Genomic DNA, 72,089 nt, shown 5'->3' with positions numbered 1-72,089 from the left:
AACTAGGCCAAAGGTAACAGGGTACGACTGGGTTTCAGATAAGTTAGGCCTAAAAATGGGTGAAAAGGCAGCAACTATATTACATACATTATGACAATATATCTTTTTGATATATTACTGGATGAATTGTTGGATTTGAATTGCAAAAATTTTGTATAGAATTTTTGCATCTATGTTTCTGAGGGAGATTTGTCTATAGTTTTCTAGTATTATTGGTCTTAGTTTGCTAGGCTGCCATAACAAAGTACCACAAACTAGGTGGCTTAAAGAACATAAATTATTTCACAGTTCTGGAGTTTAGAAATCTGAAATCAAGGTGTTGGCAGTCTTGGTTCCTCCTGAGGACTGTGAGGGAAAGATCTGTTCCAGTTCTCTTTTCTTGGCCATCTTTTTTCTGTGAATTTACATTGTCTTTTCTCTGTATGAGTCTGTGTGCAAATTTCCCCTTTTTATAAGGACACCAGTCATATTGGATTAGGGTCCACTCTTATGACCTCAGTTTAATGTTATTACCTCGGTAAAGACCCTGTCTCCAAATAAGGTCACATTCTAAGGTGCTAGGAGTTGGAACTTCAATATATGAATTTGGGGAGGGGGTGCACAATTCAACCCAAAATAATATCTTTGTCCAGTTTGTTGTCACAGTAATTTCAGCCTCATAGAATGAGTCAGAGAGTATTCCCTCCTCTTCAAGTTTTTGCGAGAGATTGTGTAGGATTGGTATTATTTTTTCCTTATTTTGGCAGAATTCAAGAGTGAAATCTTTGAGTCTGCAGTTTTCTTTGTGGAAAGATTTTAACAACAAATTCAATTAAAAAATAGACAGGGTTGCTCGGATTATCTATTTCTTCTTAGGTGAACTTTAAATTTTGTGTCTTTCAAGTAATTTGTCCATTTCATCTAAGATGTTGAATTTATTATTTATAATATTCTCTTATTATACTTTTAAATTGAAAAGATCTGTAGTAATGTCCACTTTCTTATTTGCGATATTGGTCATTTATCTTTTTTCTTGATCACTTTGGCTAGAGGTTTATGAATTTTATGGATCTTCTCAGATAAGTAGCTTTTGTTTTTATTGGTTTATTTCCTTTCTTATACTTTAGGTTTAATTTCCTGTTGGCTTTTAGTTTCTTTGGGTAGAAGCTGAGGTCATTGATTTGAGACTATTCTTTTTCAAATATAGGATTCAATGCTGTAGAATTTCCTTAAAGTATTGCTTAAGCAGTATCCCACAATTTTGATATGCTGTCTCTTTATTTTAATTTAGTTCAAAATATTTTCTAGGCTGGGCACAGTGGCTGACGCCTGAAATCCCAGCACTTTGGGATGCTGAGGTGGGTGGATCACCTGAGGTCAGGAGTTTAAGACCAGCCTGGCCAACATGACGAAACCTCGTCTCTACTAAAAATATGAAAATTAGCTGGGTGTGGTGGCGGGCGCCTATAATCCCAGCTACTCAGGAGGCTGAGGCAGGAGAATTGCTTGAACCCAGGAGGCAGAGGTTGCAGTGAGCTGAAATCATGCCACTGTACTGCAGCCTGGGTGACAGAATGAGACTCTGTCTCAGAAAAAAAAAAAAAAAAAAAAAAAAAAAAATATATATATATATATAAAATATATATGTATTTCTAATTTCACTTTAGATTTAATCTTTGACTCACAGATTATTTAGAAGTCCATTATTTGGATCCCAAATATTTGGGGATTTTCCAGATATTATTCTGTTATTGATTTCTAATGTAATTTCGTTGTGGTCAGAGAACATATGTTGTATGACTTGAATTCTAAGTTTATTATGACCTGTGTCTCCAAATACAGCTTATTTTGGCAAATATTTCATGTATATTTGAAAAGAATGTGATTTTGCTATTATTGGATGGGGTGTTCTATAAATGTTAATTTTGTCAAGTTTCTTGATATTATTGATTAAGTATACTATATCCTTGCTAATTTTCTGTCTACTACCTCTATCAGTTATTGAGAGGGGTTTTGAAATATCAGACTTGTTGACTTGGCTATTTCTCTTTGCGGTGCTGTCAGTTTTTTCTTTTAACTTTTATTTTAGGTTTGGGGGTACATGTGAAGATTTGTTACATAGGTAAACACGTGTCATGAGGTTTTGTTGTACATATTATTTCATCCCCCAGGTATTAAGCCCAGTACCCAATAGTTATCTTCTCTGCTCCTCTCCCTCCTCCCACCCTACCCCATCAAGTAGACCCCAGTGTATGCTGTTTCCCTCTTTGTGTTCCTAAGTTCTTATCACTTAGCTCCCACTTATAAGTGAGAACATTCGGTATTTGGTTTTCTGTTCTTGTGTTAGTTTGCTAAGAATAATAGCTTCCAGCTCCATCCATGTTCCTACAAAAGACATGATCTCATTCTTTTTTCATGGCTGCATAGTACTCCATGGTGTATATGTACCACATTGTCTTTATTCAATTTGTCATTGATGAGCATTTATTCCATGTCTTTGTTATTGTGAATAATGCTGCAATGAGCATTTGTGTGCATATGTCTTTATGGTGTAATGATTTACTGGGTATATACCCAAAGGAATATAAGTCATTCTGCCATAAAGTTTTTTCTTTATGTGTTTTGATACTTTATTAATAGATGCATATTTAGCATTTTATCATTATGGAATGATCTTTTTTATCCCTGGTAATATTCTTTGCTCTGAAATCTACTTTGATATTAATATAGCCACTCCAACTTTCTCTTGATTAGTATTAGGATAGTATATATTTTTGGTTCTTTTATTATTTGTGTCTTCATATTTAAAGTTCATTTCTTATAGGCAGCATATAGTTGAGTCTTCTTTTTTTTTTTTTGGAGACAGAGTCACACAGGCTGGAGTGTGGTGACACAATCTTGGCTCACTGCAACCTCCACTTCCTGGGTTTAAGCAATTTTCATTTCTCAGCTTTCCAAGTAGCTGGGATTACAGGTGTGCACCAACACACCTGGCTAATTTTTGTATTTTTAGTAGAGACAGGGTTTCACCATGTTGGCCAGGCTGGTCTCGAACTCCTGGCCTCAAGTGATCTGGCCACCTTGGCCTCCCAAAGTGTTGGGATTACAGGCAGGAGCCACCACGTCTGGCCTTCTTTTTAAAGTTAATCTGACATCTCTATTTTTAAATTAAGATGTTTCACACTTTTAACATTTAGTGTGATTAATATTGTTGGTTTAAAGTTTACCAACCTGCCTTCTCCCCTCGTATGTTTCATCTCCCCCAGTTCCCTTTTTTAAAATTTTATGCCTTCTTTTGAATGACTTAAGCATTTTTATTACTCTATTTTCTCTGATAACTTAATAGACATAACATTTTTGTTATTTCAGTGGTTGCTTTGGAGTAATAGTATGCATCTTTAACTTATCACACTCTACCTTTTAGTGATATTGTACCACTTGTAGAATATAAGAACTTTACAACGTTATGTTTCTGTTTCTCCCCTCCCAACTTCTGTGCAATTGTCATAGCTTTATTTCATATATGTTGCAAATCCCACCAACATTATTATTTAAATTATATTATTTAATGATATTTCAAAGAGATTTAAATAATAAGAAAAAACTTACATATTTACCCATGTATTTGCCTTTTGGGGGGTATAGACTTATATTTCCATCTGGTACCAGTAACCTTCTGTCTGAAGGATATCATTTAATATTTCTTGTAGTGTGTTTGCTGGTGATGAATTATTTTGTCTTTTGTATGTCTGAAAGAGTCTTTAGCTTTCCTCTGTTTTTGAAAGACATTTTCACTGGGTATAGATTTCTAAGTTCACAGTTTTTTTTAGTAGTTTAAAAATATTGCTTCACTGTTTTCTGACTTGCATTGTTTCTGTGGAGAAATTTGCTATCATTCTTATTGTTCCTCTGTATACATGTTGTCTTTTTTCTCTTGCTGCTTTTGTGATTGTATCTTTATCACTGTTTTACATCACTTTGTTTATGATGTGCCTTGGTGTAGCTTTGTTTGTTTTGAGTTTTGTTTTCTGAGACAGAATCTCACTCTGTCGCCCAGGCTGGAGTGCAGTGGCATGATCTCAGCTCACTGCAACCTCCGCCTCCGGGGTTCAAGTGATTCTCATGCCTCAGCCTCCTGAGTAGCAGGGATTAAAGGCGTTTGCCAGCATGCTCGGCTAATTTTTGTATTTTTAGTAGAGATGGGGTTTCACCACGTTGGCCAGGCTGGTCTCGAACTCCTGACCTCAAGTGATCTGCCTGCCTCAGCCTCCCAAAGTACTGGAATTACAGGTGTGAGCCACCATGCTCCGCCAGGTGTAGTTTTATTCATATGCCTTGTGATTGGGTTTATTAAGTTTCTTAGATCTTGAAATTTGGAAAAATTTTGGCCATCATTTCTTCAGATGTGTTTCTCTGCCTCCCCACTCTCCCTATTCCCATTTCAGAAACTCTAATTGCACATACATTAGGTTGCTTGTAGTCAGAGCTAAATGATGCTCTGTTTTTTTTTTTTCCTTTAGTTCTTTTTTTATTTTCAGTTTTTCTTTCTGTATTGCAGTTTGGATAATTTTTATTGCTATGTTTTCAAGTTTGCTAATTTTTTTCTTCTGCAATGCCTAATCTGGCATTAATCCTATCGGTGTATTTTTTTTTATCTCATTCATTTCAATTTGTATCTCTAAAAATTTTATTTGGGCCCCTGTAAATATCTTTTATGTATCTACTTTTCTTTTTTAATATGTGGAATACAGTTTTAAAACTTTTCTAATATTTTTTACTATTACTATTCTAAACACTGTATCTGTTCTGTGTCAGTTTTGATAGAGCAATTTTTCCGCTCATTTCGGGTCATATTTTCCTCATTATTCCTGGAAATTTTATATTTGATCTGTACCTCTTTGAGTGCCAGATACTTCTGTAGCCTAAAATTATTCTGGACTTTTTTTTCACATTTACAGTTAAGTTACTTAGAAACTGCGTGATATTTCGAGTCTTGCTATTAAGATTTGATAGTTGGATCCAAAGAAGTGTTTATTCTAGGGCTAATCATTCACCACTACTGATGCAAGACCCTTCTGAGTACTTAAGCCAATGTCCTGTGAATTTTGAGGCTTTTCATTCTGGATGGTGGGATCAGGCACTGTTTAGTACCCTATGTGAAGGGCTGGCACTATCGTCTATAATCCTTTTGGGTGGCTCTTCCTCTGGACTCAGGTAGTTTCCTCACACAGAGGCACTGATCATTACTCATTTGAATATGCAGGAGGACCCTCTGCAGATCCCTGAAATTCTCTTCATATGCAGCTCTCTCCTCTCTGGTACTCTTTTATGAGAACTCTTGCTGCCTTGGTCTTCCCGAACTCTCAGATTTGTCTCTTTGATTCAGAAAATCACTGGGGTCTGTCTGCATTTACCCTTCCTGAAGCGTGGCCTGGAAAACCTCTCAAGGCTGTAAGATGGAGAAATTATAGAGCTCATCTCCTTTGTTTTCTTTCTCTAATGGATCACTGTCCTTCATTTTCTGATGTACAGTGTCTTGCAAACTGCTATTTCGTGTAACTTGTCTGTGTTTTAGTTGTTTCAGCATGCAGGTTAAATCCACGCTGCATTACTCCATGTTGGCCAGAAATGGAATCTTCACAGGATTACTTTCATGACCTATAAAGAAAAATTTTGTTATTCCTCCTTTTGGTTTTCTTTAGTGACTACACATTTCTATTCCTTTACTGAGGTTCTAGAAGCTCTGGCAATGTCTATTATTAGCCTTGAAATTTACCCACCACTTTGGCCAGTGTTCTCTTGCTATTAAATCCAGAACTAAATTGACAGATGGAATATAAAGCTGCAAAGTTTATTTGACAAAAGAAAAATGCAAAAGAATGAGCTCCCCATTTGTATTAATTATCTGTTGCTGCATTACAATTTCCGCAAACTTATCAGCTTAAAAGAATGCACATTTATTTCCTTTTAGTTTCTGTGTGTCAGGAATCTGAGCATGACTTAGTTGGGTTGTCCACTTCATTCTCTCATGCGGCTGCTATCATGGTGTCAGCCAGGGTTGGGGCCTCATCTGGAGGCTTGAATGGAGAAGGACCTACTTCTAAGCCCATGTGGTTGTTGGCAGGATTCATTTCCTCAAGGGCTGATGGACAAAATTTCTCAGTTTTTTTGCTGGCTGTTTGTAGAAGGCCATCTTTAGTTCTTTGCCACCTGGTCCTCTTCATTGGGAATATTATAGCATGGCAGTTGTTTTATCAAAGCAAGCAAGGCAGAGAGCCAGTTAGCAATACAGAAGTTACAATCTTCTGCAATGTAACCACAGAAGTGATATCCTATTACCTTTACTATATTCTATTTGTTAGGAGTAGGTTCCACCTATACTCAAGGGCAGAGGATTTTGCAAGGGCATAAATACCAGGAGGTATTGGGATCATTGAGAGCCATCTTAGAGTCTGTCCACTATTCTTTCCTTTCCTAGAGGGGAAAAAAGTGTAGGCTTCTTTTAAATATATATAATATATATATGTGTGTGTGTGTATAATATATAAAAATATATATGTGTGTATATATAATATACATATATGTATAATATATATGTATGTATCTATATAAAATATATAAAAAATATATGTATATATACATATATGTGTAATATATGTGTATATATAATGTATATATATTTGTTTCTTTTTTCTTAAGCCTAGTAAGTCCTATCAGCAGAAAACAGCTGATTGAATAGAAAACTAACATGTTAGAGACACAGCATTAAGATATGTTTTGGGGAAGGAAGCCTTAAGGTCTAATTGCCCTAATTCCCCTACCTTAGAGGGAGACAGTTCTGCTTTAACCCCCACCTCCTATCACACACCCTTTTCTACAGAGTGGTGGTTCTTTATCCTTAGAAAATAATCTTGCCCTCAGAAACTATTTAAACTTATTTAAGTTGCTTTAATTATTATTTTATTCAACAAGCATTTATTAGGTATCTACTCTGCAACAGGCCTCATACTAGATGTCAGGAATAAAGTAGTGAATAAGAGAGTCTGGTCTCCTAGTGTAATAAAAAATTTCATAACAGACAAATGTTGATTTCCCTGGGGTCAATACTGCATTGACTGCCTAAGACCATGCCTGGCGCATAGTAGCCCCTCAATAAATGTTGAATTGAATTGTAGGAATCAGAAGTTTGGGGGTTCAATATGATATTTTCAGCAATGCCCATAAGACTGTTGAGTAAACTGAGGCCCAGAAGGTGTGCTGGCTGCTCCTGACAGCTTTCCATGGACAGAAAGATTTGAGACCTTGGAATACATGGAACTCATATGCCTGCGTTTGACTTTCTCCAAGTATTTGCCTGTAGAAGCTCTTTATGAGTCAATGTAAATCAGTAGTTTCCATGGAAGCAAAATGAACTTGTAGAGCTATGGAAAATACTAAGGTGTTCTAGCACTGCTGAGGGTGTGTTGTTTTTAGCTGTGGAGGCCTACTTATCATTTGGCAATCCGCAAGTGTGTTATTTTTTCACTCTTCATTAACCAGTTTCTTCAGAAAGGTACTGGAAGACTGAAGTTCTGCCTGGCTCAGGACTTGGTAAAATATTTAGTTTTGAAATCCCCAAATTCCACATTGTGAACTTCCCACACTCGATCAAAGGAACTGACATAAGGGATTTAACCCTTACTCAAGAGAAGTTTTAGCCCTTAATATTACCTTTCTCAGGTCATTTGCATTTTTAGTCATAGCTTACTTTGAAATTAAATGTTTTAGCAATCACTTATTCATGAATCAAACATAGTTGGACACCTATTGTGTACCAGGTATTGTGCTGCGACCTAGGGACACAAAACGAAGGAAGCATAACATCTTCATTAGCAAGTTCACCATCTTTGTCAGGGCCACCATGTACAGCTGTGCAGGTTCTTTACTGAACAAGGGTATTTGACTGAGTTAGCTACCTTCTTCTAATTTTGACAAAGGTGTTTTATGAACAAGCAGTTGTTCTAGGCTTCATCTCCATTATTAAATCAGGAGTTCCCAATCTGGGGGTAATAACTTTTGGAGCCCATGAACTCCTAAAAATGTTATCCAAAATTGTGTGCATATGTTTTTCATTTTTCTGGGAGAGAATTTATCTGATCTTCAAATATGTATGAACTCCCAAATATTTAAAATCACTGGATTTAATGACTTTTCTAAGTCACTTCAAGTCTTCTGAATTAGGCAGGACATAAATCATTCATAAACAAACTGACAAATAAATAGAAGAAATTCCAGGCACTAGAAATTAAGTTATTTTAGGTTACATGGCATTTTTTTCATCCTCTAATGTCACACCAAGTAGATAACTGCCAATCCTATTAGTGATCTAAAGCTGTTTCTTGTCCAAGGTTTATCTAGAAACCTGCAGCAATGTCTTGGGAAGAAACATGTCTGGTAATGCTCAGTTCTGTCCTACAGTGTATGGAAAGGAAAGGCTTTGGAGTCTGATATTTCTGGGTTCAAATCCCACTTCCAGGGTTATTAATCGTGAGCTCTTAGGCAAAGTCTCGGTTTCTTCATCTACAAAATGAAAATAATAATACATTACAGAAAGGTTTTTACTATTGAATGGGATAAGGTATGCTACGTGCCTGGCACATAGTAAACCTTTATTATGTGGCAGTAACAGTTATTATTATTACTTAAATGAATTCTAAAAAGAATTCTACAGCCAATTTACCCAGCCTTAAAAAGAAGTCCTAAAGAATTTAGTAATATTTAAATATCAACTGCACCAAAACAACAAAATGTCCCAAAACTCTATGGCTTTTAGACTATCTTATTGATTTAAAAAGCGGAAATTTGGCAGGGCTTCTAGGAGGTCTGAGGAAGGGGCTCAGAAAATCCTTTCTCTAAATGGCAATGATAAAACCAGACAAAGTTATCAAAAACAACCACTTAATGGCCGGGCACGGTGGCTCATGCCTGTAATCCCAGCACTTTGGGAGGCTGAGGTGGGCGGATCACGAGGTCAGGAGTTCAAGACCAGCCTGGCCAAGGGTGAAACCCGCCTGCATGGTGGCACACGCCTGTATTCCCAGCTACTCGGGAGGCTGAGGCAGAGAATTGCTTGAACCCGGGAGGCGGAGGTTGCAGTGAGCCGAGATCGTGCCACTGCATTCCAGCCTGGACGGTAGAGCGAGACTGTCTCACAAAAACAAAAACAAAAACAAAACAACTGCGTAAAGACTGAAAATTGACTAAAGGCATACAACAAGTTGAAGAGTGTTTATTCATGAAATTTTAACGAATATCTATAAAAACAGTCTCTGGGACTTCTCTAATTCCTTTACCTTAGCTTCACAATTCTACCCAGGTGGGGCAGACTGTGAGAAATGGCAGCTCCGCAGCCCTGCAAGAAAGTGGTGGCTTTATTTGGAGCAGAACTTGGAAAATTCCATGCCTGGATAACTGTCAAAAACAATACCAAGCTCAGTGGCAAATAATCAGGAAAGAACAACATCACAGTTAGCCTGAGGTCACAGTACTAGTTGGGAAAAGCAACAGAATGACATGCAGTCAGAAATTTATGTAGAACTACAACCAAAATGAGGTCAAATTATAAATTAATGACAAAGGGAAATTTGGGAAATCCACAAATATTTGGAAATTAAACAACACACATCCATATAGTGCATAGGTCCAAGAGGAAATCATATGGGGAATTTGAAAATATTCTTAGCAGAATGAAAAAAAAATTACACTATATCAAAATTTAGAGGATCCAGCCAAAGCAGTGCTTAGACAGAAATTTCTAGCTGTAAACACCTATGTTAGAACAGAAGAAAGATTTCAAATAAATAATTTCACCTTCTACTTCAAGAAACTAGAAAAATAAATGCAAGCGAAACCAAAAGCCGGCAAAGGGAAGGAAATAATAAAGACTAGAACAAGAACGAAACAGAAAACAAAAAAAAAAAAAGAAGAAAATCAATGGAATCAAAAGTTGATTCCTTGAAAAGATTAACAAAATTGGCAAAATTTAGCTAGACTGACCAATAAAAAAAGAAGACACATACTGCCAAACTTGAGAATGAAAGAAGAGACACCACCACCAAATTACAGAATTTAAAAGGATTATGTGGCAATATTATGAGCCACCTTATGCTAAGAAATAAGGCAGTTTAGACGAAATAAACCACATTCTTAGAAAGATATAAATTATCAAAAATGACTGAAGAAGAAATAGAAAATATATGTAAATACAGAACTAGTAAATAAATTGAATTGCTAAATAAAAATCTTCCCACAAAGTAAAGCCCAAGCACAGATGACTTCACCAGTAAATTCTGCCAGACATTTAAAAGATAAATAATAGAAATCCTTCACAACTTTCCCCATAAAACATGGGAAGAGGAAACACTTGCCAATTCATTCAATAGAGCCAGTATTACTCTAAGAGCAAAATCAGACAACACATCACAAGAAAAAACTATACGAATATCCCTCATGGAATTAAACACAAATATCTTGGACAAAATATTACCAAATCACATGCAGCAACATATAAAAAGCATTATACAGTGTGGCAACTGTGATTTATCCCAGGAATGCAAGGTTGATTTAATAGCCAAAAATTAAGTAATGTAATGTGCCATGTTAATAGGATAAAGGACAAAAACCTCACGATCATCTTGATAAACACAGAAAAGCACTTGTCAACATCCAACACCCATTCCCGATAAAAACCCTCAACAAACTAAGAATAGAAGGTCTAAAGATATATAATAAAACCAAAGTGTTTTTCCTATTCTCACACACCACTCAATGTCACACCTCTGACATAAGATGTGTGGCGATTTATCCCCACACACTACCAAGCCATTCTGTAGCAGACACCAGCTAGGTGTCCTCTAATTCAATTCAATGCTGACATCATCTACCTGGAGATAGTGTCAGATTCCACAAGCTAAAAGCTCAGTGCCATATGACTTTCCCCCACTTCAGATGTCAATTGCAAGCATCAGGTTTTGACCTGTACTTTCGACTGACCAGTTATAAATCAGGGTTCCCACGACCCCCTCCTTGGGTTCAATTAATTTGCTAGAGCAAATCACAGAAGTCAGAGAAACACGGCCGGGAGTGGTGGCTCACGCCTGTAATCCCAGCACTTTGGGAGGCCGAGGTGGGTGGATCACCTGAGGTCAGGAGTTCTAGACCAGACTGGCCAACATGGTGAAACCCCGTCTCTACTGAAAATACAAAAATTAGCTGGGGGTGGTGGCAGGCGCCTGTAATCCCAGCTACTCGGGGTGAGGGGCGGGGAGCCGAGGCAGGAGAATTGCTTGAACCTGGGAGGCGGAGGTTGCAGTGAGCCAAGATCGCACCACTGCACTCCAGCCTGGGGGACAAGAGCGAGACTTAGTCTCAAAAAAAAAAAAAAAAAAAAAGAAGTCAGAGAAACACTTATGTTTAACCATTTATTATGAAGGATATGACAAAGGATACAGATGAACAGCCAGATGGATGAGATGCATAGGGTGAGGTATGTAGGAAGGGGTGTGGAGCGTCCATGTCTTCTTTGCATGCACCATCCTCCAGGAACACCCATGTGTTCAGCTATCCAGAAGCTTCCCAAACCCAGTCCTTTGGGCTTTTATGGAGGCTTCATTATGTGGCATGATTGATTATATAACTGGCCGTTGGTGATCAACTCAACCTTCAGTCCCTCTTCCCTCCCCAGAGATTAGGGGTGGAACTGAAAGTTTCAACCCTCTAATCACATGGTTGGTTCCTCTTGTAACCAGCCCCCATCCTGAGGCTATCCAGGAGCCCACCAAAACTAGCTTCATTAGAACAAAAGATGTTCTTATCACTCAGGAAATTTCAAGGGACTTAGGAGCTCTGTGTCAGATATTCCTATCACTCAGGATATTATAAAGATTTTAGGAGTAGCATGTCAGCAACTGGGGGCAAAGACCAATGTGTGTGTGTGTGTGTGTGTGTGTGTGTGTGTGTGTATTTCTTATTATGTCACAATCTCACAGAAGGGAGATTCTTCAAGTAAAGGGCATCTGTGAAAAAACTTGAACGGATATGGTTTGGATCTGTGTCCCCAACAAATCTCGTGTTGAATTGTGACCCCCCAGTGTTGGAGGTGGCGGCTGGTGGGAGGTGATTGGATCGTGGGGGTGGATTTCTCATGAATGGTTTAGCACCACCCCTGCTTGGTACTGTCCTTTTGATGGTGAGTGAGTTCTCGTGAGATCTGGTTGTTTAAAAGTGTGTAGCACCGCCCTCCTTGCTCTGTCTTCCTCCTGCTCTGACCATGTGATATGTCTGCTCCCCATTTGCCTTCTACCATAATTGTAAATTTTCTGAGGCTTCTTCAGTAGCCAAGCAGATTCCAGCATCACGCTTCCCTTACAGTCTGCAGAACTGTGAGTCAATTAAATCTCTTTTCTTTTCTTTCCTTTTTTTTTTGGAGACGGAGTCTCGCTCTGTCACCAGGCTGGAGTGCAGTGGCTTGGTCCCAACTCACTGCAACTTCCACCTCCTGGGTTCAAGTGATTCTCTTGCCTCAGCCTCCCAAGTAACTGGCATTACAGGCATGCGCCACCATGCCCGGCTAATTTTTGTGTTTTTAGTGGAGATGGGGTTTCACCATGTTGGCCAGGCTGGTCTTGAACTCCTGACCTCGTGATCTGCCCGCCTCAGCCTCCCAAAGTGCTGGGATTACAGGCATGAGCCACCGCACCCGACCACTCTTTTCTTTATAAATTACCAAGTCTAAGGTATTTCTTTATAGCAAGGCAAGAACAGCCTAATACAAGAACTAACATTATACTTCATGATGAAATACTGAATGCTTTTCCCCAAAGTCAGAAACAGGACAAAGATGTCCAATCTTTCCACTTATATTCGGCATTGTACTGGAGGCTTTAGCTAGTGCAATCAGTCAAGAAAAGAAGGTAAAAGGCATTCAAGTGGAAAACAAAGAAGAAAACCTCTCTTTATTCACAGGAAGAAAACCTCTATTTACAGATGAAATGATCAAGTATATAGAAAACACTGGCCGGGCCCGGTGGCTGACGCCTGTAATCCCAGCACTTTGGGAGGCTGAGGCAGGCGGATCACAAGGTCAGGAGATCGAGACCATCCTGACTAACACAGTGAAACCCCGTCTCTGCTAAAAATACAAAAAATTAGCCAGGCATGGTGGCGGGTGCCTGTAGTCCCAGCTACTCGGGAGGCTGAGGCAAGACAATGGCGTGAACCCGAGAGGTGGAGCTTGCAGTGAGCAGAGATCGCGCCACTGCAATCCAGCTTGGGTGACAGAGCAAGACTCCATCTCAAAAAAAAAAAAAAAAGAATTTATTTATAGACTATATAGGCCAGGCGTGGTGGCTCATGCCTGTAATCTCAGCACTTTGGGAGGCTGAGGTGGGTGGATCACAAGGTCAGGAGATTGAGACCATCCTGGCTATCACAGTGAAACCTGTTTTTACTAAAAAAAAAATACAAAAAATTAGCCAGCCGTGGTGGTGAGTGCCTGTAATCCCAGCTACTCGGGAGGCTGAGGCAGGAGAATCTCTTGAACCCGGGAGGTGGAGGTTGCAGTGACCTGAGATTGTGCCACTGCACTCCAGCCTGGGCAACAGAGTGAGACTCTGTCTCAAAAAAAAAAAAAAAAATATATATATATATATATATATATACACACATATATAAATACTTTCAACTCAATAATAAGGCAAATGACGAGATTGTGCCATTGCACTCCAGCCTGGTGACAGAGCAAGACTCTGTCTCAAAAAAATAAAAAATAAAAAAAAATAGTAATAAGGCAAATGAACCAAATGAAAAATGGGTAAAAGGTTTGAACAGATATCTCGCCAAAAAGATATACTAATGTTCTGTAAGCACATGAAAAAGATGCTCAGGCTCATTTGTCATTAGGGAAATGGAACTGAAAATAACATTGAAATACCATTTTATACTCACTAGAATGGCTATAATAAAAAAGACAGACAATAAGTTTTGGCAAGGATGTGGAGAAACTGGAATCCTCATATATTTCTGATGGGAACATAAAATGGTACAGCCAGTTTGGAAAACAGTTCGGCAGGTTCTTAAAAAGTTAAACATAAATCTACCATATAATCCAGCAATTTCACCCCTAGATATCTATCTAAGAGAAATGAAAACGTGTCCACGGGGAGACTTGCACACAAATGTTCATAGCAGCATAATTCATAATAGCTAACCCAAATGTCCATCAACTTTCGAATGATTAAACAAAATGTGGTATATCCATATAATGGAATATTATTCAGCAATTAAAAGGAACAATGAACTGATGCATTCAACAACATGGATGCAACTCAAATACTATGCTAAGTGAAAGAAGCCTGTCACAAAAGTCCACATAATGTATGGTTCTATGTATATGAAATGTCCAGAAAAGACAAATTTATAGAGAGCAACAGTAGATTACTGGTTGCCTGGGCTGCGGTAGGAATGAGAAGTGACTGCCAAATGGTCATGAGGGATCTTTTTGGGGTGAAGGAAATATTCTAAAGTTGGTTTGTGATGATATTGGCACAACTCTATAAACATGAGAAATAGCCAGAAGCAGTGGCTCATGCCTGTAATCGTAACAGTTTGGGAGGCTGAGGCAGGGGATGACTTGAGCCCAGGAGTTTGAGATTGCAGTGAGCTATGATCATACCACTGCATTCCAGCCTGGATGACAGAGCAAGACTGTCTAAAATAAATAAATAAATAAATATTAATAATATATATATGTATATACACACATATATATAATATTATTAATGTGTATACTAAAAACTGGTGAATTTTATGGTATGTAAGTTATACTTCGACAAAAGATTTTCTTTAAAAAAATAGGACAAAAAGTGAATTCTTCCCCTCTCCACTTATAAGAGAATACTTTCTTGGGGAAAAGCATTATAGATCCTGTTCTAATACCAGCTCTTCCCCAGGATGAAATTGGAGAACAAGCTTCAAGAATACATGAGAAAGGGCCAGGCACAGTGGCTCACGCCTGTTAATTCCAGCATTTTGGGAGGCTGAGGCAGGCAGATCACCTGAGGTCAGGAGTTCGAGACCAGCCTGCCCAACATGGTGAAACCCCATCTCTCCAAAAGTACAAAAATTAGTTGGGTGTGGTGGCACATGCCTGTAATCCCAGCTACTTGGGAGGCTGAGGCAGGAGAATTGCTTGAACCAGGGAGGCAGATGTTGCAGTGAGCCGAGATTGTGCCACTGCACTCCAGCCTGGGCAACAGAGCGAGACTCCATCTCAAAAAAAAAAAAAAAAAAAAAAAAAAGAATACATGAGGGGAAATGTTTTCCAATAATGTAGACAGAAATTCACATGTTCAGTGATTTATTCATCATGTTAGCACAGAGTTCCCATACTATGGTTAATTTCATAAGTCTGTCAGAGATTTTTAAATAGTATACGCAGTTTTATATACAACATCAGGTGTAATAATAAACCTGGCTAAATTCTGTATTACAAGCATGCAAGCAGCCGTTACTGAAACATTTTTATTGCCAAAGGTACATATGGACCCATTTTTAGCTGTCCTTCTGGTGAGGTGAGCTCTCACAGGGCAATGATGTTGCTAAAGAGGCATATGCTTCTGACTTGCTGGGAATTAAAAAAGAGAAAATATATTTGAATAAAACTAAACTTTATGGTCTATTTATCTCCCACCAGTTTGTTAAAGAATACATCTTCTGGTTCATATTCACTTGTATTAGTATTTTCTCTAAGAGCGTATTTGTGAATTTTTCCTTAGAACACTCCATTTCATTCCCCTGTTCTCCAAACAGTATTCCTTCTCCCTCTCTCCCTGCTTGTTAAGTATGTGTTAACCTTTGACGCCCTCCCCTCCATAATGCCTCCAGTTGTATAGGTTTATTTTGGACACAAAATAAGTGTGACTACCTCCTGAATGAATGAAAGTGGGTGGTTTTATCACCTGGGTAAACCTTGCACATTCTGTGGTTATGTAAACGTGGATAACCTTTATGGTTTCCTTTAACATGTACATATTCTTTCTTTTTCTCCCCTCCCATTGCTCTGAGCACATCCTAAGGAATGGGGAAAATCAGGTTCTGAAAATTCTTTTTACCCGTTTTGTTATTGACATTTTACATGATTTCCTTCCACCCTCAGGTGTAGGAATGCGGGTAACTGACAGGCTGTTCTGCAAGAGTGTGGGCATAGGATAAACCTGGAACATTGCTGAATTAAGTTATTCTGGGAGTAACTGTAAACAATAGAACTTCTTAAATTATGGTTTACTAAATTTGAATCACTATCCATTCATTGGGAGATTATTTGGCTAATAATTGTTTTTAAAAGATCATAATTTTTAAACTTTCTCCAAAGTTCATTTTTGAAACAGACCTATACTGTTAGAAGGTAACTAAATATGGGAACCCTAAATAATAATGGCATCCATGAAAAACTGGAGTTGGTTATTGTCGATACATTCTTTGCATAACCTTATAACACTTAACCATAAATAATTTTACTAGAACCTGGACTCTTGGGAGTCATCTTATGAAGCAGTTCTGTGTGGTTAGTAAAAAACTGCCCACCTATTTGGTTTCTGCCTCATGCTTTATAATCATCTGATCAGTGCTGCATGCTGAGTTCTACCCTATCTATACACATGCCTAATGTTTCACATGATATGAAATGTGGCAAACATTCACAGTGGATTTTGTGAGACACATACTATAGGAAACTTTCTTACACCTGTAATCAGGCATAAGTACTAGGGGAAAAGTGAAAGCTTTCAAATAGTGCTGCCTCTAGTACTAATAACATTGTTGAGCATTCAGGATTAGTTTGTTCAGCCTAGTGTAATAATTAATGTGTTTAAGTATGGTGTAGTTGGGGGAGGTTTCTTCTCTAATCCATTGTTATTTGAAACCCTAGTCAGACATTTGAGAATTTGAAAGGACCCCTAAAGGCTTTTGTCTTAAATGTCTTTTCTCTTAAAAAAGAAAAAGAACAGATTTTAGTTTTAAACAAGAGAACACTGATCCATTTATGCCATTGTTTAAAATATTTTCTGTCATGTTAGTTGATGCCCTGAATCACTTTTAAAACTTCCCTTATTAAGTCATAGTTTATCCAGAAAATATATAGTAAATCCTGAAGTGTCTGAAGTTTCCTTGTATTTCCCAATGATGGATTTGAATAGGCTTTTAGCATGGTACAATTATTACTGGCTTCAGCGCAACTATATCACTAGGTAGCAAGTCTTGTGGCTGCAAGTGTCTTTGTTCTAAGGAATTGTACAATGAAAATATGATCTAATAAGGTAGTTATTCATTTACCACTTCCTGCTCATCAGCCCCAGCTTGGTGCTCAAGGCCCGCATGTTTCTAATTTCAATTTCAACTGCTGCAGAAGAGGCTTACTATAAAAAGAATTTAGAGTTAGCCAGGACTATTCTGGTGCCACAGACAAATTCTCACAATGCCACAAATAATGTAGCAATAAAGCAGGGACTATAATATGCTGCTATAGTTTAGTAGGTTGAATGGAGGTGAGGAAGTGGTGACAAGTGACTAAGGTGAGAGAAAGTTAAAGAGTGGTTGAGGTTGCAGAACTCTCCTTTAGTAGAAGACTGGCTTGATTTGATTCAATCTTCTGTTTCCCCCTTATGGACTTTCCTATTTGCCCCTCATTCCCTTGATCCTTCTTGTCCCTCCCATCTCCTTACCTTGAGTTGGTCATTTTCAGTTCTAGGGGCTCTCAAGCACTGCCATGGGGGACTGCATTGGTTGGTTCATCTTTCTACCCAGGCATACATTCATTCATTCACTAAACGCATACCAAGCGCCTCTTCTGTTTGTGGCTCTGTGCAAGGCACTAGGGATCCACCCTGAGTAGGACAGTTTCTGCCTTATGGAGAGACTAGAAGTAGGACCCCACAATTCGGATGAGGTAAATGGCTTCCAACCTTCAAAGAACTGCTTGCTGTAGTTTGGTTTGATGCATACTGGGTTTGGTTTGATTGCTAAAGGTGTGCAGATATATCTGTTATTCCTTCTTAAACTTATATCCTCAAAGGAGAGTGACAGCTTTCAGAGCAGAGACCTTTAGTGTCTCCATCTAGGACATTCATAAAAAGTAAGTCTGTGAGCCAAGAATAAATCTGAATTTTTTATTGAGGACTTCAGATCAGAACAGATCAAATGTTAGACTAACATCAGAACTAAAGATGACTGTCACAGTGTGAGGCCACCAGGGATGAGACTCTGAGATGGAGATCAGCATATAGGGTGTTTATTAGGAAGTGCTCTTGGAGCCAATACCTGTAGAAAGAAGGGGATGGAAACATGACTGGATAGAGGGAGAGGTTAAACTGCTGGTCCCAATGAAGGCCTTGGCTGATCTTCTGGGAAGCTCTGGTATTAGGATGGCTCTTTAGAGCTGTCCCAAATTGAGGCAAGGGAGCTAGGCCTTTATACCAGCTGCATTGTTTAGACATTGGATGTGTGTTGCCCCTGTTGGACCTTGGGTAAGGGTCCAACAGGGACCTTGGGTATTTTTTTAGCCAAGGCAAGCCCTGAAAGTGGCTGAGAGCAGAGAGTGATCAACGGGCAGTACTAGCAGCTGGGAGAATAAGTTCTTCATTTCTGAAGGAGGATCTGGGCAGCACATTACAGGGTTCATTCACCACAACCACACCCAATCAGTGCTAGAGGACACTATGACAATTTACCTAGATCCAACAAAGCCAAGGGGTTCAGGCTACCTAGGAAGGATGTATCATTCCCCACTAGCCATTTGGAATGGTACAGTTAAAATATCTAGTAAGTAAATTTCAGTCAATTGAGCAAATTTTTCTATACTTGTTTTTTTGTTCACTACACAGCTGATATAAAAGGAACGAAGTCCTTCCCCACTATCTAAATATGATACCACATTAGTAAGAGATTTCAATGTTTCTTCTTTTATAGGACTTCACAATGGAGATTCTTTGAGAAGAGATTTTTGATGGTATTTAAAAGGATGACTACAAGGAATGACAATGGTGTTTTTACACATATCTAGGGTGCCATATATTCTAGTTTGCCTGGGAAATACCTGATTTATGCCTTTGTTCCAGCATAATTATTATTAGCACACTTTTCACACTCAAAAGTACCCCTTTTGGGGGTGATAGATTATATGGTGACCTTACGAATCCCAGATAGAATTTCAATGTCCAAATGAGTGTTGTGTTTCAGAATAGTCACCTTGAAAGACCAAATAAACACCAATTCTGAAGATGCTTTCATTGACCCAAATATGTTTAAAACTATGCTGTTGGAAACGGTGGGGCTACTATATGAAATAGTCATAAGAGTCATCCACTTCCTTTCAGTCCCATCTCATTCTTCATTTTCCTCTCATCCTCTCACACCATTTTCTAAAAACCATTTTAAGAAGAAGCCATCCTGTTCCCCACACCAGAGTCATTCACCATGTCCATTGGACTTGGGTTTGATTAACTTTGTTTCCTAAATCAAAACTTTCCAAGGATGAGAATATGAGAATTTTCTACCACTGACTTTGCCTAAAATTGTGAACCACAGAAACATTCTCTCTCTCCCTCCTATATGTAATATCAAATAACATAACAACATAACATAATCAGAGCTGCTGGGATTGAAGGGGTTAATAAACAACACCCTTCTTACCCATGCCTAAGCTCTGTACCAATGAATATAGACAGAAGAGTAGGCTGAGGAAGATTCAAATGTTAGCTGTACTGACATTGGAACACATGGCATAAATGTGTAACAACAATGAATTTTCCAATAATGATAACTGTACCCACATTTTCTTCTTGTATGCCATTGGATGAACTGGCAAGCCCATGGTCAACCAGTAGTGTGGCCAGCTCTCTACTGGAAGAGGTCAGTTGTCCTACTCCTATTTTTGTCAAACCACCTCCATGGTACCAACTTCTGCTTTGGTGGAGATGTCCTTTGACCACTGATAGGCAGGACAGATTTTGCCAATAGAAGGTTCCAAAATGGTTGAGAATGATAAATCAATTAGATTTACTTTAAGGTTGTTTCATGGCTGAAAATCCACCTTCTGTTTTACTTCGTCTCGCAAATTAGGTCCAACCACATTGTCCTACTCAGCCTAGTAGAATGTCTTCAGTGAGGTTAAATGATATCATAAAAATATTCCACCGAAATATATAGGGACAGCCCATATTCAAATATACATTTCCTCCTACTATTAATTACCCAGGGAGAATTAATGTGTCCAACTTTTAAAGAATCCAAAAATTAAAACTTCACATTAAAATCCAGAGATTATGGGTTTCGGTCCATTTCTTATTCTGCTCATTGTCAGCTAGAAAGGTTCTCAGTGTCTGGGCAGAGTTATCAATACCTCCAGCAACATGGCCCAAAATGCCTTTTGTAAGAATAGGTGTCATCTTCTTGGGTCCTAGAAGTTATATTAGCCATTCTTCTGTCTCTCTTTTAAAGACTTCAGATTGTCAATAGGAGATACAAATTATCACAACACTGGCTAAAATTAATTACTTCCAGCAATTTATAGCACTAGAGCAGTTTTCTCAAACCAAATGAAATCTCAGAACCTATCTAATCCTGGGTTACTACTGCCAAAGACATAATGGAGACTCAGTGGTATCTGAAGGAAAAATGAGGCAAAAACATTCTTCTGGGTTTCAGCTTCTCCAAAACACTAGACTAACTATAGGAGTTGTCTAGTGCCTGTGACCTGTGAAACTAAACTCTGGGGAAATCCCCTACCAAGAGGTGAATGTTGACACTGGGTATTTGCCATAACTTTCTTGGGAAATTCCTTGGTCATACTCTGAAATTGTCATTCTGGACATTGATGCCTTCTTGCAAAGTCTAAGTGTTTGTAATGATGCCAGTCACAGACTCCAGATATTATTTGAATTGCTCTTTTCTCCCCTAAACAATATACTTGGAATCTCTTAATTTCTATTTCCGCATGGCCCTGTGTGTCTAGGACTCTGTGCTGTATGTAGATGGTATCTCTCTGCTGACAAGTCTCCTACTCTCTCTTATGAGAAGGCATTTTCAATTATGTGTCACACTGGCTGTGGTCATACGTCTTGCTGTGGAATTGCAGAGGCTTAAGAAGGCTACCTCTGAAGGAAGATGTCCCTTTCATTTTCATGTTTGTTGCAACTGGAGAGCTGCTCTCAACAGCTTATGAGCTGAATCTGTGGTTGCTACTTCTGGAACTTTTGCCCTTGTAGACCTCATGAAGATCAGGACCTTCTCAAGACCCAAGGCATGTGGATCTTGGAAATCTAGACCCATGGTCTGAACTTTGTGATGACGCGATTCAGAACCAAAAAGAGGCTACAGGGTTGGAATGACACCTGAGCCTGTGGCCTGTCCAGAGTTCCTCCTCACCCCTTGTTTGGAAACTCAAATTATTTTTTTCTATTTTCTTACTTAACACAACAATCGACACAGAAGATTTCTGTGACCAAATGTGGGGAGAAGGGGGTTCTCCTTACCACCAGTTAAGCAATCGATTCGGCAGTGCACACCAGCTGGATGTCCTCCAATTCAAATTCAACACTATCTACCTGGAGATAGTGTCAGATCCCACAGATTGAGGGGTCAGTCCCCAAAACTGCCCCTCCCTCCTTCAGACACCAGTACTAAGTCCAGGCCTCCAAAACTTGACAGACTGGCTTTAAGTTGGGGTTTCCACAACCCCCTCTTTGGGTTTGATTAATTTGCTAGAGTGGTTCACAAAACTCAGGGGAACACTTATGTTTACCAGTGTATTATAGAGGTTTTGCAAAGGATACAGATGAAGAGATGCATAGGGCTGGGTATGAGAGAAGCGTTGCAGAGCTCCCATGCCCTTCCTGGATGTCCCATCCTCTGGGAATCTCCATGTTTTCAGCTATCTGGAGGCTCTCTGGACCCTGTCCTCTAAGGTTTTTATGGAGGATTTACTACATAAGCATGATTGATGAAACAATTAGCTATTGGCGATCAACTTGACCTTCATCCTCCTCCCCGCTCCCCAGAGACCGGGGGCAGAGCTGAAAATCCCAACCCTCTAATCCTGCCTTGGTCTTTCCAGTGACCAGCCCCACCCTGAAGCTATCAGTCAACATTAGCATATAAAAGGACAGCACCTTGGAGATTCCAGGAAATGTGGGTGGGGGTGGGGACAAGGACCAAATATATATTTCACAATGTCACAGCCCTGAATCCCTAGAATGGATTTTGGGCAGCTTACCCAGCACCAGATCAGGTGAAGGACCATCCCATCTTCAGAACTTCCTGCGGGATTGGCTGAGGCTTCTGTTGGGAATGAATCACAGCTCCACTTTTCTCCTCCCAATTCTGCATCCTTTCTTTCTTTCCTCTCCTATAGGAGTTGATTCCAAGAGCACTCCCTCCCAAAAGTCCTGCATGCTGATCTTCATCTCAGAGCCTGCTTCCCAGGGAGCAAAGCTAGAGCAACCCTGTGAAGGCTCACATCGTTGTTCCCACTGCCCGAGAGCCCCCACGAACACCTTTGCCTCATCTCCCAATACTGCTGATTGTCTCAACTTCCCCTCAGGCCAAGGGCCAGGCTTTGGGCACAGCTTCAACCATGATGATCATGCCAGGGGCTACAGCTGCTCCAGTGCTCAGCTGTGACCTGGCTGGACAAACAGAGGCCCAGCTGCCCTGAGTGTGGGAGAAAATAAAGCTCTGTGGGGGAGGACTTTGATAAATGAGAGGATGTAGAAGGAGCTTCTCTGTGTGGCTTCTTTGAAAATTTCCTGCATAACTGAGAATCAGCTAGATGTTCTTGAGAGGCTGTGGCCAGTTCAGAAACACAGTTCAGGAACATGCCACCTGCACACCGTCTGTTACCTGCATGCGCCCTCCCACCTGTATGTGTTCTCTCCCATTCCCTGCCCCTCTTTTCTTTCTCTCTCATTCTTGGGATTATATCCTTTTGAATAATGTGTTGGAACAGAAGCTTTCCTCAGAATCTCGATAACCCAGGCTAAAACAGGATGTGACTTAGCAGATGTGCTATCAACGGACTTATTTTTTTAACTGACTTTTAGTAAAAGCACTTCATGATCATTCTACGTTAGAACTGCTCTGCCACAAAAGAAATCCTCTTTCTCCTCCCTACCTTCACAATAATATTCAGAGCCACTTCTTTTTTTTTTTTTTTTTTTAATCGGAGTTTTGCTCTTGTCGCCCAGGCTGAAGTGCAATGGCATGATCTCGGTTCACTACAACCTCTGCCTCCTGGGTTCAGGCGATCCTCCTACCTCAGCCTACCAAGTAGCTGGGATTGCAGGCACCCGCCACCACGCCCGGCTAATTTTTGTAGTTTTAGTAAAGATGGGGTTTCACCACGTTGGCCAGGCTGGTCTCGAACTCCTGACCTCAGGTGATCTGCCCACCTCAGCCTCCCAATGTGCTGGGATTACAGGCGTGAGCCACTGCGCCCGGCCCCCACTTCTTTTAATCCAGAAAACTGTACTTACTGTTCTATATCATTATTATTTTTTCCCTGTCCTACCTGAAATGAAAGTAATTATCATTTCTCTAATAGTCTGAAATGATTGCCTGTCTTGTCACTTTGCCTAATCTAAAGCTCTTAACATTCATTTATCTAGCATGGAGGCAATTTATCGGCAAAAGTGATGTTAACAAACTCCACTACTAAAGTGGTTGCTTGTGGTAAAAATGTTCAGAGGCTACATTTATTTGCCCAGTGTTGCATTGTATTTCCCCTCTGGAAGTAGCTGATGCAGCAATAAGATGATAAAAGGAAAATTGTGTAGAATGAAAAAATAAAAGGGAGAACAAAGATATTTGTGTTTTGTTTTTGTTTTTGTTTTTTTGAGACGGAATCTTGCTCTGTTGCCCAGGCTGGAGTGTAGTGGCACAGTCTCGGCTCACTGCAACCTCCGCCTCCTGGGTTCAAGTGATTCTCCTGCATCAGCCTCCCGAGTAGCAGGGATTACAGGCACGTGCCACCATGCCCGACTAATTTTTGTATTTTTAGTGGAGATGGGGTTTTGCCATGTTGGCCAGGCTGGTCTCGAACTCCTGACCTCAGGTGATCTGCCCACCTCAGCCTCCCAAAGTGCTGGGATTACAGGCATGAGAACAAAGATATTTGAATAGTTCATCTTTTGAAGTAGCTTTTAAGCATGTGGGCATTACTCCAAGATCAACAGAAGGAAGTTGGTAAGAATGTAACCAACACAGTGAATAGATAATAGCACAAGAACTCAGCCACTAGGTACTTGATACTCTGTTGCTGCTCAGTACCTGCTTCACTGGGTGCTCAACTTCACACATCAGAGACAAAGAAGTTTCTGGAATTCCAAGGACATTCAGGCTCTGAGAGAATGGTCATTTCTTTCTCAGTAAAGGTGCGTTTTCACCTGTCTTTTTGCTGTCACTTGGTTCTGGTCTTCTAATTCCTGCTCAGGTCTGCTTTCACTAAACCCCTGCAGGCTTGTCAGACTTGACTAGACTAATCTCATATAAGTTTATCTTTCAGTGGATCAGGTATCAGAAATCCAGGGGGTATTTTTGTAACTTAAGGAGGCTTAATGCCCCCACCTTTGCCTTTCTCATGTCCCTAGATGGTGAGCATTCACCTTTACACTATTTAGGATGTTAGCATTTACTGGTGCTCATGTCATATTTGATCACTGTCATACATCTCTGGTGACTCTTGTGACATCTCTTTCTCTCTACTGCCTACACACACACACACACACACACACACACACGCGAGATTATTTTAACATGTTATTTTGAAATAACCTTAGACTTACAGGGAAGTTGCAAAAATACTACAAATAGTTCAGTTATATACCTCACCTTGCCTCCTCTAACGTTAATGTCTTATATAAGCATAGTACAATTATCTAGACTAGGAAATTAACATTCGTACGGTACAATTAATCAAGCTATGAAGCTCATTTGAATTTTACCAATTTTCCTCCTAAATGTCCTTTTTATGTTCCGGGATCTCATGTTGTATATCGTTGTTGTGTCTCCTTTGTCTCCTCTAATCTGTGACAGTTCCTCAGTCTTTCCTTGTCTTTTATGATTGTGAAACTTTTAAAAGAGCACTGGTCAGTTATTTTGTAGAATGCCCTTAATTTGGGTTTTAATATTTTTTCTCATGCTTAGTTTGAGGTTTTGCATTTTTTACAAGAATAGTAGAGAAGTTATGTTCTCTTTATTGCATCATATCAGGGGGTACATGATGCCAATATATCTTATTACTGGAGATGTTAACCTTGATTACTTGATTAAGGTGGCGTCTGCCAAGTTTCTCTACTGTAAAGTTACTATTTTCCTCTTTGGAATTGATTAATATCTTCAGAGGGATATTTTTAGACTATGCTAGTATCCTGTTTCTCCTCAAACTTTCCCCCACTGATTTTAACATCCATCAGTAGATCTTGCTTGCAACAGTTATTACTGTGGTATTTGCCATATGGAGATTTTGCATTTCTCTCATTGTTTGCAAATGTTTTAAATTGAAATTTTTCAGTAATGGAGGGCTGTCCATTTCCATCTGCTATTTATGTATTTAATTGTTTCTGTCAACATAGATTCGTGGATATTTATTTTATTGTGTGGGTTATTATCCAACACTACCATTATTCATTTCATTTCTCAGACTGTTCCATCTTTGGCTATTAGGAGCTTCTTTGGGTTGGCTCCTGTGTTCTTTTGACAAACTCTTATCCTTTTCTAAGCATATTCTTATTTTTTGGTACCACAAAATGTTCCACGCTCACCTGGTAGTTTTCTTGCCCCTGCCCTGGAATCAACTGCTTCTCCAAGGAACTCTGCTCCTTTTACTGAAGAATGATGTTTCAGAAAACAGGACCTGGACAGTAATTGCGGTAAATACTATAAATACAGTATGCGGTGAATGCGGTAAATACTGGGGTATCACTGCTTCTATGATCTCTCGGTAGATAGAGCTAGAAAATATATGTGCGTATACTAACCCATGTGTGTGCACATATATGGATTTATTTATGTATCTAGCTATCTGTATGTGTATGTTAAAAACCATGAGTTCCTTCTGATACCTACCTCCAATTCCAATCCAACACCACAAAGTTCATTCTAACACTTTCCTTATTTGGAACTCTGACATTGAGAAAAGTGACCCCCATTACCTAAAATATACTTACTTTTTTGTTCAACCCTAGACTTTATATAAAATAATTTCAGAATTACCAACCCATATGTCCATGATAACCAGGTTTACTAACTAGAGTACAATACTTGTATGTAGCTCTTTTTGTCTTTAGCCTTATGGTATCCAGTCAAAATACTAATTCTGAGGATACTTAGATTAGGACTTTTCTTCTCTAGCTCCTTCAGTGTGGTTATGTTATTCTTTTGTAACACAGTTTGGTTCATTTATTATCATGTGTATTCCATTTTGGGTTGCCCTCACATCTTGGTTTATTTCAGTTATTTATTGGGGGGAATATATGTAAAACATGTTTCTAAGAGTCAAAGCTATTAAAAAAAAAAGAGTAATCAGAGAAGCATAGCTTTCTGTTCATCTCTTCTAAGCCATTCCCACTTGCATTTTCTTTCCCTCCTTTTGCTGACCATCTCTTGCAGAAAACAAAAGTCTTTAGTTTCTGGTTTATCCTTCCTAGATTTCTTTTGGATAAAGGAGCAGATACGTTTATATTTTATTATATCCTCTATTATAAAAGATATAGCATATTATAGATATTCTTTTGCACTTTGATATTTCCACTGTAAATCAGTTCAGAGATCTTAGTCATTCTTTTCTTGTTTTTTGTTTGTTTTAAACAGCTACATAGCACTCCACTGTGTGGCTACACCATAGTTTATTCAACTGCTCTCCCATGTATGGGCATTTACGATGTTTCCAGTATTTTGCAATTATAAACAATGATACAATGAATAACCTAGTGCGTATATATTTTTGTATTGCTACATTCAGACTTTAGACTAGATTTCTAGTCTTGAAATTGATGGGTCAAATGGTAAGTGCATAAGTACTTTAGTTAGGTATTGCTAAATTTCTCTTTAGAAGGACTATACTAATTTGTATTCCAGCAATCTGAGAGTGCCTGCATTCCCTTAGGAATGAATGTGGTACTATACTTTTAAATTTGCAATGCTCTAATTATGAGTGAATTTGAATATTTTTATGTGTTTGAGAGCCATGTATACATACCCACACACACACACACACACACACACATACACACACATATATACACAGTGGTAGTTGCTATTGTTATTAATTGTATACTCTTTTTTTTTTTTACTATTTTTCTATTTTTTTCTCCCATGATTTTAAAAAATATTATTATTATTATTATTATTGAGACAGAGTCTCACTCTGTTGCCCAGGCTGGTGTGCAGTGGTGTGATCTAGGCTCACTGCAACCTTCACTTCCCAGATTCAAGTGATTCTCCTGCCTCAGTCTCTCGAGTAGCTGGGACTATAGGCGTGTACCACCATGCCTGGCTAATTTTTTTTTTTTTTTTTTTTTTTGAGACGGAGTCTCGCTCTGTCGCCCAGGCTGGAGTGCAGTGGTGTAATCTCGGGTCACTACAATCTCCACCTCCTGGGTTCACGCTATTCTCCTGCCTCAGCCTCCCGAGTAGCTGGGACTACAGGCTCCCGCCACCACGCCCGGCTAATATTTTTGTATTTTTAGTAGATACGGGGTTTCACTGTGTTAGCCAGGATGGTCTTCATCTCCTGACCTCGTGATCTGCCCACCTCGGCCTCCTAAAGTGCTGACATTACAGGTGTGAGCCACTATGCCCGGCCAAAAATTATTTTTATTAGTTTATTTTCAAATTTCATTTTTAATTGACATAATATAGATATTAATGATGCACTGTATATTTTGAAATTCTCCCTCAATTTTTAGTAATTTTTATATTAAAGATACTAGTCTTTGTGGCATATATTGTGAATGTTTCTCTCAGTTTGTCAGTTGTCTTTCGACTTTGTGAACTTTTTGACATGCAAAAACATTTTAGTATCATGTACTCAGATTTATTGATCTTTTCTTTTACTGACTCTTCATTCTGAGTCATAGTTAGAAAGCTTTTTCCTATACCAAGGATAAACATTTATGTTTCCTTATAGTACTTATACGATGCTGCATTTTTATATGTAGAGTCTTGATCCGTTAGAGTTTATTTTTGTGGATGGTATTTATGGTATGATGAATGTTTCTGTTTGTCTTTTTCAAAATGGCTACTCCATTTTCTAAGCACCATTTATTAAAACGTCCATCTTTACCCTAGTGATTTGCAAGGCCAGACCTTTAACATGTACTAAATTTTAACATATAATTGGGTCTATTTATGGACAGAAAGTGTACTTTATTTCACTGATCTATTTGTCTATTCATATGCCAGCACCACATTGTTTTAATTATAGACCCTTAAAGCATGTTTATCGACTAATAAGTTAGTTTTTTTCCCCCTAGTGTTTATCTGGCCATTCTTGTTTTATTCTCCTAATAAACTTTAGTATCAATTTGTCCAACCCCATAAAGTAACTTATTTATATTGGGATTGCATTGTATTTCTGAATTACCCTAGGAAATAATGTTCTATTGTTGAACATATTTAAAAGCAAATGGATGCCATTCCATTTGTTCAAGTCTACTTTTGTATCTTTCAGGAGTGTTTAAAATTTTCCTCATATAAGATTTAAAATGTTCATGTTGAATTTATTCCAAGATATTTAATTTTTTGTTGATTTTGTAAATGGGGTTTTCTCTTACAATATCTTGAGATGTTATATTTTTGAACAGTTTTTTTATATATAATGACATATAATTAACTTCACATATTTAACATGTACAGTTTTATAAGTTTTGCCATACGTACACATCCATGAAAACATTACCACAATTAAGATAATGGACATATCTATCATCTGCAAAAGCTTTCTCATGCTCTTTTGCAATCCATAATCATGCCATTCCCTCCAGTCTCCTAAACTGTATCCCCAGGCAACCATTGATCTGCTTCCTGTCACATGGATTAGTTTGCATTGTCTTGAATTTACTGTAAAACAGAATTATACAATATGTAATTTCTTGTTTGTCTTTTTTTTTTTTTTGCTCAGTATAATTATTTTGAGATTCATCCATGTTGTTTGTATCAAAAGTTTATTGCATTTGTTTACTGAGTAGTATTTCATTGTATGGGTATACCAAAATTTATTCATCCATTCTTCTGTCGATGGACATTTAGATTGATTCTACTTTGGGGCTATTACAGATACAGCTGCCATAAGCATTCATGTACATATCTTTGCATGGCCATATGCTTTCATATCTCTTGGGTAAATACTTAGGAGTAGAATAGCTGAGCCATATAGTAAGTGTATGTTTAACATTATGCCAAACTGTTTTCTAAGAGGGTTGTACTATTGATGGCAGATTTTTTGCTCCTTAGTTCAGCTAAATGCAGGTTCTTGTCTCACAACCAGGAAAAATTAGGCACGTGGACACATTGAAGGGTGAAGAGGATGGAATTTATTAAGTGAAAAGAAAGCTGTCAGCAAAAAGAGGGGGTTCCACCAGCAGGCTCCCACCTCACAGACTGAATACCAGGCCACCACACATGAGCTGAAGAGACCAGGCTCCTCCACTGCATAAGGCCTGAATTCCTGGTAGCTCTACCCAATTCCCACAGTGCATTTGGGCCTCCAGTCCACTGTGAGCATGCCCAGGCAAGACCCTGTGCAGGTTCCCTTATCTGCACAAAAACATCTGGTATAAACACTTGTGGGGTGGGTCAGAGATTCTCCAGGGACCCTTCCTGATCTGCCTAGGCATTTGTCTGCCGCCTGCCTCTGTCACTGTTTCACATTACCATCAGCAGTATATAAGAGTTCCTGTAGCTCTACATCTTTGCCAACATTTGATATGGTTGGTCTTTTTAATTTTAGCCATCTACTAGGTGTGTGGTGGTATCCCATTGTGATTTTAATTTCCATTTCCACAACTGTGAATGGTGTTGAGCATATTTTCATGTGCTTATTTGCCATTCACCATCTTAATTGTTAAAGTGTCTGTTTAAATCTTGTGCCCATTTTTATTCAAAATTTTTTCTTTTCTTTTTTTGAGATAGAGTCTCACTCTGTCACCCAGGCTGGAGTGCAGTGGCGCAAACATGGCTCACTTCAGCCTTGACCTCCTGGGCCTAAAAGGCATCCTCCTGCTCAGCCTCCTGAGTACCTGGGACCACAGCTGTGCACCACTACACCTGGCTTTTAATTTTTTTAATGTTTTTGTAGAGATGGGGGTCTCACTATGTTGCCCAGGCTGGCCTCAAACTCCTAGCAATCCTCTTGCCTTGGCCTCCCAAAGTGCTGGGATTATAGGCATGAACCATCATGCCCAACCTAAATTTTTTTCTTATTATTGAGTAGACTAATAAGTCTATGCACAGTATATCTCTGCATTTATTGAGGTGTTTTTGAAATTTATCTCAGCAATGTGTTTTTGTTTACAGCATTCAGTTACTTTATTAATTTGATTTTATATTTATATTTATATTTTTTTTCAGATGGAGTTTCACTATTGTTGCCCAGGCTGGAGTGCAATGGTGCGATCTTGGCTCACTGCAACCTCTGCCTCCCAGGTTCAAGCAATTCTCCTGCCTCAGCCTCCCAAGTAGCTGGGATTACAGGCATGCGCCACCATGCCTGGCTAATTTTGTATTTTTAGTAGAGATGGGGTTTCACCATGTTGGTCAGGCTGGTCTCGAACTCCTGACCTCAAGTGATCCACCTGCCTAGGTCTCCCAAAGTGCTGGGATCACAGGCATGAGCCACTGTACCCAGCTGAATTTTAATTTTCAATTTTTTTTTTACTATAACATAGACACACAATTAGTTTTTGAATATTGATCTTCTATCCTACAATCTTATTAAATTCACTGGCCCATCAATGCTTACCAGGTTTTGGGAAATATCATAAGGTTGTTCATACTTGATCATATTGCCTATAAATAAAAAGTATTTCTAATCTGGGCAGCTTTTATTTGTCTTTCTTGTCTTGTTGCTGCTATAAGAAATTTCCACAAATTTAGTGGCTTAAAACAACACAGTTTTATTATCTTATAGTTTGGGAGCTCAAGAGTTTAAAAATCGGTCTAACTGGGCTTCAGTCAAATGTCAGCAGGGCTGGGGTTCCTTCTGGAGGCTCTGAGGGGAGAATCTGTTTCCTTGTCTTTTTCAGTTTCTACAGGGTGCCTGCATTCCTTGGCTTGTGGGCTCTTCCTCCATATTCAAAGTAAGCAACACAGCATCTTCCAGTCTGTCTCTCTCTCTCCCTCCCTCTCTGGCCTCTACTTCCATTGTGACATCTTCTCTGACTGACCTTCCTATCTCCCTCTTAGAGGGACCCTTGTGATTACATTGGACCCATTCAGATTAATCCAGGATAATTCCCTCTCAAGACCCTTAATGCAATCACCCCTCCTCTCAAGGCCCTTAATGTAATCACATCTGCAAAGTCCCTTTTGCCATGTAACAAATTCATGGGTTCTGGGTATCAGGGCATAGACATCGTTAGAGGATCATCATTTAGCCCACTACCATGTATGAGGTTTTCTACTCTGTCTGGTGGGAACAAGGACTATTTTTTGTTCTGCATGAGGTTTGGAGATTGTCTCCTCCTATCTGTTAAGTGGTTCTTTATTTGGTCTTGGGTAGTTTCTTCACAAGCACGTGCTGATCACTACTCAGCTAAATACTCAAGGGATCCATCCGTAAACCTCTGGAGCTCTCTCTGTGTCCAGTTCTCTTCTGTCTGGTACTCTGTCCTGTGGACTCTAGCAACCTTGCACCTCCCTGGACTCCTTGTTCTTTCTCCTCAACTCAGGGTGACCACCCCACATGCTGGAATCCCTTTCCAAGAAATAAACTGGTAATTGCAGGATTTACCTTGGTTGTTTCCCATCTATTAGGGATGAGTCACAGTTCACCATTTCCTGATCTCTAATATCTCGAGACTTATTGTTTTATATGGTTTTCTAGTTTTCTAGTTGTTTCAGGAGGAAGAGTAAATATGGCCTTTGTTAGTCCAATTTGACCAGAAATGAAAGTCAAGGTTTTATTAAAAAAAAATTCTTGATATTATAACTGTCATGGTCACAGAAGCTTGTAAGATAGGGGCCTATGCAACAAGAGCAACATTGGATAATTCAGCATTTACCGAGCAACTTTTATGTGCAAGGTAATGTGCTAGATGCTGTGAGGAATACAAACATGCTCCCTTATAATGAGAAGCAGGCATATGTGAAGCAATACAGGGCTTTTGGAGGCATTAGGATGGAGAGAAGGAAGAGTTATATCACAATATGTTAGAAAGTTCTATTTCTTCCAGAATGGCTCTTAGAATGAGGCATAGACTGAAACCACTCTAGGTTGCCTGGTTTGATTTCAGATTCCCTAAGCAAGGGAAGTCCCTGAGAGGGTAGCTTCTCCGCTTGGAAGGAGCTGCCATCACCCTGCCTTGATATACCCCATTGCCACTAATTATTTTTTCTCACCAATTCCCTAAAGTGCTTGCTTTTGTCTACCATGTACATGATGCCCAACAAACAGCTCTGACCTTTGCAGGAGGCACATAAAGGAAAGCAAGTCACATTTAGTAAACACTGTCAGTTAGCCATTTTTACATGCATATCGTTCAAGAGAAAACTGAGACTCAGAAGTGTTTTAAAACTTCTCTACCTTAGGTCCCCCAACTAGCAAATGGCAGAGCTGGCGGAGGGATCAAAGTCTAACTTCAAGACCTTATGGTCCTATTTTCTGGCTTAGGTGAAAGACTGCCTCGGTTTCAAGAGTGCAAAAGACTCCACTACTGCTCCATTTGCTGTGTTCCCAACACACGGAATCTCCTGAGCTTTTGCTTTCTGATTTTAACTTCTTTATGTTGGAAAATACAAGCCTCTGTTACCTGTCTGAGTGAGACTCCCGACGCCGCCCTGCTCTCCAGTATCTGTGTATTTCCATATCCTCATGTTCTTCCTTATACCTGCCTCTCAGTCACTGTTTTGATCTGACGCTTTTTAAATTTGCCTTTTATGTAGTCCGGTTTCCAGATTCCTCAGTTCATTCCTGGTCCCCAGCATTGCTATTGTAGGACAGATACCTTTCTATTCTCAGCTTCTAAACTTGATGTGCTGCTTCTAGTTCTGACTCCAGCCCAGTTCCACAAAGCAACCCCTTAGCTGACTTTCAGACATCACTGAGTGTTCACATGTACATGAATATTCATTATTGAGTGTTCACATGTACATGAATATTCAACATTCATTAATTGATTTATTTGTTCACAAACACAGTTTCGCTGAGCACCTATTACACGACAGACTGGAGATCTAGTAATGTACTAACAGAAATAGGTGGAGCATCTGGCCCAGGGAGTACAGAGTTCTAGTGTCAGGGTGACTGACAAACATCTAGGGGGCATCAATCCTACTGCACCACTTCAGCAGAAACAGACAATCACTAGAATGACCAAGAGAGATGAAAGAAAGTAGTTAAAGAAAAAGCACTCAGCATATCATCTCCATAGAGCATATGGGAATGTGTAAGATGAGGTATTCACTGTGTAATGTGCTGCCCAGAGCTCCCTGGATTCCTTTCTGGAGGCTGCAGTAACAAATTATCACACACTGCGTGGCTTAAAATAACAGAAATGTATTGTCTCACAGTTCTGGAGGGTAGAAGTCCAAGATCAAGGTGTTGGCAGGGTTGGTTTATTCTGAGGGCTGTGAGGGAGAATCTGTTCCATGCCTCTCTCCTAGCCTCTGGTGGTTTGCCGGCAATCTTTAGTACTCCGTGGCTTTCCCTCTGTCTTCATATGGTTTTCTTTCTGTGTCTTGTTGCATCATCTTTACTCTGTGCATCTGTGTTCAAATTTCCCTTTTTTATAAATACATCAGTCATATTGGATTAGGCCCATTCTAATGAGCTCATTTTAACTTGATCACCTCTGTAAAGACTATTTCCAAATAAGGCCACACTCTGAGGTGCTGGGGGTTAGGACTTCCACATATCTTTTTTTTTTTTTTTTTGGCAGAGACAATTCAACCTATAACACTCCCTTTAAGGAAGGTCTTATTGCCCCAGCTGCTGGGAGTGCTGCCAGCAAACAGCCTCCAGCTGCCAGTGCCTACAGGGGCTGCCTCAGCTTCAGAGAATCACCACCCCAGAGGCTACGTCCCTGCTCAAGGTGGTCCATCCCCAATGATTGACAGAGGCAGGGGTATAAAGTTCTCATCATCTTGTCCCAACTTTGAACAATCCTGAAGGGCCATTCTAACTTCAGAGTGCCTCATCAGGTCACCTGGGCTGGCACTGAAGCTTGGATTTCTCCCTCTGCCAACATCTGCTTGAACCTCCTACCTCCATGGGTGTTGACCCCTTCATGAATAGCCTGCATGCTAAACCTTGCCTCAGGGTCTATTTCTAGGAGAACCCAATCTGTAACAGGTGGAAAGAGGAAACAAATATCTTCAGGGTGGAAAGGTCCTGGTAGGCAAGAGGGAGAATAGGAAGGGATGAAACCACGGAGGTAAGCAGGGTCCAGATCATGCACGACTTTGTAAGCTCTGAAAGAGTTTGGATTTTATTCTAGATGCAATAGATGGGAAGCCATGGAAGAATTTTGAGCCAGGAGTGAGAGGATCAGCTTGCATTTTGACAATTTTGAAAACTGGCTGCTATTTGTGCCTCCTGGTCTTTGGGCCTGTTAAATCTCCTGTGACATGTGTTGCTTTCCTTGAGACATGGTGGCTGCTTGACTCGGAGGGGCATATGCTAAGACCACAAGGAGAGGACTCCAGCTTCAGCTCAACTTGAACCTAGAACCACTTCACCCCTATAGTCTCTCCTCCACATTTCTCTGGCTGCCTTGAGCTGAAAAGAACAATGACATCTCCAACCACCTTTATTTTCAAGGAGTTTTCTTGGCCAAGGTGGCATGGAATCCTAAATTGTCTTTTCCTCTTTGGGTAGACTTTCAGTCAATTCTTTCAAAACCAATTTAATTTTTGTTGTTCTCATTGTAAACAAACAAACAGCAACAAAAAAACCATGCTCTTTGTAAAAATTTGGAAAGTAAACCTTTCAAGAGAAAAATTATACTCCAGAGGCGAAGGCAGTAGGATCCTTGAGCCAAGGAGTTCGAGGCTGCAGTGAGCTATGATTTTGCCACTGCACTCCAGCCTGGGTGACAGAGCAAGACTCTATCAGGAAGAAGAAGAAAGAAGAAGAAGAAAAAAGAAGAAGAAGAAAGAAGAAAAAGGAGGAGAAGGAGAAGAAAGAGGAGAAGGAGAAGAAAGAGAAGAAGGAGAAGAATGAGAAGGAGAAGAAGGGGGATGAGAAGGGGGCGTAGGAGGAGGAGGAGGAGAAGAGAAGCAGAAGCAGAAGAAGCAGAAGCAGAAGAAGCAGAAGCAGAAGCAGAAGAAAGAGGAGGAGGAGAAGAAGGAGAAGGAGAAGAAGGGGGATGAGGAGGGGGTGTAGGAGGAGGAGGAGAAGAGAAGCAGAAGAAGAAGCAGAAGAAGCGGAAGAAGCAGAAGAAGCAGAAGCAGAAGAAGCAGAAGAAGCAGAAGCAGAAGAAGAAGAAGAAGAAGAAGAAGAAGAAAGAAGAAGGAGGAGGAGAAGGAAATTAAAAATCACTCAGTAATAGTCGCTGTTTGTGGATGTATATATCATACAAACAGCCTGGATTTTAAACTTAAATACCTGTTCCAGAGCCAAGCAGATGACACAAAAACACTGATTAGGTGAATATTATAATGGTCTGGAGAGTTCATGCCCCATCAAAAAAGGCTCAGTTTCTTTTGACTTCAGCTTGCTGAGTTTGGTATAAACTGGTTCCCTTTTATGGTTTCTCTGTCTAAAGGATATTCAATAGTTATCTCATTTACATCTCTATCATCTTTTTTCACTCTTTAACCACACCGGCTTTTTTACTGTTCTTCTAGCATACTAAATATGCTCATTCCTCGGGACATTTACACTTGCTATTCCCTCTGTCTGGAAGGTTCTAACTATCCACATGACTTACTTCCTCACTTCATTCTGAGCTTTGCTCAAAAATTCCCTCCATGAACAGGCCTTTTGTTACCAGGTACATAAAATCACACTGCCATTATTCTTCTTCTCCCGACCTTGCTTTATCTTCCTTCATATCAATAACTGTGATATTACCTGTGTATTTTCTTTGTGTAGGACTTCCTAACATTTTCTCCATCGTGGCACGCTGAGAAAATGATCCTATTTGAAGAGCATGCTTGAGAAAATGGAGGAGGGCAATTGTGTTTGGTGTCAGTAAAGCTGAGGTTAGGGAGAGGCTCCAGCCTCCACGAGTACCTTAATGGATGAAACACATCTGTCACTCATCTGACTCTTGTTGACATCTGTCCCTCCACCAGAATGCTAGTCCCATGATCATGGGTATTTTATTCACTGGTCTGTCTCCAATCTTTCTTGTTTTTGCAGTTGCAAGATTTAATAGAGTTAAAACAGAGCTCTTATACAAGGGAGGGGACCCAAAGGGGGTTGCCCCGCCCAGCTCGAATGCCTGGGGTTTATATCCCAATCATTGTCTCTCTCCCTGTGCTCTCAGATGATAGATGATTTGACTATTTCTTTACCTCCTGCTTTTAGCCCAATTTATATTTTAGTGAGCCCTCTTTACTACCTGGTTGGTGGGGTGTGAGCTGAGTTACAAGCCCCATGTTTAAAGGTGGGTGCGGTCACCTTCCCCACCTAGGCTTAGGAATTCTTAGTCGGCCTAGGAAATCCAGCTAGTCCTGTCTCTCAGTCCCCCCTCTCAACAGGAAAACCCAAGTGCTGTTGGGGAGGTTGGCCAATGACCGCTCTAAATGCTTCCTGCATTTAGAGCATATTGGGGGATAGTAGGGGTCAAGCTATTGAGATTTCCTCCAGAGGGGTGCCTTTGATGTCATCAGCATTGGAGCATGGGCTAGCAGGCCGGTCCAGGGGTCCGAAGTAGATCTTAGTCATGGACTGCATCTGGGCTCCATTTGAAGAACAATTTGTAGTTTTACAGCTTTGATTCTGGAAGAGACAAACTTAACAAGGAGGTTAAAGATACAGGGATTGAAATGTATGGCCTGAAGTGCAGGGGCACATGGGTGTGGGTGGTGAAAGTGGGGTTTCCTTTAGAAAAACCCCGATACGATGGGGCATCAATATTTCTGGGAAGCCGCATTCTCCATAGAAGCTCTTGGTAAGGGGAGCTACTGGTAGTACAGCAGCATGGAGAAGGAGCAGTGAGAGTGAAAGGGGGTAAGAGAACAGTAAAAAGAAAAATATGACAAGGGAGGGCCATGGGGATCTACGATTCTAGTTACTTTCCTCACGGTTGTCGCTTGAAGAGCAGGCGCAGATCCTCTAGATGTTCACAGGAATAGCTAGTGTTGTCTCCTGGATTTTCAGGTTCGTTTGGTAGTATCCAGGGTTTGACTTGAGTGTGATGTATCCAAGACTCCACTCCAGCCACTTTAACCACGGTTGGGGTAGATAAAATGACTGGGTAGGGTCCTTCCCAGGATGTATCTAGGGATGGGGAATTAGAGGGAAGGGACTTGACTAATACCATGTCTCCAGGGTGGAATAATTCCTTTCCCTCCTCTCGGGGACAGGTTCCCTGTAATGTTTTAAGAACTTGTTGATATTTGGCTAAGGAGGTGATGTCTGCAACTAAGTTGGCCATCTCTCAGTCAAGCACAAAGTCATTGGTTAGGAAGGGCCATCCATACAGCATCTCGTGTGGACTAAGTCCTGCTTTTTGGGGGGAGTTTCAGATTCTTAGTAAGGCTATAGGCAACAGAGCAGACCATGCGAGGTGGGTTTCCTGGGTTAGCTTTTTTAGATGTCGTTTGAGTGTTTCGTTCATTTTCTCAACTTTTCCTGAGGATTGTGGCCTCCGGGAACAGTGTAAGTGATATTGTATGCCTAACGCCTGGGATACTCCCTGGGTTACTGCAGCCTTGAAAGCGGGGCCATTGTCACTCTGTAAGCCTCGGGGAAGTCCGAATCTGGGAATTATTTCATGAACTAGTGCCTTTATTACCTCTTGGGCCTTTTCTGTCCTACAAGGCAAGGCCTCTGCCCAACCAGTGAAAGTATCTACCCAAACTAGTAGATACTGAAATCCCTGAGATTTGGGCATGTGGGTAAAATCTAGTTGCCAGTCTTCTCCTGGGTAATGGCCTGTTCTTTGTTCTCCTGAAGGAGCTTGGTGATAAGGCAGGGGATTATTTCTTTGGCACACTTCACAGGCCCTGACTATCTGCTTGATAGTTTTGAAAAGGCCTGGTCCAGCAAATAATGATTTGGCCATCTGATGGGTGCTATCAATGCCTAAGTGAAAGGTCTGGTGAAGGCTTTTAAGTAATTTCCATTGGTTAGCTGCAGGCAAAAGTATTTTTCCTTCTTCGGTGGCTAGCCATCCTGAGGGGAGGAAACTATGTCCTCATGAACTTCCCCATTCTATTTCTTCTGCTGAGTACTGGGGCTTGTTTTCCCGGAGAGGATTACCCCATACAAGGAGTCCTTCTATAAGCATTTCTAATGGAGGGTCCTGCCTTGCGGCTCTTTTGGCTTCAATATCCGCTTGGCGGTTCCCTTCTATTTCCCTTTCCTTTCCTTTCTAATGCCCCTGGCAGTGTAAGACTGCCACCTCTTTAGGTTTCTGTACAGCCAATAATAATCTCTTGATGTCTTCCTGATGTTTGATAGGTGTTCCCTCAGAAGTTAGGAATTCCCTTTCTCTCCATATTGCTACGTGGGCATGGAGGACTAGGTGAGCATACTTAGAATCTGTATATATATTTACTCTTTTCTTTTCCCTAATTCTAGTGTATAATGGCTCCTGCTTTTGCTAGAATGTCTCTTCCTAACAAAGGAGTGGGGCTTTCAGGCATAATTAAAAAGGCATGTGAAAAGAGTAAAGTTCCCCAGTCACAACTTAGTGGCTGGGAGAAGTTATCTAGTGACTGCCTGTCCTAGGACCCCTTGGATAGTGACAGATCTGGAGGACAGTTGTCCAGGACAGAGGAGTATGACTGAGAAGGCTGTGCCAGTGTCCAGGAGGCAGTTAACCTCCTGGACCTCAATGGTCATGCATACCCAGGGCTCTGTGAGGGTGATGGCATGGGCTGGCACTTGCCCCGGGCACCCTCGGTCCTGCTGCTGGATCATCTGATTAGTGGCTTCTGACTCAGAGGACCTTCGTCCCCTGGGGCAGTGGGCCTTCCAGTGATTCCTTTGACAAAAGGGGCATGGACGAGGGGGCCGCTTATTTCTATTCGGTCTGTCCCCAATCTTTAAAAGAAAGCCTGATACACAGTACATGCTAAATAAATATTTGCAGAATGAGTAAGTTGCATCATGAGTGTTTCTCCTTATCATTAACAACCTATAAACATTTTAAAGACTTTTTGATCTTTTGTCATATTTTATTTAACCGATTCTCTATTATCGTACTTGTGGGGGTTTTTGGATTTGGTTTAAATATAAAACCTTGTCTCCTTAAAAATAAATTGTTGAGGACTTGGAAGGAATCATATGCAAGTCTTTCACCATTTCAACTTGGATGCACAGATAAACATCATGCCCTAACGAATCCTGGTATGTATGTTCGTGGGACAATCTGAAACATCTCTGGGCACGTTTAGTGTATCATTTAAAAGGAATGAGACTTGGTACCTGTCAAGTTCTCTGTAAATCTCATGTCTAACATGAACCACATAAGAATTCCACCAGCAATTTTTTTCCTTGATAATCACTTCTAAAACAGAAACTTGGATTAGAATCAGGAAGGGATGTAAAAGAGAATGAATACATGAGGAGCAGACAGAAGGGAGATGCTGCTGGTGAAACTGGACCCTACTCCCTCCCAGTGATAGAAGAAGCTATGTAGACTGGTGTACTTTATGAATGCCATAGGCATTTTTCTCATTCCTGATGAGCAAGGTGGAAGGTTAGGTCCTTCTAAATTGTACCCGTGTGCTAGGCCAGTTAATCAAAGTGTATGTACAGGACAAACACCCAAACACATTTCGTAACATTCAATCCATCCCTGATGACACAGTTGTCTTAACCATCAGAATGTCAGCGACCTGTGGAAATTTATGTGTTTATGTACATTTTCTTACAAGAATTGTTCTTACTCAGGAATGGGTGTAAACACCAGAAAGATTTTTGATAGATATACTGTTAAGGGCATGAATCAAAAACCTCTGAACTCAAATCCTAGTTCTTCCGCTTACAAATGTATGATCTTGGACAAGTTACTTAACTTTTCAATATCTTAGATTTCCAAGGATAATGAATGTGTTACACACAATATTAGAAAATGAGATAAAGACTCTTAGGGCTTTACTGGTAATGTAACTTCCAACAGGATGAAGAAATAGATTTTTCTCTCCCTCTTTTTCAAAATTCTCACTCTACACTTTACAGCTAGATTTCTCGCAGCATGTTCCACAGAGCACGTGTTCCAAGACATGCTCAATAAAAAAGGATTACTATATACTAACTTCTCTCTTAGAGATTTGTCAAGCCAATTAGCATGCTGAAGGCTCAAGGAAATGTACACTAGAGAAAACTGGTTGACTTTGTTTAATTTGGTATTTCCCAGTCTGATTTAATGAGGAATTTTTTCTTATGATACCTCTTACTAGCTTTTCAAATGACTGTGATGAAACATATTATTAGAGTGGATCTCCTAAGCCTCCATCAGAACAGAGGATCACTGAATTTAGGAGAAATAAAGAGAATTCACAGTGAAGGTGTAATATCTCATCTAGAAAACTGGAGGTCCTAGATAATTTATAGACATGCATAACTTGTAATGAAGTGACAATATGGCCTCCAATGTTTTAATAATCCCAAATAATTATTAATTTTATATCTCATTAATTTTTTTTCTGCTTGATATCTTTTTGTTTGTATCAGCCTCTTCTGTCATATTTTGGCTTGTTACTTATCTTTTATTTTCTCAAGTATCAACTCTTGATTCATTCAGTGTGGGTGTATACGGGTGGAGTCTCCCTTCTTCACAAAACCCCTAGGTAGTGCAGTTTTTAATAGTGGTGACTCACGAATGACAAGACTAGGAACACTTTTTAAGCATTGATTATAATGAGAGAGCAGCAAGTTATTGCTTGATGAAGTTGGATTTATTAATAGATGAGATAATCCAGTTGTTACAAAAAGTCTGACTTGTAGTTTCTTCGAAACTTCTTATAATCCTCCCTTATTTATTTATCTTTAAAATTTTTTTCTGAATCCAATCCCATCACCATAAAACTCAGAGAAACTTCTGCATCAGCACTTGATAGCTTTCCCAGAAAAACAAAGAAAGTGAATTAAAAAATATAGGTTAGCAGACCAAAAGTTCAAGTAAGACAGGAAAAATATAAAGTTCTCCTTCATCCCTCTGTGCCTCCCACAAAAAAGACCATAAAAAGGAACTTGCAAACCTTAACCCTTGTCCTCATACAAATAAGAGAAAAGCAGGAAAGAGGAATAACAAAGACATGTAAGCGCAAAATAGGAAAGGTAAATTTGAGAATTGCTAACAAATATTTTGTAACATAAAGGAAATTGTAAAATTATATAAATATGTCTGAAAAGAGAAACTGATAGAGTAAAAAATGTTTTTGACCCTTCCCCCACTAATAGATGGGGAAGAAAATCTTTTCATTGCTGATGCCAAAAGACAAAGACTGCTATTGAATGTTTCATTTTTCCCCTAAAATAAGGTTGTTGTTTGCAGAAACTGGAATGGGCACCCCCTCCTCACAAAAATAAACTGAAAATAAATAAAAATAATGCATTGTAGCCTTGTCATATCAGGACCTATACAATTCCAATCTGTAATGGGGCTTTTCTCTAAATATTATCCATTAATTTGTTTCTAGTAATGTTCAATTAGGTTATTTGGACCAATCTTTTTGCAGGGAGAAAACCCTATATATTATGGATAAAATGCAAAAAATAAAATGTTTTTAAAAAACATTGAAAAGCTGAAAGAGAGTGAAGAATTTCTAGGGCAAACTTGAAGGGAAAGCAGGAACCCAGAGAGGTACGGGGAGCCCAGAGGCCATTGAAGGTCTTTGCCAATCTGGAGAAATTGGAACTTTAACAGCCAAGGTGACATCACCTGCCCACGGTGGGGAGTCTAAGAGGAGACCTTCTCCATTTTAAGCTGAAATTCCAAAGGGCTCTACCGTTAAGCTGAAATTCCAAAGGGCTCTACCGTTCAGTCAGGGTGAAGCAGAAGTAAATTGGGCTTTGAATGTACTGTTAGCTGAAATTGACATCTTTTGAAATGCCAAAACAAGCCCAAACCCCTCAAGCGTTGAATTTAGTCTGAGTGATTTTGAACAGATAGTGTCTTCAGATATTTGGCTTTAGCAAATGTGCATTTTCTTTTGAAGAAGTACCTTTCATACCAGAACTCAAATTTTTTCCTACAAATAATTTTTCAAAAATATTTTAGCATCAAACAGTGCTATTCACACAAAAAGAAAGCACGGTGCATGAGGACAAACAGAAATAATAGACAACAAAACAAAATTCACGAAGTCTCCAGATACTGGAATTATCAGTCAAGGGTTGTAAAACAACTATGCTTTCAATATTTACATAAATAAAAGACAAAGTATCTGTGCAAACAGGAAACCTTATAAAGTGACAAGAGATTTGGAAAAGAACCAGATTTCCAACAGATTTGGAAAAGTTATAACTTCTAGAAATGAATATATATATGGATATATGATAATTAATGTATAAAATTATTAGCAGATTACTCATGGATAAAAAGGTAACTGGTGAATTTGAAAATAAGTCTGAAAAAATTATCCAGAATTCAACACAGAGAAAATAAAGGATGGAAAATAAAACAAGAGATTAAGAGACATGGGGTGATAGAGTGAAAACATCTAACAATCATTCGTGTAGAATCCTAAAGTACAATAGAGAGAGAATGAAAATATAGTAAAAATTTTCTACAGCTGATGAAATACATTAACCCACAATTCCAGAAGCCCCTTAATTTCAAGTGAGATATTTAAAAATATTTCTACCTACCCCTAACAGTGAAAATGAAGAACAGCAAAGACAAAAGGAAAACAAAAATGTAGGCCCAGAAAATAAGACAGATGACATTCAAAAGAGTGGCATTTATACTGATAGTTGACCCCTCAATAGCAGAAATGGAAGGCAGATGGAAGTGAATTGATCTTTTTCAATGTATTGAAAGAAAGTAACTACAGTCTAGAATTATACACCAAGAGAAAATGTCTTTGAAGAATGATAGCGGAATGAATACATTTTCATATTAAGAAATTGAGAAAGTTTTTCATCAGGAAAAAGTACAAACGATAAAGCATGAAGGATATACTTCAAGAAGAATAAAAGTGAGATGGAAAATATGAGACGTGAAAAGGAAATAAGAGCAAAGAAAATGGCAAATATATGGGTAAATCTAAAAGAAAGTTGAATGTATAAAATAATGCCTTGAAAGATTATCAAAAAACAATTAAAACACATTATAAAAGTTAAAGCTCCTTGAAGTAATTAATGAGTTTTACAAGGTTCTAGGATATAAAGATAATATACAAAAATACATTATCTTTTTATGTATAAGAAATGAACTATTGAAACCCACAATTTTTCAGCATACCATTTAAAATAGTTATAATAAAAATGAAACACTGTATCTTTGTACCCATTGACCAACCTCTCCCCATCCCCTCCCATCTTACTCTCCCTGGTTTCTGGTAACCACTATTCTACTCTCTACTTCCTTTTTTTTTTTTGAGACAGAGTTTCGCTCTTGTTGCCCAGGCTGGAGTGCAGTGGGGCTATCTCAGCTCATTGCAACCTCCATCTCCTGGGTTCAAGTGATTCTCCTGCCTCAGCCTCCCAAGTAGCTGGGATTACAGGTGCGTGCCACCATGCCTGCCTAATTTTGTATTTTATTAGAGACAGGGTTTCACCATGTTGTTCAGGCTGGTCTCAAACTCCTGACCTCAGGTGATCCACCCATCTTGGCCTCCCAAAGTGCTGGGATTACAGGTGTGAGCCACTATGCCTGGCTCTCTACTCTCTACTTCTATGAGATCAACTTTTTTACATTCCACATGAGCAAAATCTTATGGTATTTGTCCTTCTGTGCTATGCTTATTTCACATAATATAATGTCCTCTAGGTTCATCCATGTTGTTGCCAATGACAGAATTTTGTTCTTTTTAGGGCTGTATAGTATTCCATTGTGTATATATACTATGTTTTCTTTAACCATTCGTCTGTTGATGAATACTTAAGTTGATTCTATACCTTGGCCATTGTGAATAATGCTGCAATAAACATGGGAATGCAAATACGTCTTCATCATACTGATTTCATTTCCTTTGGATATATACTCAGTAGTGGGATTGTTAGATATTCTATTGCACATTAGGGTGACTATAGTCAACAATAATGTGTTGTACACTTCAAAATAGCTATAAGACAGGATTTTGAATGTTCTCACTACAAAGAAATGACAAGTGTTTGAGGTGATGGATATACTAATCATCCTTGTTTGATCGTTATACAATGTATATATGTATCAAAAATCACACTGTATCCCATAAATATGTACAATTATGTGTCAATAAAAAACAAAATAAAACTTAAAAAATGAAATAGTTATAAATCTACAAATGTGCAGTATCCGGATGCTTAAAACTACAAAACAATGATGAAAAACTCAAATAAGTCCTAAATTAGTGAAAAAATATACAATGGTCATGTGTCAGAAGACCCAACATTGTAAGATGTCAATTCTCCCTGAACTGACCTATAGATTTAACACAAACACAATCAAATTTCTAGCCAGAATTTTTTGTAGATATCTAATGCTGATTGTATTGAAAGATAAAGCAACAAGAATAGACAAAATAATTTTGAAGAAGGAAAACAAAGTTGAGGGATTCACACTACCTGATTTCATGACTTACTCTAAAGCTACAGTAATCAAGTCAGTGTGGTATTGGTGAAAAGACAGACACAAGATCAATGGGACAGAGTATAGAATTCAGAAATAGACCCACTCAAATATGGCCAATTGATACAAAAGCATTAAATGGAGAAAGAACAATATTACCAGCAAATGACATTAGAACAAATGGACATCATAGGCATAAAAATGAACCACATTCTGTATCTCACATTTGATACAAAATAGACTAAAAATCGATCGTAGATTCAATATAAAACTTTTAAATAAAATACAGAAAATCTTTTGTGACCTTGGGTTAGACAACAAGTTTTTAAATGCACAACAAAAGCATGATTCATAAAATAAAAATTTGAATGAGGATTAAGATGGCAGATAGGAGGCAGGACTAGCTTGCAGCTCCCACTCGGATGGACACAGCAGTGTGTGGAGACTCACATTGTGAACTTTTACTCCAAATGTGACCACAGGAATATACCAGGAAAGCTGAGAGAATTCACAGATCCTTTGAAGGAAATGGATCACAGCTGCAGGCTCTCTGAGATGCCAAAAAACTGTGAGTCTGGTTGCATTCTCAATAGGGAGGCTTGTGGTCTGCGGCAAGTTCTTAGCCTGGGTCACCAACTGCCTGTGACTGCCAGCCTTCCCCCACTTCCCTGACAACCTGCATGACTCAGCAGAGGCAGCCATAATCCCCCTGGGACTATAACTCTATTGAACTGAGAACCACACCCCTACTCCCACAGCAGCCACAGCAAGCCCCGCACAAGGAGAGGCTGAGCTCAGACAGGCCTATCTGTGCCCCAACCTGGTAGTCTTTCTCTACCTGCCCTGGTAGCTACCAGGGAGCACTATGGCCCTCCCCACCACTTGAGAAACTTAAATACTTAACAAGGTGTCCCTAGGGCAAGTTTGCATCCTCCCTATAGGACCGCAGCTGATGCACTCTTGAAAGTACCACCTCCTGGCTGGAGGCCAAGCAACACAAAACCAGCGCACTAAACAAAAACACAACCAAGGACCCTCAGAGTCCACTTCACTCCCCTGCTACCTCCACCAGAGCAGGTGCTGGTATCCGCAGCTGAGTAACCTGAAGATGGATTACATCACAGCATTCTTTGTAGACACTTCCCAGTACCAGCCTGGAGCCCAGTAGTGCCACGGGGTGGCTAGACCCAGAAGAGCAAAAACAATCACTACAGTTTAGCTCTCAGGGGAAGGGGGTGAACACCACATCAAGGAAGCACCCTGTGGGACAAAAGAATCTCAACAGCAGCCCTTGAATCCCAGATCTCCTTCTGACCTAGTTTACCCAAATGAGAAGGAATCAGAAAAACAATTCTGGTAATATGACAAAACAAGGTTCTTCAACACCCCCAAAGATCATATCAGCTCACCAGGATTGGATACAAACCAAAACGGAATCTCTGAATTGCCAGAGAAATAATTTGGAAAGTTGATTATTAAGCTAATCAAAGAGGCACCAGAGAAGGGTGAAGTCCAACTGATAGAAATAAAAAGCATGATACAGGACATGAAAGGAAAATTCTTTAGTGAAATAGATAGCATAAATAAAAAACAATCACAACTTCTGGAAGTCAAGGACACACTCAGAGAAATGCAAAATGCACTGGAAAGTCTCAGCAATAGCATTGAACAAGCAGAAGAAAGAACTTCAGATCTCGAAGACAAGGCTTTCTTTTTTTTATGTTATTTTTATACTTTATTTTTGCATACAACGTGATATGGGAATATTGGTACAATTTCAAATTGTCCTCAGCAATAGTAACTATGCAATTAAGACTTATTTAAAAAATTAATTGAGCTCTGTCCAAGGCTGCTATCCTCTATGAAGTTATAGTAACAGTCTAGAATTTCTTCTATCTAAAAACTGACTCCCAACAGACTACGTTTTTCAGAGCCTGTAAAGTAGGTTATCTCTGGGAAAAAACAACTACAGAGACACCCCATTCCACAGTAGTGCCTGTGGAATTTATGAATTTATCTTCATTAAATCAGGTTAACAATACAAATGACAGGAAGAAAATTTATGAAAGAACACCCAAAGCCATGAGGGAGGGAGGAGAGGAAGTGGGGGTGATTTGTTGATCATGGAGATGGTAAGAGTGAGAGTGTGGTGAGGACTACGAAGTATGCAAATGCCACAGGTCTGCTCTACCTCTTGCTGAAAGAAATTTCTTTTTCTCCTCCAACAGATGCCTCTTTGAGTCTTTGTGGATACTTATCAACTTCATCAAAGGTCATTTTGTAAATACACAGTTTAATTTACACAAATTTTACTACCTGGAAGAACAATTTTCCCAAATTGCCTTCACTTCTGTGCTTCAAACCCTCATTTAGGAATTTCCAGGAAAGTCTCCATACCATTGGTCAACTAGGCACTAACTTCTCTGTGGTGGGCGTCAATCACTGTTATATTACATATCTAACACAGGAGTGCTGGACTTGTAATAAGGAAGAGTTTTAGCTCCACTTATTCTGTAAAGGAATATAAATAAGAAGTGATGATATATTTAGGGATCTAGCATCCAGATTAGAGAGAGTTAGTTGATTGGTTACCTAGGTAACAAGTGATTTCCAAAAGGAAAAGTACTGACCTGATGGTGTGTATGTGACCAAAGGTTAAGTTACCAACCATAACTGTCTGCAGCCTACATCTCAGATTTTCCAGTCTTCCCTGATCTTTGAGCCCTAGGGGTTAGTCATAATAGGAAGGACAAGGCTTTCGAATTAACCCAATCCATCAAAGACAAATAAAAAAGAATTTTAAAAAATGAACGAAGTTTCCAATAAGTCTGGGATTATGTTAAACATCCAAACCTAAGAATAATTGGTGTTCCCGAGCAAGAACAGAAATCTAAAAGTTTGGAAAACAAATTTGAGAGAATAATTGAGTAAAACTTCCTCAGCCTTGCTAGAGATCTAGACATCCAAATACAAGAAGCTCAAAGAACACTTGAGAAATTCATCACAAAAAGATCATTGCCTAGGCACATAGTCATCAAGTTATCTAAAGTCAAGATAAAGAATCAAGAGGTGTGAGGAAAAAGCATCAGGTAACCTGTAAAGGAAAAGCTATCAGATTAACAGCAGATGTCTCAGCAGAAACCCTACAAGCTGGAAGGGATTGGTGTCCTATTTTTAGCCTCCTTAAAGAAAACAATAATCAGCCAAGAATTTTGTATCCAGAGAAACTAAACTTCATAAATGAAGGAAAGATACAGTCTTTTCCAGACAAACAAATGCTGAGAGAATTTGCCACTACCAAGCCAGACCTACAAGAACTGCTAAAAGGAGCTCTAAATCTTGAAACAAATCCTCAAAATACACCAAAATAGAACCTCCTTAAAGAATACATTTCACAGAGCCTATATAACAATAATACAATGAAAAAAAACACAAAGTATTCAGACAACAAGTAGCATGATGAATACAATAGTATAATACCTCACATCTCAACACTAACATTGAGTGTAAATGGCTTAAATGCTCCACTTAAAAGATACACGGAATGGCAGAATGGATAAGAATTCGCCAACCAAGTTTCTGCTGTGGTCAGGAGGCTCACCTAACACATAAGGACTCACATAAACTTAAGGTAAAGGGGTGGAAAAAGATATTCCATGCAAATGGACACCAAACTCAAGCGGGAGTAACTATTCTTAAACTAGTCAAAACAAACTTTAAAGCAACAGCAGTTAAAAAAGACAAAGAGGGACATTATGTAATAATAAAAGGACTAGTCTAACAGGAAAATATCACAATTCTAAATACATATGCACCTAATACTGGAGCTCCCAAATTTATAAAACAATTACTGATAGACCTAAGAAAGGAGATAGATGGCAACACAATAACAGTGGGGGACTTTAATACTCCACTGACAGCGCTAGACAGGTCATCAAGACAGAAAGTCAACAAAGAAACAATGGACTTAAACTATACAAATGGACTTAACAGATATTTACAGATCATTCTACCCAACAACTGCAGAATATACATTCTATTCATCAGCACATGGAACATTCTCTAAGATAGACCATATGATAAGTCACAAAACAAGTCTCAGTGAATTTAAGAAAATCAAAATTACATCAAGTACTCTCTCAGACCACAGTGAAATAAAATTGGAAATTAACTCCAAAAGGAACTCTCAAAAACATGCAAATACATGGAAATTAAATAACCTGCTCCTGAATAATCATTGGGTCAACAATGACATCCAGATGTAAATTAAAAAATTCTTTGAACTTAACGATAATAGTGACACAACCTATCAGAACCTCTGGGATACAGGAAAAGTGGTGCTAAGAGGAAAGTTCATAGCATTAAATGCCTACATCAAAAGTCTAAAAGATCACAAATAGGCAATCTAAGGTCACACCTTACACAACTGGAGAAACAAGGACAATCCAAACCTAAACCCAGCAGAAGAAAAGAAATAACGAAGATCAGAGCAGAATTAAATAAAATTGAAACAAAAACATACAAAAGATGAATGAAACGAAACTTGGTTCTTTGAAAAGATAAATAAAATTGATAGACCATTAGCAAGATTAACCAAGAAAAGAAGAGAGAAGATCCAAATAAGCTCAATTAGAAACGAAAGGGGAGATATTACAACTGATGCCACAGAAATACAAAAGATTATTCAAAGCTACTATGAACACCTTTACATGCATAAACTAGGAAATTTAGAAGAGATGGATAAATTTCTGGAAATATACAAGCCTCTTAGATTAACCCAGGAAGATATAGAGTCTCTGAACAGACCAATAACAAGCAGTGAGATTGAAATGGTAATAAAAAAAATTGCCAACCAAAAAAAGTTCAGGACCAGATGGATTTACAGCTGAATTCTATCAGACATTCAAAGAAGAATTGGCACCAATCCTATTGACACTATTCCAAAGATAGAGAAAGAGGGAATCCTCCCTAAATCATTCTATGAAGCCAGCATCACCCTAACACCAAAACCAGGAAAGAACATAACAAAAAAAGAAAACTACAGACCAGTATCCCTGATGAACATAAATGCAAAAATCTTCACCAAAATACTAGTTAACAAAATCCAACAGCATATGAAAAAGATAATCCACCATAATGAAGTGGGTTTTATACCAGCAATTCAGGGATGGTTTAACATATGTAAGTCAATAAATGTGATACACCACATAAACAGAATTAAAAACAAAAATCACATGATCATCTCAATAGATGCAGAAAAAGCATTTGACAAAATCCAGTATCCCTTTATGGTTAAGACCCTCAGCAAAATCGGCATAGAAGGGACATGCCTTAAGGTAATAAAAGCCATCTATGACAAATCCACAGCCAACCTTATACTGAATGGGGAAAAGTTAAAAGCATTTCCCCTGAGAAATGGAACAAGACAAGGATGCCCACTTTCACCATGCCCATTCAACATAGTACTAGAAGTCCTAGCCAGAGCAATCAGAGAAGAGAAAGAAAGAAAGGACATCCAAATTTGTAAAGAGGAAGTCAAACAGTTGCTGTCTGCTGACTGTATGATCGCATACCTAAAAAACCCTAAAGACTCATCCAAAAAGCTCCTAGAACTGGTAAATGAATTTAGCAAAGTTTCTGAATACAAAATTAATGTACACAAATCTGTAGCTCTTCTATACACCAACAGTGACCAAGCTGATAATCAAATCAAGAACTCAACCACTTTTACAATAGCTGCAAAAAATAAAATAAGATAAAATACTTAGGAATATACCTAACCAAGGACATGAAAGACCTCTACAAAGAAAACTACAAAACACTGTTGAAAGAAATCATAGATGACACAAACAAATGGAAACACATCCCATGCTCATGGATGGGTAGAATCAACATTGTGAAAACGACCATATTGCCAAAAGCAATCTACAAATTCAATGCAATTCCTATCAAAATACTACCATTATTCTTCACAGAACTAAAAAAAAAAAAAAAAAAAAAATCCTAAAATTCGTATGGAACCAAAAAAGAGCCTGCATTGCCAAAGCAATACTAAGCAAAAAGAACAAATCTGGAGACATCATATTACTTGACTTCAAACTATGGTATAAGACCATAGTCACCAAAACAGCATGGTACTGGTATAAAAATAGGCACATAGACCAATAGAACAGAATGGAGAACCCAGAAATAAACCCAAATACTTACAGCCAACTGATCTTCGACAAAGCAAACAAAAACATAAAGTGTGGAAAGGACACCCTATTTGACAAATGGTGGGGGGATAATTGGCAAGCCACATGTAGAAGAATGAAACTGGATCCTCATCTCTTGCTGTATACAAAAATCAACTCAAGATGGATCAAAGACTTGAATATAAGGCCTGAATCCGTAAACATTTTAGAAGATAACGTTGGAAAAACCCTTCTAGATATTGGCTTAGGCAAAGACTTCATGACCAAGAACCCAAAAGCAAATGCAACAAAAACAAATATAAATAGATGGGACTTAATTAAACTAAAAAGCTTCTGCACAGCAAAAGAAATAATTATCAGAGTAAGCAGACAACCCATAGAGTGGGAGAAAATCTTCACAATCTACACACCTGAAAAAGGACTAATATCCTGAATCTACAAAGAATTGAAAGAAATCAGCAAGAAAAAAACAAACAATCCTATCAAAAACTGAGCTAAGGACATGAATTGACATCTCAAAAGAAGATATACAAATGGCCAACAAGCATATGGAAAAATGCTCAACATCACTAAGTATCAGGGAAATCCAAATCAAAACCACAATGCAATACCACCTAACTCCTGCAAGAATGGCCATAATCAACAAATCAAAAAATAATAGATGTTGGTGTGGATTTGGTGAAAAGGGAACACTTTTACACTGTTGGTGGGAATGTAAACGAGTACAACCACTATGGAAAATAGTGTGGAGACTCCTTAAAGAATTTAAAGTAGGTCTACTGTTTGATCCAGCAATTCCACTACTAGGTATCTACCCAAAGGAAAAGAAGTCATTATACAAAAAAGATACTTGCACACACATGTTTATAGCAGCACAATTTGCAATTGCAAAAATATGAAACCAGCCCAAATGCTCATCAATCAATGAGTGGATAAAGAAAATGCGGCATATATATACCATGGAATACTACTCAGCCATAAAAAGGGATCAAAAATGGCATTCACAGCAACATGGATGGAATTGGAGACTATTATTCTAAGTGAAGTAGCTCAGGAATGGAAAGCCAAACATTGTATGTTCTCACTTATATGTGGGAGCTAAGCTATTGAAGACACAAAGACATAAGAATAATACATTGGACTTTGGGGACTTGGGGGAAAGGGAAGGGGGAGTGAGGAATAAAAGACTACACATTGGGTACAGTGTACACTGCTTGGGTGATGGATGTACCAAACTCAGAAATCACCACTAAAGAACTTATTCATGTAACCAAACACCACCTGTTCCCCAAAAACCTATTGAAATAAAAAAATTAAAAATTAAAAAAAATTTTAAAAAATAAAATAAAAACTTTATGAGTCACGCCTTGTGAAAATGAAAACCTTTTTCTTTCTAAGACACTGTTAAGAGTGTGAAAAGACAAGCTACAGAATGAAGAAAATGTTTGCAAATTAGATATATGACAAAATACATATCCAGAATATGCATTGAATTTGCAAATTCAGCAAGAAAACATACAGCTCATCAGAAATGGGCAAAATGTTTGAATAGATATCTCACTAAAGAAACTATGTGGATGAAAAATAAACATACAAATATATGATTATCATCATTAGTTATTAGGGAAATGCAAGTTAAAACCACAATAAGATACCATTACATACCTATTAAAATGACTAAAATAAAGAATACAATACAAAGTACTGCCATAGATATGGAGCAACTGACATACATTACTGATAGGCATGCAGAATGATATAGTCATTCTAGAGAACAGTTTGGCATTTTCTTATAAAATTAAAAGTATACATACCACATGACTCAGTAATCTCACTCCTAAGTATCTGCTATTTACCCTAGAGAAATGAAAAATTATGTTCCCACACAAAACCTGTACATGGATATTTATAGCAGCTTTATTCACAATAGCACCAAGCTAGAAACAACCCAAATATCCTTCTATTGACTGTGGCATGTCCATAAAATGAAATGCTATTCAGCAATAAAAATGAGCTAACTATAGATACCTGCAACAACATGTGTGAATTGAAAATGCATTTTTCTAAGTGAAGGAAACCAGACTCAAAATGTTACTGATATGGTTTGGCTCTGTGTCACCAGCCAAATATCAATTTGTAGCTCCAATAATTACTATGTGTTGTGGGAGGGACCCAGCGGGAGATGATTGAATCATGGGGGTGGGTCTTTCCAGTGCTGTTCTCGTGACAGTGAATGGGTCTCATGAGATCTGGTGGTTTTTAAAAAAGGGAGCTTTTCTGCACAAACTCTCTTTTTTTGCCTGCTGCCATCCACGTAATTTGTGACTTGTTCCTCCTTGCCCTCCACCATGTTTGTGAGGCCTCCCCAGCCATGTGGAACTGTAAGTCCAATTAAACCTCTTTCTTTTGTAAATTGCCCACTCTTGAGTATGTCCTTATCAGCAGTGTGAAAATGGACTAGCACAGTAAATTGGTACCAGCAGAGTGGGGTGCTACTGAAAAGATACCTGAAAATGTGGAAACAACTTTGGAACTGTGTAACAGGCAGAGGTTGGAACAGTTTGGAAGGCTCAGAAGAAGACAGGAAAATGTGGGAAAGTTTGGAACTTCTTAGAGACTTGTTGAATGGCTTTGACAAAAAGCCTGATAGCAATATGGACAATAAGGTGCAGGCTGTGGTGGTCTCAGATGGAGATGAGGATCTTGTTGGGAACTGGAGCAAAGGTGACTCTTGTTATGTTTTAGCAAAGAGAGTGGTGGCATTTTGCCCCTGCCCTACAGATTTGTGGAACTTTGGACTTGAGAGAGATGATTTAGGGTATCTGGTGGAATAAATTTCTAAGCAGGAAAGCATTCAAGAGGTGACTTGAGTGCTGTTAAAAGCATTCAGTTTTATAAGGGAAGCAGAGCATAAAAGTTTGGAAAATTTGCAGCCTGACAATGCCATAGAAAAGAAAATCCCATTTTATGAAGAGAAATTCAAGCCAGCTGCAGAAATTTGCATAAGTAATAAGGAGCCAAATGTTAATCCCCAAGACAACAGGGAAAATGTCTCCAGGGCATGTCAGAGGTCTTCACAACAGCCCCTCCCATCACAGCCTGGAGGCCTAGAAGAAAAAATATGGTTTCCTGGGCCAGGCCCAGTGTCCCCATGCTGTGTGCAGTCTAGGGACTTGGTGCCCCGTGTCCCAGTCACTCCCGCTGGAGCCGTGACTAAAAGGGGCCAAAGTACAGCTTTGGCTGTGGCTTCAGAGGGTGGAAGCCCCAAGCCTTGGCAGCTTCCACATGGTATTGTGCCTGTGGGTGCTCAGAAGTCAAGAATTGAGGTTTGGGAACCTCCACCTAGATTTCATAATATGTATGGAAACACCTTAATGTCCAGGCAGAAGTTTGCTGCAGAGTTCGGGGGCTCATGGAGAACCTCTGCTAGGGCAGTGCAGAAGGAAATGTGGGGTCAGAGCCCCCACACAAAGTCCCTACTGGGGCGCTGCCTAGTGGAGCTGAGAACAGAGTCACCGTCCTTCAGACCCCAGGATGATAGATCCACTGACAGCTTGCACCGTGTGCCTGTAAAAGCTTCAGACACTCAACAGCAGCCCATGAAAGCAGCCAGGAGGGAGATTGCACCCTGCAAAGCCACAGGGGCAGAGCTGCCCAAGACTACAGGGACCTATCTGTTGGCATCAGCATGACCTGGATGTGAGACATGGAGTCAAAGGAGATCATTTTGGAGCTTTAAGATTTGACTGCCCCGCTGGACTTCCGACTTGCATGGGGCTTGCAGCCCCTTCGTTTTGGCCAATTTCTCCCATTTGGAATGGGTGTATTTACCCAATGCCTGTACCCCCATTGTACCTAGGAAGTAACTAACTTGCTTTTGATTTTACAGGCTTATAGGCAGAAGGGACTTACTTGCCTTGTCTCGGATGAGACTTTGGACTGTGGACTTTTGAGTTAATGCTGAAATGAGTTGAGACTTTGGGGGACTGTTGGGAAGGCATGATTGGTTTTGAAATGTGAAGATATGAGATTTGGGAGGGGCCAAGTGTGGAATGATATGGTTTGGCTCTGTGTCCGCACCCAAATCTCAATTTGTAGGTCTCATAATTCCCATGTGTTGTGGGAGGGACCTGGTGGGAGATGACTGAATCATAGGGGCAGGTCTTTCCCATGCTGTTCTCATGAGAGTGAATGGGTCTCACAAGATCTGATGGTTTTTAAAAATGGGAGTTTCTCTGCACAAGCTCTCTCTTTTTGCCTGCTACCATCTACATAGATGTGACTTGTTCCTCCTTGCCTTCTGCCATGTTTGTGAGGCCTCCCCTGCCATGTGGAACTGTAAGTCCAATTAAACCTCTTTCTTTTATAAATTGCCCATTCTTGGGTATGTATCAGCAGCGTGAAAACGGACTAATACAGTTACTTATGGTGTAATTTTATTTCTATGACATTCTGGAAAAGACAAAACGATAGGAACACAGAACAGGTAAGTGGTTACCATGGGCTAAAGAAGGGGGAAAGATTGACTACAAAGAGGAAGGATGAGGTATTATTTTGGGATGAGTGAGTTGTTCTATATCCTGATTATGGTAGCAGTTATGCAGCCCTATGCATTTGTCAAACTCGTGGAACTGTAGGCCCCCCCAAAGGTGTATTTTACTGTGTGTAAATAACAATAATAAGCAAAAGATAACTCTGAAAATGTGTCATGCACCACAGAAATAAAGTTTGGCATTATTAGACATCAAGGTTAGAATGGTCTTGCAATCCATTCTTTGGAAACCTGTATTTTTTTAAGTTAAAAATATGCTGCATTATTTTTTACTGGTTCATTTGAGCCAGGAAAAAATGATTCATTCAGAAGAATTCTTCCCAGGTAGTCCTAAGTATGAAGGCATGAATCATAATTGTCAGGGAAAATTCAGTAGATTACTTTACAGCACGTCTCACATTTTATCAGAAAAATCTATAGAATTTTTCAAACTATACCATTTGAAAGATATTGGCCTAGGTAAGCCTCCTTATTCAGTTTTGTAAATGAAGAGGCCACTTGGAGAAAGTGCTATGGCTTGTGCCAACATATATGTAGCTAAAAATATAATTACATTTACAGTTTGTTTTATTTGCATATAGTACCAAATTTTCTTTTAAAAAGTATCATGTTATTTAGTCAGTCTTGCAGCAACTCTCCAAATCACTGAAAAATTAACAATAAGGCCAGGCGCAGTGGCTCACGCCTGTAATCCCAGTACTTTGGGAGGCTGAGGCGGGCAGATCACGAGGTCAAGAGATTGAGACCATCTTGGCCAACATGGTGAAACCCCGTCTCTACTAAAAATACAAAAATTAGCTGGGCGTGATAGTGCGCGCCTGTAGTCCCAGCTACTCAGGAGGCTGCGGCAGGAGAATGGCGTGAACCCGGGAGGCGGAGGTTGCAGTGAGCCGAGATCGCACCACTGCACTCCAGCCTGGCTACAGAGCAAGACCCCATCTCAAAAACAAAAATAAAACTCCCCAAAAAACCAAAACTAACAATAAAAGAGTGATATCCTTATGGAAGCTACACACCATACATACACACAAATACACATGCTAACACATGCACACAGTGTCACCAACACAGGTAGACACACTTATGTACACACATGCCCACACACACAAAGGTTGCACACGTGTGTAAAAACACACAGCTGTGTATATTTTTGCTCACATACAACATGCAAATGGGATGCCTCCCTATACCATGCGCATACCGTTTTTGTTTCTCAAAAATGTAGACCATCTCTTGAAATCCAGAGTGTAAGAATTTTTTTTTTTTTTTGAGACGGAGTCTCACTCTGTCGCCAGGCTGGAGAGAAATGGCAGGATCTCAGCTTAATCTCCACCTCCCGGGTTCAAGCGATTCCCCTGCCTCAGTATCCCAAGTAGCTGGGAGTACAGGCGGGCACCACCATGTACGGCTAATTTTTTGTATTTTAGTAGAGACGAGGTTTCACCATGTTGGCCAGGATGGTCTCGATCTCCTGACCTTGCGATCCGCCTGCCTCGGCCTCCCAAAGTGTTGGGATTACAGGCGTGAGCCACCGTGCCCGGCCGTAGTGTAAGAATTATGTTTAAAGGTTATGGTGTCTACCTTAAATAGAGAGCTTCTGCCTCAAATCCTTTTGGAAATAAGCTGTTTACACATGAAGAACAGAAAAAGGATCTGGCAATACTTGGGCTTCTCAGCTAAATTATTTAATAATACCCAAACATAATTCATTAGGTTTGGGATATTTGCTCTTGGAGTTCAGCCACCATGCTGTGAGGAGTCCAACAGCCCTGCTTCCCTCACCCTTAGCCATAGCTGAGCTCCCCGCTGGCAGCCAGCACTAACTTGTCATGTGTGAATGAGCCATCTTGGAAGTGGAGCCCCTAGTTGAGCTGCCCCAGCTGATGCCATGTGCGTTAGAGACAAATGACCCTGCCAAGCCCTGCCAAGATTTCCTATTTGTGAGCAAAATAAATGGTTGGTATTGTTTTAAACCTCTAAGTGTTGGGTGATTTGTTATGCAGCAATACATAACTTGTAAGTGCGGAATAAAATGTTGTTGGAGTGATTTTATCTTCTTTCCCTTTGATACTGCCTCTTCTCCATTCTGCCATGCCACAAACTCTTCCACACTCCATAATTCACTTTACACACATACACACACACACACACAGTCACACACACCATAAGCCCGAGTTCCAGAATAACGTAAGGGAGAGATAGGTGGATAGGTGGAGGAAAACTAGAGGGAAAAAAAGGGAGAGAATGAGCTTATACGTATGATAATCCTGTATTGAGTAGTAAATGCAAGAAACCACTTCCAATATTTAGGTCAAGTGTGAGTGTCAGTTTAGAGAAGGTGTGTCCAGAGGGCGATCTTCAGGGCAGAATATGAGAAAGTGTTCCTTAGGGGCATTTAAAGTTTGTGGTGTCAATTTGGAGGTGTCATTTCTGGTACATGTACTTATTTTTTTGAAGATGATGGACTTATGAATGGATGTTGTGGGTCCAGGTAGCAGACTCAGCCATAGGACAGTGAGCCTCTGGAGTGAGGGCAAATCCTCTACTCTAAAAATTTGCCCAGAAGAGTGAGAGATGCATTTTCATGGCAGGGAGTAAGGATTCAGGGTGTTTACCCATTAGGGATCTTCCCAGATGAGAAAATATGACAGGAAAAAAGGAGCCCATGTTGGAGCATTGGCCAGGGACAGGGTTTGGTAGTTAGAAGTCCCTGGAGCTGAAAGCATACCTGTTTTCCTTTCATCAAGTGATATTCATTGTTACTGCCTTTAATAATTATTTCAATAAATATTTATTGAGCATACGTTATGAGCCAGGCACCAGAAATATGATGATGAGCAAAGCAGACATGGTTCCTGTCCTCATGGAGCTTATAAATTAGCAGGGGTGGAACAGAAACCAATTAAATGTGACACAGAAGCAATGAAAAGTGTTGTGAAGGAAAGTGGAGTTCTACGAGAGGGGGAATCAGGAAGCCAAATTTATAGCTTCTGCTCTCTGGGTGTTAACAGCTTTTCCTCTCCCTTCAGCTTTTTCATACCTTCCAAGAATATCTTGACAGATCCTTAATTTTGTTCCTTGGGTTTTTGAGTACTTATGAATGATTTAATTAATTTATGTATGCATAACTTTGAAGGGACAGTTAAGGTAAGTAAACAGAAAATATACAGATTCAAAGGTCTTTAAAACCCACGAATTGAAATCTTCAGGCTCATGTGGGTGCTAGGGATGTGGGTAAAACAGAGAAAATAAATGTTACAAACTCTAATTTCAAGGAATGCTCACCTAGCTGGTGAAACAAAGATAATCTCCAAGAAATGGAATCCTTTCATAAGGTACACCACACCATCATTAAATCCTAGATTGTGATGAACTGGCCTTTAATGCTGGAGAAATGCTGGAAAGCTATGACAAACCTGGTGTCATCAGAAGAGGCTACAAGGAAGAGGTGGGTTTGGAGAAGGGTATTGTTATTGTTGTTTGGTTAGGGTGTGGGATAGTGCAGAGAGAAGCATTCTAGGTAATGGGAGAAACACAATTCGAGATTCAGAGGTAGAATGAATGTGGTAAATAGAAGTAGATACATTCCCATTGCATTCATGAGGCTTCATTGTATCAATGTTTTGGGTGACATCAGATTTTTTATTTTTTATTTTTGAGACGGAGTCTCACTCTGTTGCTCAGGCTGCAGTGCAGTGGCACAATCTTGGTTCACTGCAACCTCGACATCAGATGTTTTAATAACAGAGTTTTTAATGCATATAACCAAAATGGGGAGAATAGGAGTGTAGGGGTTGTGTGGGAGGTAAAGGTATTTGATAGATCATTTTAGAATGCATGAACATTTAAATATGACCACATATCTAATACAAGTTCCTTCCCCATGTATTCTATTAGATTGGATAGTATGTCATTGTTAATATTCAATCATTTTGACCTACAGAAATGCCAGTGTCATATGCTTTGCTTTCCTCAATTTCAATTACCTGTAGTCGATTGAAGCCAGAAAATAGGTAATAGTGGATCATTAAACAATATTTGTAATTGTTTACCACATTCATCATCTCCAGGCAGTTTTACAGGTATTGAAAGTTAGAAATCTAAAAATTATCTAAGATATTTTTCTGTTATAGTTGATGTACGCTGTGCTGTGCCACCTAGATTCTCCTTAAGAAAAGAAATCCTCTCCATTCTCTCTGGCCAGCCTCTGGGAATATTACTGACAGACAGCCCTCAGCTGTTAGCCGTCTTCAGAGGTGCCTTCAGAGAGCTGCCTTGCCCAAGGTCATACTCTCTTCCCAGGGCAGCCCACACCTAATGACAGATTGAAGAGGAGGTCTGAAGGTCTGACCATCTCACTTCGACTCATGATAACTCCAAAGAATTATCTAAGCTTTAGAACTCCCTGTAGGGTCAGCTGAGACTGCCATTGATTCTAAAACACAGTTTAACTTCTCTCTTTTCCTAATCTTTTTTTTTCCCAAGGGTGTTGATTTCTAATAACTTTCTTGCACTGTAAACTCTGTCTCAGAGTCTACTTCCCAAGGTACCCAATCTACAACAGTTGGTGCCAGAACAGAGAAAGCAAATGCTGAGTAGATTTAGGAACTAGATCATCTGCCACACAACTGGCGAAAAGAATTCCATCACTGGTCGTGGGTGGAACATAAAGAGCCTTTGGCATGAGGTAGCAGTACCATTGTTAAAACTTCCACTCTGGAGAAATGGGATGGTATACTGATGGAAAGGAATGTACTAGCTGATGCTATGATTCAGACATTTAAGAAATGTGGTGGAAAGAATAACTATAAGGTGATTAATTGACAACCAAGTATGAAAGCCAGAGGTCCTGGTTATGCTTTTAAAGGAACTCTCATCTTCTTCAGATAGAGGGGCAGAGAAAACTGAAGACCGGGCCTGGGACTTAATTTTAAAAGTAGCAGCAGAGATCCAAAGAAAATAAACTTTTAAAATAACCAGATCTGCTCTGCCAATTTCATGATCTTAGCTGCAAAAAATAGGACCCTGGCAACTAGGTTCATATGCTTAACATTTTAAATCCCCAGATTCCCTGAACCCTCTGGCCTTTCTTCCCTGTAGAGGGTTAGCTCTCCCAACTTGGTGGAAGATGATGCAGAGTGTCTCCCACATAAGACAACATATGCCCCCGTCTCCTACCCAGGATCTGTCCTCATCACTCTTCTGGTCACTAGGTCAATAACTAGGGTTAAGACATATCATGGCCTGTCCAAGGAAACGCTTGTCTGATAAGGGAGGAAAAGAACTCTACCTCAAAGGAGCTGCAGTTCCCAGCTAATATGTACTGGCATGAGTTGAATAAGGGAGAGTTTATTGATTTGGGAGCACTCTTCCAGGACAGAGGATTTAGCTCCTTGGCAAGAATCCTTTTCCAAACACGGAAAAAGCAATGATTCACCTTAAGTTAGGTGGAAAGATCAGAATTGCCATTGCAGATATTGATGGACTATATGGCAGAAGTGGGAATGCTAGAGTGGATATACATAAGAACAGAAAACCTGCTGGAAGACTGCATTTATTTGGAGGACTAGGTGGATACACCATTTACCAAGGCAATCAGAAATGTGATGGTGAGTGGGAACAAACACCACACAAAATATTTTATGGTGACAATCCTCCGTTGGCCAGTGGTGATGGTAAAGTATAGAAATGGGACTAATAGGGCCCTGATACATGAGAAGTTAGGTGGCAGTGCTATAATCATCAAAAGCCAAGTTGATATAATTGTAGGGATGAGCAACAAGTTTGGAGCAAGAGCCAAGGAGCCCTGACCTTCAAAGAGTAATGGTGATGTTTAACAGAACACAGCATCACTAGGGAAAAAACAGAAGGCAGCTGCTCAATTCACAAAATCAAATGAAATCGGAGATAGATGATCAGGTGGCTGAGCACAGTCACCCCAGTAAAAGTTCCTGGACTTAAGTCAGTTTTTGGAACCAGAATCTCTTGATTGAAGGAGAGGTAAGTTATTGGAAGGAAGGACCCTGCAACACTATGCAAAGTGCATCAGTAATGATTCCCCCAGTCCATCCCTAGAGGGGCCCATAGCCATTTGCTTAGGTAAATGTACACTGGAGAAGGAGTAATATCCAAACATTTTGAGGACTGTTGAACACAGAATCCAAGTTGACATTGATACTTGCATACCTGAAGCATCATTATGAGCTCCCTGTTAGAGGGGGCAAACGGAGGTCAGGTAATAAATGGAGTCATAGCCCAGATCTGGATGACAGTTGTTCACGTGGTCTACAGATCTGCTCAGTGATCATTTTCTTGGCCCCAAAATTATAATTGAAATGGACATCCTTAGTAGTTGGCACAACCTCCGGGATGAGAGCTATTATAGTGAGAAAGGCCAAGCGGAACTTTCTAAAATTTTATCTCCCACATCAAAGATTGTAAATCAAACCCAATAACTACTTTGGGGTAGGGGGGGGAATGGAAGAAATTAATGCCACCCTCGAAGACCTAAAGGATGCAGGGATGATAGTCCCCATCATATCTCCACTTATGTCGTCATTCTAGTCCTTGTAAAACCTGGACAGATCCTGGAAGATAAAAGTAGACTATTGCAAACTCAACCAAATAGTAGCTCCAACATCAGCTACTTATGCCAGATGGAGTGTAATTGCTAGAACAAATGAACATGACCTCAGGTGCGTTGTATACAGCTGTTGATCTGCAGAATGCATTCTTTTCTATTCCCTATTAGAAAAGAGGATCAGAAAAGTTTATATTTCTTTGGAGCATGCAACAGAATGCATTTACAGTCGTACCTCATGGATACATTAATTCTCCTGTCCTCCATCCTAAAATAGTCCAAAGAGACCTAGATCAGCTACACATCCCAGAGAACATCCTGATGGTCTACTCTATTGTCAATCTGACTGGTTAAGCAAAAAGTGCCTACAACATTTCCAAATGTTAAGATACATCCATTTCAGAAAGCGGGAGATAAACCCTATGAAAAATCAAGGGACTGCCACAAAATCAACAAAAGGTTTAGAACTTCAGTATCATAGGGTATGTCATGACATCCCCTCAACCACAAAAAATTTTTTCATTTTGCCCCCCACACCACGAAGGAGCATGGCACCTTACAGGTCTTTTTGGGTTCTGGAGGCACCTGGAATATGCTCACACCTTGGAATAATGCTATGACTCATATATTGGGTGACATTAATGTCTTCCAGCTTTAATGGGGCTCAGAGCAGGAAAAAGCTCTGCAGAAGGTCAAGGGTATGATGCAATTAGCCCTGCTGTTTGGGGCATATGACCTTGCAGACTTTATGGTATTTGAAGTATCAGTAGTGGTAAAAATTGTGTGAAATTAACTCCAATCAGACAACACAACATAGACCCCTGGGCTTCTGGAGAAAAGCCATGTCATGTACATCTTTCAAGAAATAACTGCAGGTATACCCTAGTAGAGACGGAGTGCCTGATCATTGGCTCACCAAGTGATCATGAACTCTAACTCATCTGGAATATGACCTATCTTCCCCAATTTCCTTCCCCAAAGCGCTCTCAAAGACACTCTACTCACCTGCCTGATGAGATATTTTGTATTTAATTTCAAGTTTTCTTCAGACCTAGAATTCCAGCCTGATGTGCTGTATAGGAAACGGTGTGCTGATAAATATTTAGCAACTGCCTCTCTGAAACAACAAGCTGTGATTTGTAGCATTTACCAACTTTCATGGTGTAAATACTCCCACCGTGGCTGATTTCAAGCCACCAGTGTGACATCACTGAATGCAGAGTTGGGAAGAGGTGCGCAGTAGCACGTCATCACATAACGTTTTCACCACACAGATAAAAGAGATATTAACAAGGTCAAGAAAATGGATCACAGAAAAATTTAGCAAAATAATTAGGAAGTAATGAGTTTGGGTTATTCGTTACCTTTCTTTTTAATACAATGTATTTAATTGTAAGTTTATGTAATTCAAGTTTTAATAATATCTGTCTTTCACAATTGTCTCAACAAAATTTCTGAAAATTTAAAAATTAGCTCTCATGGCCAGTATGAGCTAGTTCTGGTGAACCCATGGAAGCTTTTCACCTTACAAGATTTTCACTAGGTGTAGAAGGTTTTCAAGGAAATGTAATTTTTTGTTATTTGGCCTAAGAGTTTTGACACTTCAGTGACGATGGTAGCTGATTTTCTTTCAGTTTCTTCTAATTACTGTTTCAACGAACTGATTCTTTTTCACCCTGGGACCTTTTCAAACTAAATTATAAGCCCTTTTAGGGAAACAAACTAGCATTTTTTTCCTGCACATTGTAGGATCACAATAAATATTCATTAATTTGAACTTACATTTTACATGCCAAACATGGAATTAGGATCTTTAGATCCCAAATTAATCTAATAAGCTGCTAAGATGCACCATGTTCTCATTTTTTAATAACATTAGAGTTATTTTATGGGTGATAGAAGATGAGTGTCATGAGTGAACCTAATATCATTTTCTAAAAATTTATTATTCTTATTTCTGATGTTTCTCCAGTCAGCTACTTAATACATTGGAAGTTCCAAAAATTTGTTACAACTTAAAATGTAAACTCTCTTTAGCCTTAGAATATTGAAAAGCAACATTAAATCATTTTAAATGAATTCCTGACATGGCATAATTAGTTTTTTCATTTTACTGATTTCAGACATTGATATTTTCAACTGATTTTTATTCCTGGAAACACAATATTACCAAAATGATAACTAAGTAACTTTTATGAAGAACTTTGCTGTATACCCTCTCCGGGGTACTAACCATTAGAGAAAAACATTAATATACTCATACAGCCTCAATATTCAAGAAACTATCTGCTTAATTTAACACAGTTCTGAAGTAATCACAGAAAATTTTGAGTACCAATCATACAATCTGTGCTTTAGAATAAATATTATTTGTACTGGCAAGGAACTATATTGCTTTCATCTAAACTGTTGAAATAAAATTATTATTTTCAGGAAATATAAGTATTGGTCCTGTTGAAAGTATATGATAATAACATTTGTGTGTGTGTATGTGTGTTTGTTTGTGTATGTGTGTTTGTTTGTGTATGTGTGTGTGTGTGTGTGTGTGAGAAAAAGAGAGAGAGATCCACACGCATATATCTTGGTCATGGAGTAACTGTACTGGAGATATTTTTTCCCCTCTTCTTGCAATTTTTATTTTCTGATAGACCTTAAATAGCAACAAATTTTCCCAATAATTAATGGCTATCCAGAGAGATTAACATTAATTAATTAAACATTAAAAGATGCCTCAGGTCCTTTGTGATTTAAAGGATTGTCTGGGATTATTACATTTGCATCAGTTGAAGACTCATCTAATTACCTCTTTTCTTCCTAATTGGTGTCTTATAAAAATAAATTAGATACAATAATTAGCAATACTTATTTTTTACCTCTCCAGCTATTGGTCTGAATTTAACAAATATTATAGTGCACATAAAGATTTCATTCTCAGTGTCTTTTCAGACTTGAATTCATTTATAGCAGTGTCAGATTTGTCACATAAGAAACAATATTGCCCAGGTACCGACTATATGCAAAAGAATGTCTTTTATAGAACCTGCTACATTTAGTACAAAATATCCACGTATTGTATTTTTAATGTACTTAATATTATTCCAAAAGAAAAGAAAAGAAAAGAAAATAGAAAGAGAAATGAGACTGTTTTTGAATTGGAAAGCTACACTTAAATTTCTAACATCTACTTAAAATGTCTTTTACTTTAACATGTTTTTTTGTTGTTGTTGTTGTGGTTGTTGTTGGTGGTGGTGCCACTAGCATATAAAAGAGCAGCAAAGGAGGTAGATTAAAGAATTATATAATACCAAATAGAGCAAAATCTGATTATCTAATTAGTTTTCCCTTATAAAGACCACTTTTTTTGTTTGTTTGGTTTTTTTTTGAGAAGGAGTCTCGCTCTGCGGCCCAGGCTGGAGGGCATTGGTGTGATCTCGGCTCACTGCAACCCCTGCCTCCCGGATTCAAGTGATTCTCCTGCCTCAGTCTCCTGAGTAGCTGGGACTACAGGCGTGTGCCACCACGCCCAGCTAATTTTTGTATTTTTAGTAGAGATGGGGTTTCACCATGTTGGCCAGGCTGGTCTGGAACTCCTGACCTCGAGTGATCCATCCTCCTCGGCCTCCCACAGTGCTGGGAGTACAGGCATGAGCCACTGCACCCTGCCTATAAAGACCACTCTTGAACGAGGCATAGATTAAATGAGTTATCTCTTTAAATGCATCCTTAGCAGTAAGGATGCAGTCCTTCATCTGTGTTGATGATGCTATTAATAGGGCATCAGTGGAGTATAATTGAAAAATGCTCATGTCTCCTTATTTCCAATGGCTCTGCTTGTAACAGAATGCCAAAACAGGGCTTTACTAAGGATTCAGCCCCTGTATAAGCACTTTAGTGCCAAGTTCTATGTGGAACTCTGGCATGCGGTCAGACTATTAATGAAAAATTAGATAATAATGAGAGATATAAATAGAAACTAAAACAAGATACCATTTTTCAACCCATTGGTTTGTCAAAGTTTAACAGCATTGTCAAAGATGTGAGCAGGGAAACTCACGGTCTCATACACTGCTGGTGGGAGAATAGGTAGCACAGCCTCTATGAATGGAATTTGAGAATATCTAACAAAGCTACCCAATACATAACTAATGATTACATTCTAAGAATTGATCCAACGCTCACACCCATGGGCAAAATGACATACATTCAAAGATAATAATCATAGCTCTATTTGATTAGGAAAAGATTGGAAACAACTTAAATATCCATCCATAGGGAATTGGTCAAAGAAAGTATGACACAACAATACAGTAGAATGTTATGCTACCATTACAGAGAATGAGGAAGATCTGTATATGTATGGATATGGAAGGATTTCTAAGATATACTTCTAAGTGAAAAATCAAGGAATATATTGAGTAAATTATGCTGTCATTTCTGTAAAAATACATACACATATTTATATCCCTGTATATGCATAGGATAGCACTGGAAGGGTACACAAGAAACTCTGGGGGAAGCTATTGAGAGGGAGGCTTGTTTTTCACACTAAACCTTCTTGAAGTTTGTATCATTTGCTTGTGTTGCCCATAAAAATACAGAATAATTTTTAAAAAGAACTGGCAGTGTTCAGTGAGTCTTACTTTGTTCTTCCTAGAAAAACCAGGATCTGTGTCCATATTCTGTCCACCAACTGGTTGGACGAGCTATCAAGCCCTCCATTAAGATGGAGTATTTTTACAGTAAGGCAATATTGTGAAGAATAATGAAGAAATGAAAACACCAGGAAAGAACTTTTTAGTGAGTCTTAACTGTTCTATGTTAGGAACGTTTTGCAAATCTCTTGAGATCTATGGACTTCCATCTCAGAAAAATGCACAAAATCCTGCATACAGCCTCAGGTTTAGGAACTCTCCTGATGCCCATTTATGGGCCCTGGGTTAAGAACTCCTACTCTAAAACAATACAGATACAGCCTTTTCAGGGGCCACAGGACAGCCATTTCACTTCCTATTAAAGAACCATCTGACACAAAGGTGAAGAAAAATTTGGGATGTTATTAGCACACAATGTTTATATCTTTTTAATCAACATACGCTAACAGGAAGATACAGTGACTGTGTTCCAGTTGCCATAAAGCTAATCTTTATATACTATGACTCCTTTTAGTCTTAAAACTTGCTTAAGAGCAGTGATGTCCACTATCTTCACTATCTATCTTTTAATATTTTGATGCCTGTGACTCCACTGAGAAGGTGTAAAAAAAAAAAAAAAAGGGCAATACACTCCAGTGGGATATTTTGGCCATGACAAGCCTCTGCCCCACTGACCTCTAGCCAAGTTACCCTCTTTCCCATAAAGTTGGGATTTCTTATGACATCAAACTATTCCGAAGGTAAAATTTTGAAGATTCCATACCCAGCCACAAAGCAAATGGTAAAAAACTAACTCCTCATACTTAGTACATACACAGCCTATTTCACACCTAGAATCCTCTCTTCTTTACCTTATTCACCTAAGGTTTCTGGGTCCCCACCCCATTTACTTCCAAGAATGAAAATAAGCAGAAATGGGAAAGATTACTGCAGGAAATGGAGACTGATTTCACCAGTTGAATTAAGGTAGCTGTAACACTCACTCATCTTTAAAGAAATAGCTCAAAAGAAGCTCATCTCTGATAATAACTACAAAATGATGGAATTTTCCACAGTATGTTCCTTTTATAAGATTTTACTGTAGCAAAAGTAGGTGAGTTCTCATAAAGCAACAGCTGAGAATCCAACTATAGATGCAACATATAGCTGCTCGAATGCAAGAACATGCTTTCACTAGATTCTCTACAGATATCTCAATTTAATGTGGTACTTTCTAGATCTACATTATTTTTGCCTCCTCAGATCATGAGGAAGAATGGGAAAGGGAAATTTTCAAAAGCCACAGGTTGCTTCCCAAGCAGTTTCAATGAAGACATGAGACCTAGGCCTGTATTTTCAGTGGGCCCTATCCCACCATTTAAGGTTCCATTTACAGAGGGAGACATAGTTTCTGGTGAATCTATAAATTATTAGTTTTGAAAGCCATGTTATTGAAGCACCATCAATTTAATTTAAAGACTTCAAGATCAACGGTTCTCAGATTTTAGCATGCCTCAGGATCACCTGGAAGGCTTGTTAAAAACTGATTTTTGAGAGCCTATCTAGGGAGGGAGCAAGACTTTGCATTTCTAACAAGTTCCCAGATGATGCTGATGCTGCTGGTCCGGGGACCGAACACTAGGGACTGCTGGACTGGATGATGGAGAGAAGAAGCCTCACTCCGGAGGAAGCTGTCCTCTGCCTCTCACCTGATGGTGCAGCAGGAACTCAGCAAAGCTATTTTCCAGACACACCATTAGATTTTTTTAAAAAAAGAATGTTAACTGTAACATTCACCTTTTCTTCCTGAGGTGAATGATGTACATTTTCCTCTCTCATCTTCTCTTTCGTCTTCTATAGACATGTTTCTTTATAAGTGACACACCTTATTACAATAGAATGTACTTTGTATAATCCTATTGAATCTACATGCTTTTAATAAGTGTAAGGTAAATAATTCTGTTTCCTTTTTATTCTGTCCTGGATAGTGAAAGTAACTTCAGTTTTATGATAGATTTTTAAGTACTCACTGATTTGGTTCCTCTGACATATATATCATTTGAAAAATTCATTTTACTAATTGTGTGTGTGTATATATATATATCACAAAACAAATTGCACTATTTATATTTGCTGATGACAAACTTTGGGAGCAAGTATGGGCAGTCGAGTCTTAAAACTTGAGTGCAAATGAATGAGCTTAATTTATTTAATCTAGAAAGCAATTATTTAGAGATTTAAGCAATTTGGCAGCTGGGTGTGCAGAAGGGGGTGTGGGTGGGACTAACATGTTTTTGCCAAGATTGAATTTTTGCCTAGTGTTTTTGGAATTTCAGGAATCTAATTAAGACATTTGGTAAATTTGCTTCAAATCCCCATAGAACTAATAAACTAGAGGCATTACAGTGTCTGTCAGCTCTGATTTAATGTAGATGCTCAGTGCCTTCAAACTAGATCAAGACTAGAGAGAAGTGCCAAATAGGTGACACTTTCCAAGTAGCCTGCAGATATCTGTTGACATCCGTGTTCCTACCATAGCTCCCTGGGCCAAGAAGTGATGGCTGCTTCACCGCATCCTTTACCTATGTTTCTGAGGGATCCATGGAACCCCTTCCCAATATTATTAGCAGATCTGGGGACACCTGAGGCCCAAGTCACCTTTCTTTTCAACTCACAGTTATAGGAGTCTTTATCCCTTTGCTGCCATGGAACTGCATTTCCCACCCCCTCCCCTTTCATAAGTTTCCTCTCTCTGGGTTTAGGTCTCTATGAAGCTCAAGCTCTGTTGCTGAGCTTAGATGAGTGTAGACTCAAGGACTGGGATGCAGACACTTTGGGGGAACTCAGAACTAAGGGCAAGACATGGTACTATTGCTGCTACATTGTCGGTGAAATTTTTGTAGGCTACCCTAGATACTGCATGAGTTTGTCTAACTTCCTTTCTTCCAGGGAAAATTACACTATAGTTTCCAAATACGGATTTTAAAATGATCGTTTGGAACATAATTTCAGTATTATTTCTCTAGGAATAATACCCTTTCTCTTTCCCTTTTGTATAAATTTGTTCTTTTATTCTCACCTTGTTTCAAACATTTAACTTCTTGCTAAGGATCACTGGTAAGTTGTGAGCTGCTAATATTTAATTTAATCATAATTTCTGAAATATTATAATCATAATGCTATTCCATGTTACTTCCCTAATTAGACTGATACATCAATTGGCAGTTCTAGAACTGCAGTAAAGTCTTAGCTTAAGAGTCTGCTTATGCTCTTATTTAAACAATAAAAAGAGAATCTGAAGAACAGCACAACAGAAATGTGAGTATGGGGGTGTCTTGGTTGGCCTGGAACTGACACTTAAGTATGTTAGCTCATGCAATTAGCACACCCAAAGTCCTCAATGAACCGGATTGAATAAAGTTTTCTAACTTCAAGGACATGCTCAAGAACACTTAAATGCATGTGCCATTTCATGATTGCCCTATAGCCCAGGAGCTAAATGTAAAAGAACTCTGGAGCTCAATACAGAATTAGAGAATTAGACACATACAGATGAAATGGGGATGGAAGTGATCAACGGAATTTAAAAGGAACAGCAGCATTGCCATTAGAAGGAGAAATCACCATGGGTGGATATAGCTGAGCAAGGTAGGTTCAATTTAGCACAAAACTCTTAGTGCTTGAAGTGGTTGTGGCTTCAGGAACAATGCAAGACTGAGTTTGAATGCTACCTGATCCATCCTGCCATCCCATCCTCTTCTGCCACTTCACTCCTTCTTGAGCAATTGTTGTTTTGGAAAAGAGAAGAAAATGTTAAGAGAGGAGCCCCAAGACTTCTTAAGCAGGACACAAAAAGCAATGACTATAAAGGGAAAAATGACAAGTTGGAGCTATATTAAAATTAAGAACTTTTGTACCTCAAAAGCTATCACTAATAGTAAAAGCCAAGCCACAACCTGGGAGATGATATTTATGGTACATGTATACAGCAAAAGACTCCTTTTTAGATGACATAAAGAAATACTATACATTTCTAAGGAGAAGATAGCCAACCCAATAGAAAAATGAGTGGAAGACTTGAACAGACTCTTTACAAAGGAGGATAACAAAAGGATAAATAGACATCAACAGGAGATCAACATCCTTAGTCACCAGGGAGAGGCAAATTCATACTATAATACAATATCTCTATACACTCATCAAAATAACTGAAACAAAAAACAAAAAATGCCAAGTGTTGTGGCATCGCAAATATGTGGAGCAACCACATCTCTCATACATCACTGATGGGAATGTAAATTTGCACATCCAATTTAGACGGCCATATCTACTAAAGCTGAATATACCTACATTATGATAGAATGATTTCCCTCCTAGATGTATACTCCTAGATATATACTCAACAAAAAATCACACATATATTCACCCAAAGGCATATCCAAGAATGTTCATAGCAGCACACTCATAACAACCCAAACTAGAAAGTACCTGTGGTAGTTAATTTTACATCAACTTAGCTGGACTACAGGGTGCCCAGATATTTGGTCAAACATTATTCAGGGCATTTCTGTGAGGGCATTTTTTAATGAGATTAACATTTAAACTAGTAGACTCAGTAAAGCAGATTGCCCTCCCTAATATACGTGGGCCTCAACCAATCAACTGAAGGCCTGAATAGAACAACTTGACCCTCCCCTAAGGAAGAGGAAATCCCTCTTGTCTGATGGCCTTCAAACTGAGATATCAGGTTTTTTTTCTCCTTCATTTAGACTCAACTTGAAACATAATCATATAAGTTCTTCTTGGGTCTCAAGCCTGCTGGCCTTCAGACTGGAATGACACTATCAGCTTTCTTGATTCTCAGGCCTTCAGACTCAGACTGGAACTAAATCATCAGCACTCCCGAACATCCAGCTTGGCTCACTCTGAAGATTTTGGGACTTGCCAGCCTCCATAATCACCCTTTCCTTAAAATACATCTCTATCTCTCTCTTTAAATATATATGTATATTGTTA

Source organism: Pan troglodytes, chromosome X (genome assembly GCF_028858775.2).
Source record: "Pan troglodytes isolate AG18354 chromosome X, NHGRI_mPanTro3-v2.0_pri, whole genome shotgun sequence".
Classification (NCBI taxonomy): Eukaryota; Metazoa; Chordata; class Mammalia; order Primates; family Hominidae; genus Pan; species Pan troglodytes.
This window is presented reverse-complemented; position numbering follows the sequence as displayed.